This window comes from Vipera berus (genome assembly GCF_964194415.1).
Source record: "Vipera berus genome assembly, chromosome: 1".
In the NCBI taxonomy this organism is placed as follows: Eukaryota; Metazoa; Chordata; class Lepidosauria; order Squamata; family Viperidae; genus Vipera; species Vipera berus.
The window spans coordinates 69227093-69292890 of NC_138202.1; the positions used below are offsets into that span (position 1 = coordinate 69227093).

General features: G+C 40.1%; 1 protein-coding gene across 2 annotated transcripts; it reads right to left on the reverse strand.

Annotated features, from left to right (window-relative positions):
- Positions 1–12716: 12716 nt before the first annotated feature.
- Positions 12717–46975, reverse strand: VPS39 (VPS39 subunit of HOPS complex). Of its 2 annotated transcripts, XM_081314100.1 has the most exons (25): positions 46770–46974; positions 45836–45901; positions 44881–44945; positions 41388–41430; positions 40818–40912; positions 39053–39151; positions 36400–36492; positions 35850–36033; positions 33889–34009; positions 33627–33747; positions 31003–31132; positions 30493–30635; positions 29576–29719; positions 27318–27459; positions 26809–26895; positions 25154–25227; positions 23386–23484; positions 22754–22871; positions 22351–22479; positions 21562–21664; positions 19523–19568; positions 18027–18176; positions 17403–17537; positions 17164–17255; positions 12717–14716 (listed from the first exon to the last, which is right to left on the reverse strand). In XM_081314100.1, the coding sequence occupies exons 1-25, from the start codon at positions 46840–46842 to the stop codon at positions 14641–14643; spliced, it is 2628 nt and encodes an 875-aa protein (XP_081170226.1). In that variant the 5' UTR covers positions 46843–46974; the 3' UTR covers positions 12717–14640. The 2 variants fall into 2 exon arrangements, with proteins under 2 accessions (XP_081170226.1, XP_081170227.1); XM_081314101.1 differs by lacking the exons at positions 12717–14716; positions 17164–17255; positions 17403–17537 and adding an exon at positions 19182–19226 and having other exon boundaries at positions 18042–18176; positions 46770–46975.
- Between the last annotated feature and the right edge of the window lie 18823 nt (positions 46976–65798).

Here is a 65798-nt window from a genome sequence, read left to right on the forward strand (position 1 = left end):
CCGGAAGTTGGGATTCGTGAGCGCCGTGAGATAATAATTCAAGATGACAGGAGCGTTTGCAGCGTTTGCGAGATGTTATCGTAGGCACACGCACGAACGCCCGCACACGAAGAAGAATGCCATTTATTTATTTATTTATTCATTCATTCAATCAATCAATCAATCTTTCCAAACTTCCCGGATCAACAGATTCTGAACGGAACGTTGTACAATGCGCCATCAATAAATCGCAGCATCAATCGTCATTTATTTATTTATTTATTTTAATTCCATTTATATCCCGCCCTTCTCCGAAGACTCAGGGTGGCTTACAAGCTTAGCAGTAGCCTTCATTCTATTTATATGCCTGCTTATTAATTTAATTTAATTTAATTTATTAATATTTCTATACCGCCCTTCTCCCGAAGGACTCAGGGCGGTGTACAGGGCAAGAATAAAACACAGAATTACAAAAGTTAAAAAGTAATTAAATACATGCCCATTAAAAACAGTTAATACATAATAAAAACCCCAATAAAATGACAGTAAAAACCCCACCAATCCCCCCTCAGGCCAGGCCGGCTTGTTCAAACAAGTATGTTTTTAGATCGCGGCGAAAGGAGCGAAGATCGGGCGCCGTCCGGAGCTCAACCGGTAACTGGTTCCATAGTTCCGGGGCGCCCACAGAGAAGGATCTCCCCCTGGGGGCCACCAATCGACATTCTCTGACCGGTGGCACCCTGAGGAGGCCCTCTCTGTGGGAACGCACAGGGCAGAGGGAAGTTGATGCCAGCAGCAGGTGTTCCCTAAGGTACTCCGGACCCCTGCCATGTAGGGCTTTAAACACCATTACTAAATGGTGTTTACTAAACACCATTAAATGGTGTTTAAACACTAAATGGTGTTTAAACACCATTAGGGCTTTCGCCCCCCCCCCCCAAGCGGCATTATTACAAAGTCAGCTTAATTGCCCCCAACAATCTGGGTCCTCATTTTACCTACCTCGGAAGGATGGAAGGCTGAGTCAACCTTGAGCCTGGTGGGACTCGAACCTGCACTAATTGCAGGCAGCTGGTGTTACTTAAGGAGGCATTAGCCCACTGCTCCATCAAGGCTCATTCTCACACCCTCATTAAAAAAAAAACCTCAACTAAATAGAATTAAGGTAATTAAAAGGTTGGTTATTATTTATTGTTGGGATGATTTTCAGGGCCTTCCAGAAGACTAGAACTGAACTGGATAAGTGTATCTGAGAATGAGCCACCTTAGAGAAGACCTGCCTTCTGACCCAAATGCTTTTTTACCTTTCATAAAATGGAATTTGAGGCTGTTGAATAAGGAAGGGAGATTACCCGAGGCAGCCCTTGATATATTGGGCACTACATTATATAGGCTGCTACAAGGGATAAATAGTCCTTTAAATTAGGCTTGGAAGCCCCCTGGAAAACTGATTTGAGGTCTGGTTAATGAATTCTGTACCAGTTGATACAATTCAAGTTATCTTAAAGGCAGCCACATAAAAAGTGTGTAGCAGTAGCCCAGTCATGGTGATGAAGGCATGAATTGCCATCACTGATCCTTCTTGATTTACTTACAGCCATAGTTGGACAAAGTACCCTTGGCCACAGCTTCTACCTGTTGTTCAAACAGGAGTGAGTCCAAAAAAATTTCCCAAGTTATTTATCTGTAGTAATCTTATCATCATGTGATAAAGACCTCTCAGAATCTGGGATTGGTTCAAAATATAGCAATTGCTTGTTGATTTGATACTAATCTTTGTGATAATATTTCATGGGTCCTGTAATGCAGGACCTATCAATCAAAATAGTTTTTATTCATAAAGTCCAGGTTATAACAACAGGATTTAACTGATCCAAGAAAGTTCTTGGAAGAAAAACAGCTCATGGTATCCCACTTTTTTGATAGGGAGGAATGGCTGACAATTGGGATGGCTGATGCTTTTCGGTCATGATGTTTATATTATATTCTCTACATGGGGCTACCCTTGAAGACCACTCGGAGGCTCCAGCGGGTACAGAATGCAGCCGCGAGAGTTGTGTTGAGAGTTTCCCGACACTCCCATGTTACACCTCTGCTCCGCGAGCTGCATTGGCTTCCAGTTGTCTTCCGGGTGAGATTCAAGGTGTTGGTAATGACCTACAAAGCCCTACATGGCATGGGTCCGGAATACCTTGGGGAGCACCTGCGGCCGGCGTCAACTTCCCTCCGCCCAGTACGCTCCCACAGAGAGGGCCTCCTCAGGGTGCCACCGGTCAAAGAATGCCGACTGGTGGCCCCCAGGGGGGAGGGCGTTCTCTGTGGGCGCGCCGGATTTATGGAACCATCTTCCGGTCGAGCTCCGGATGGCGCCTGACCTCCGCTCCTTCCGGCGCGATCTCAAAACCTACCTTTTCGAACAAGCTGGCCTGGCCTGATGGGATGGGGTTGGGTTTTATTAATGTTTTAACTTACTTTTTAATGTGTTTTAACTTATTCGTGGGCATTTTGTTTAATCGTTTTTAATTTTTGTATCTTGTTTTTTAATATGTATTGCCCTGTTCACCGCCCTGAGTCCTTCGGGAGAAGGGCAGTATACAAATAAAATTAATAATAATAATAATAATAATAATAATAATAATAATAATAATAATAATAATAATAATAATAATAATAATAATAATAATATAACTCACTTCCTTCTAAAAAATAAACTGATCCCTCTCTGTGATGACCTAGTCCTTAAAAACTAGTCCTTAAAACCTGAGATGAGGTTTTTAAGGACTAGTTTCCCTTAAGAGGATGTTTATTGGCCACCTTAACTTAGACCTTATCTAAGGAACATTAGCTATTATATTATTGGTTGTTCTTGTGGGTATTGTGTGATTTTTGTTTATTGTATACATTTTATTGTGTTTTTAATAATCCAATTTGTTATAATCAAATTTTGAAACTTGAAGATTTGGTAGCAAGGATTTGAGAACTGAAATAAATAGTGACCAGATCTGATATTTCTGGAGTTCAAGAATATTTATGGATGAGCCATCTTGCTCAGACTTCAGATGAGTTTGTTTCTTGCTATCCAACCTCTTATCAGTTCGGTCCCCAAAGAATCTTCAACACAGCATGGGATGATGATGTGTAATTGAATATCATCAGACACTGATATTACCTCACCCCAAGCCAACATATGATCTTTCACAGTGCTTTCAAAAAGATATTACATAATACAAGGAAAGATTTAAGCTCTAAATTATTCCACAGTGTAGCAATTATGGGCTCAATCACTCTTTCCCCCTATCAGCTGGAATCCCATGCAGATAAAAATAGAGCTACTGCAAGAACTACTGCTGAAACGCTCAACTCTTCTTATCGGTCTAAAAGGATACCATGATTGACAGTATCAAAAGCTATTAAATGGTATAATAGGACCAGAAGGGGCACACTTTCCCAACAGAGGTTTTCCAAAGCTACCAATTTATTTCTGTCCTATGAGCAGGCTGAATCCTGACCACCCCAGTTAATCATGGTTTGATAGAATGTGGTTAAACCATGGAATAAAACACAATGTGTGAACCCATTCAAGCAAATATCAATAGTTTTTAAAATCTTATGGTTTTACATGCTAACTTTTAACCACTGCCTAATTTCTAAAAGAAGAAATATTTGGATTTGGATTTGATTTTAGAAGCTATGCTGTTCTTTTAACTCTTTTCTAAAATGTGAAAGGACATTGCAGATATTATAAAATGTATACATTCCATCTGAATATAGTAGCATGGTAGACAATAGCCTGAGAAAAACAGCAACAAAGCAGTCTAAGAACTTGGATGCATGAAGATCACTGAGTGACCTCATTTGAAATTAGACCAGCCCAGATATCAGACGCTAAAAGAAAACTGCATATAAAACAGCATTGTGTCAAGTTAGCAATAAGCATTTCAACAACTCTCAAATGTAAATTTGCATTGTTTGAGAACCAATACATTATCTACGCAGAGGAATCTGAATGCAGATTATTAAGTGACAATTGATTACATTAATCAATGTTTACATCTAAGGCTTACAAAAAGAAACATAAAATTAAATTCAGTGTAAAATGTTAATTACCTAAAAGCCATGAGTGAAAGAATGCCACAATACCAGAAATACTGGAATACCAACTCCTGATGGCAAGTCCACTAAAAATCTGCTACGAGGACGAAAAAAAGAAGAAAGGAGATCTCTTCTTTTAGACTAGGGACATTTATTGTTGTTTCCGCAATTTACAAACACACACAAATGAGTACATGAGTGAAGTCTGGACCGAGTGAGGGATATATAATATGTATCCTATATATACAACAGAGAATGAGGTGGCTGGATGGAGTCACTGAAGCAGTAGGAGTGAGCTTAAATGGATTCCAGAAGATGGTAGAGGACAGGAAGGCCTGGAGGAACGTTGTCCATAAGGTCGCAATGGGTTGGACACGACTTCGCAACTAACAACAACAGGATATGTATGTATGTAGGTATGTATGTGGGTATGTGTATGTAGTATATAACATGTATATGTGTGTTATGTATGTTATGGGTAGATATATACTTTCTTTTGAGAGCAGACAACAGAATTTTATTTTTAATGTGGGCCAGGATGCTCATAGTATGGTTATCTTATCTCTTATCTTACCATGTTTTCTTTTTGAGCAAATGCAATTCAAGGAATAACTGCATCTTTCCTATTTTAGGAAAACATCAGCTCAAATCCACAATGTAACTTGTAAATAAATATATTCAGTAGCTCAAAATGTCATCTCCCCAAACAATGAGTAAGAATAGGCAACTATTAATATTAAACTTCCATGACTTTTTATTCACATGGGGGGCCCTCGCACAGGTTCGCCTGGTGCGTCAGTTGCGGCCCTATCTTAGCCGGGACGATTTATGCACGGTCACTCATGCGCTCGTGTCCTCTCGTCTGGACTACTGCAACGCTCTCTACATGGGGCTGCCCTTGAGGACTACTCGGAAGCTCCAACTGGTACAGAATGCAGCCGCGAGAGTGGTGTTGGGAGCCTCCCGATACTCCCACGTTACGCCTCTGCTCCGTGAGCTGCATTGGTTGCCAGTTGTCTTCCGGGTGAGATTCAAGGTACTGGTAACGGTATTTAAAGCACTCCATGGCATGGGGCCGGAGTACCTCAGGGAACATCTGCTGCCGGCATCAAGCTCCCTGCGCCCTGTGCGTTCCCACAGAGAGGGCCTCCTCAGGGTGCCACCGATCAGAGAATGTCGATTGGTGGCCCCCAGGGGGAGATCCTTCTCTGTGGGCGCTCCGGAGCTGTGGAATCAGCTACCGGTTGAGCTCCGGATGGCGCCCGATCTTCGCTCCTTTCGTCGCGATCTCAAGACATTTCTGTTTGTACAAGCCGGCCTAGCCTGAGGGGGAGTGTTGGGGTTATTTTATTTTTCGTTTTTTAACTTTTCTGGGGGTTTTTAGTGTTGTATTTATATTGTTTTTAACTAGGGCAATCTGTTTAATCTTATTTTAATGTTTGTATTCGCTATTTTATTCTGCCCTGTGAACCGCCCTGAGTCCTCAGGGAGAAGGGCGGTATATAAATGTTATTAAATTAATTAATTAAATTAAAACAGAAACACATGGAGAACAAATTACAAAAGGGGCTCTGTTTAGAATGTAGCACATGATGCCACATAACAATTACACATATTGCCATTTTTATAACAGAAAAGATAGAGAGTGGGGGACCATGCCTAATCAACTAGGGAATATCAGAAAACTATTTGAAATAGAGGGCACAAAAATTATCTTCATTTATTGATCAAGGCTATGTTTACACAATATCCAGTTAACAAGTATGTACTCACTGCTATCTTCTTTTTCCATTGTGTAGAGATTTTTAACCTGGATTTATTGTATTATCTAGATCCAGACTGATCACCATTTTGGGTTTATGAAAACCATACTCTGTTAAGTACAAGCCTTGCCAATGGGACTTAAACTAAGAACTGCACACCATAAGAGGGAAAATAGGCATTGTACTTGCTCATTAACCAGAAATTTGATTCTGTTGTGAACAGCACAGCCTGGAAATTAAACATACTTTGCAAATAGCCAATCCTTGAGAATGTTTGTTTTTAATCCAAATTGAATTGAAGCCAAACATTATCACCCCTGTATGAGTTCCAAGAACATTGACCAAAAGTAAATTAAAAGGTTTGAATATGCTTTTGTGGTAATGAAGAGAGAATATGTTATTATTAGGCTTCCTGGGACAAACAATTTTTTAATCAGCTTGTAAATAGCAAATATCTTAAGATCTTAGGAAATGATTTCACTTGAATGTTAGGTTCCTGTTTAAAACCCAAAGCGATTGGATTCAGTCAGCCATTCATAAAAGCAATGGGATTGGTAATAACCTCTTTAGTGAACTCACTGCCCTGATTTTTCAGGGATTTTTGGAAGGGCATACAGGTTCACATTATTCTTGTGAAACTGGATATTATACACCATGAGTCACAGTCATTTTCAAAGCTATTTTTCTATTGCTGCAATTTTTTTAATGTACTTTCTTCAGTGATACTGACAATTAATTTCTTTGGAAGTTCCCTGGAGAAGATTTCATAACTGGATACAATTCAAACACCAAGGGATTCAGGTCACATATCTCACATATATACTATTCCTAGCCACAGAACTCGGAAGAAGGCGATTCCTTCTGCTGGTGTTTCAACTCAGTAATGAGCTGTATGAAGGTGAGCCAGCTGAATCCAGAAAAACGGAGGTGCATTCCTCCTAAAGGAGCGTATCTAGAGCATGGCTGGCTGGAGAATTCTGAGTTGAAGTCCACATGTCTTAAAAGTTGCTGAGGTTAAGAAAGATTCTCAGCTCATGCTAGTGGCAACAAGTGATTTGGCACAATAATGTTTAAGAGAGCTTTCGTCAAGCCACTTAAACCTGGTAAATCACCCATGCCTATTTCTTCAGAGTGGTTTACAAAACATTTTAAAAATCTGTAAATAAACTCCAAACTAGCAAAAGCAACATAAAACAGAATATACGTAATGTGCAAAATAAAATGTTAGTGATTTAGTCAACAAAATCCAAACATCAGAAATGTAGATTAATCAGGGTTTAATTTATTTACTCATTCATTTCATTTATACGCTGCCCATCTTACTACCTGAAGTGATTCTGGGTGGCTTAGCTCCAGAACAGCAATAAGTGCTGCTTACATAAAAAATGATTTTATATAAAAATCTAGAGACTGCAAAAGGTTACTTTAATTTTTTAAGTATATCCAATTTCATTTCTACACTATTACGATAATATGAAAAGTGTATCTTTTCCTTACAAATGCAGTGGGGAAGCCGATAAACAAAGCTGTGTTTTTGTACAGAAGCCATTCTCTACTTTCCTTATCAAACTGTTGTATTTGTTTTGAATCCTGACTTTCGTGCTTTGCCACCTCATTAAATCATGTAAGAACATTATTACTATGTGTCTTATCCAGAAAAATATTTGCCCCATCATATAATTCCACAACTAAAATTTATGCAAAGAAATGCAAATACAAATACTAAAGGGTGTCAGAATCCATTTATATCATATTGATAAATGTATGTTTAAAACATTATCCCATGGATTCTGCCATCTCCCGAGGAGGAATGAACGAATGTGGATTCAGCCTGCCTTAGGCATTTCAAAGACTCAGAGAAGCCTTTTGAACTGGGGGAACAAAAGGGAGGGCTAGGATAGGAGGCATCTGGCTTGTGTCTCCTTTGAAGGAAAAGAGCAATAACCATAAAATCCAAAGTTCCTTTTCCCACGAAAGGGATGACACGAGGTAAATGATGGGGGGCTGACCAAATGGGGTTAGGGAAGGGGGTTGAACAGGGAACTCTTTATAAGGTTTCAATTTGTAGAACAATATTAGATCCTGTCTTGTATTCCCACAGCCAAGCATGTCATAGTAAAGATTTCTTTTTGGACTAGAATTGGCTCCAAGAGTTTTGTCTTCCTAAGACGTGGTTTGGGGTGGGTCCTGACAAAGGGAATACTGTTACCTCACTCAAGAATTTCCCATGTGACATAGGAACAGAAGTACATATTAATTCTTGCACCATCTCAGTGCAATATGATGAATCCCCACCTTATACGGAACAATGACATCATTGTCCAGTGCGCTCCCAGAGAGGGCCTCCTCAGGGTGCCGCCGATCAAAGAATGCCGATTGGTGACCCCCAGGGGGAGAGCGTTCTCTGTGGGCGCGCCAGACCTTTGGAACAGCTTGCCGGTTGAGCTCCGGACGGCCCCCGACCTTCGCTCCTTCCGGCGCGATCTTAAAACATTCTTTTTCGAACAAGCTGGCCTGGTCTGACGGGATGGGGTTGGGTTTTTAAAATTAGTTTTTAACTTAATATGTATTGATTTTATGGGCATGATGTTTAATTGGTTTTTAATGGTTTTTTAATTTCTGTATCTGATTTTTATTGTGTATTGCCCTGTTCACCGCCCTGAGTCCTTCGGGAGAAGGGCGGTATAGAAATCAAATTATTAAATTAAATTATTAAATTAAATTGGATAAGTTCAGGGATGGCATTGCTAAACATTAGATAAACTATGAAGTTACAACAAATGCATTACAAGATGGACCCTCCAAGTTAGTCAATACATTCTGAAGAAATTTTTTTAACAACTATATTGAATAATTTATACAAGTTCACTTATATTGGCCTACTTCTGTTATGCTTAAAATTAACATTGGCCTTAAGCAATCATTACCTCATTATTTAAATTACATTTAAATAATGAAATGTTGCTTATAACTGACTAGATATTTGTAGAACTCTATATTTCACATGTATATTTAAATAATAGGTACAATTAATTTTAGAGATGAGATAAGTCAGTAGTGCCTGGATTCCCATACTATATTAAATAATAATTTGCTAACTAGTTTATTGAACAAAATACAATTGGCTGGGTTACCATAATTCAGTAAACTATAAAGCTTTATTTAAACCACAATGGCTGAGTTAAGATAATCAAAGCTAAACACACAAAAAACATGGCTCAGCATGATGTATTAATCTAATAGTGTGTAATGTGAATATATTAATATTGTTTTTGTAAACTAGAAAAATACATTTACTATATAATGCACAGTATACTTTAGTTTTCAATTAGCTATTAGATTGGCAGAAAAAAAGTCATTTATAAGCATACCAAGGAAATCAAAGGGGAAAAAATTGTTTTGATACTCTTCACTGGTACCTATAGCATCTGAAGCTACTAAGTTATTTTGGTATAAATATAGCCACTCAGTAGTTAGTCTTAACTGTGAGATAATTTTAGCAAGAGCATTAATTGCAAAGAAACTGTTTGTTCTGAAGCTATTTATTGCACTACTTTCTAAGCATCTATTTCTCAACTAGGTAGAAAAAACTGGAACAGCTAAACCACTAACAGACGTTAAGGTCACATAACAATTACACTGTGTCTATTGGCGTACATCAAGGATTTAAATTTTGATCATGTAACTGCAGGGATGCTGTGATAAGTAGGAGGACCGGTCTTTTTAAAAAATATTTTATTAAATGTATCCCAGTATAAAATACAAATGAAAATGAAAATAGTGAAAAAGTGGAAGAGAAAAGGGGAAAAAGAAATGTAAGATGAGGGGGGAGTGAAGCAGTAACTACAATGTTATTATGGTCATAATAACATTGTAGCTTCAACTTTTTACTTTGCATATTTAGTATATATTAACCATTTCTATAACAATTACTTTGTCTAATATGTAAATCCCAAAGTCAAAGATTCATTTTTTTTTATCTCAAGCACAAAATTCAGAAGCGGTTTCCAGATAGAAACAAAATTAGATTTATTCTTTTCTTTTATTAAAAATATTAATTTGGTCACCTTTACTAGTCCCATCAGTTTTTCCAACCACTCTTCCACTATAGAAATTAATGTATCTTTCCATTTTTAAACATATTTTTTATTTTATTTATTTTTATTTATTTTAATTCCATTTATATCCCGCCCTTCTCCGAAGACTCAGGGCGGCTTACAAGCTTAGCAGTAGCCTTCATTCTATGTATATGCCTGCTTATTAGGGCTTTCACACACACCCCCAAGCGGCATTATTACAAAGTCAGCTTAATTGCCCCAAACAATCTGGGTCCTCATAAAGCATTATTACTGCTATCCACAGGTATAATAACAGCGTTCTATTTTTTTCAAGTTTTTTGTCCATTAAGCCTAGAAGAAAAGTCTCTGGTTTTATTTGTATATTCATTTTAAGAATCTTCTGTATTAAAATATGAATCTCACCCAGGTATATCTTTGCTTTAACACAAGTCCACCAAAGATGGCAGAATGGCCCTTTTACATTTCCAGCATACATTATAAATCTTTGAAAATTTATGAGGTGTTAAATACCAACGGTACATCATTTTATAAAAATTTTAAGTTAAAATTTAATGAAAATTTTAAACCCTTTGCCCACGTGTTCCCATCGAGAGGACTTGTCTTAAGTCACCTATTTCAACGCAATCATAACTTTAAATGATCACTAAATGAGCCGTCATTACTTGAAGACTACTTCTACCTCTCTTTGTCAGCATATCCCAAGCTTAGGGAAGTGACTGGGAAACATAAATCAGCTGTTTTTTAAAATATATATATTTGTAAGTAGAAACTGAGTTGCTTCTCATATCCCAAAGGAGGGGGGGGAAATCTCTGAAATAAAATAAAGTGATCCTGAACCAAAATAATTAATAAAATGAGATCTCACTTTTCAAGTGAAGAAAAGCTCCCGTTTGCTCACTTCATTGCAAGGTATGAATAGGCTGGGTCCGATCTGTATTTCCTGGCAGCCTCACAATGGCTCACTGATTTTACTTTCAACATATACTCAGTCTCTAAAAACAGAGCCTGATCTTCATTTTTTAAAATATTATATATAGAACATAAGGTTAGTACAGGGAGAAATGACACATTTACTATATTTATGCACATCAAATGCTCTGAACATGAAAACAGAAATCATAGTATTTTGCCTGAAGAACTCAGCTCATTTCCCCCTGAATTAACAGATCCACTAGATTAATACAATGCTTTGGTAAGGCCACACCTGGAATACTGTATCCAGTTTTGGTCACCACGATGTAAAAAAGATGTCGAGACTCTAGAAAGGGTACAGAGAAGAGCAACAAAGATGATTAGGGGGCTGGAGGCCAAAACATATAGGGAACGGTTGCTGGAATTGGGTATGTGTAGTTTAACGAAGAGAAGAGTGAGTGGTGACATGATAGCAGTGTTCCAATATCTCAGGGGCTACCACAAAGAAGAGGGAGTCAAGCTATTCTCCAAAGCACCTGAAAGCAGGACAAGAAGCAACGGATGGAAACTAGTCAAGGAGAGAAGCAACCTAGAACTAAGGAGAAACTTCCTGACAGTTAGAACAATTAACCAGTGGAACAACCTACCTCCAGAGGGGGTGAATGCTCCAACACTGGAGGTTTTTAAGAAGAGACTGGACAGCCATTTGCCTGAAATGGTATAAGGTTTCCTGCCTGAGCAGGGGGTTGGACTAGATGACCTCCAAGGTCCCTTCCAACTTATTATTATCATTATTATTAGTATTATTATTATTAGGCTGCCTAGAATGTTATTTTCTCCTTCTCTTTCATGTTATGATAAAACTAGTTTAAAAAATGTAAAGGGAATGTTTTTTAAGGATTTATTTTCAAAGATAACATCTTTCTAAAAAGATAATAAAACCATGCTTTATAATATAGATAATACAAACTGAATACTGTCGCTATCCTTATCTGGGTTCAGAATCAAGTCTAGTTAATGATTGGAAAGGACAGGTTTTATGTGTGCCTATCTGTATAACAATATTCAGTTTGCTATAGATTATAGGGCTATAAATTAGACTGAGAAGGTGAAAACCATCCCAAAAGGTGACAGCGGCAAACCACTTCCGTATTCCTGCAGAGGAAAAAAAGGCCAGACATTTCAATGACACCATCAGGAGTTGGGATCAACTTGAACAAAACCTTATCTACAAGTTAATCTGAACTTCATAAATGAAGGCAAATAAACTTAAACTGAACTTCATAAACTTCAATGTAAGATTTGAAAAACTGTGACAAAGTTTCTCATTTAGCAATTACAGTTCCTTGGTGATCAATCATTTGCAAATATGACAATTAAAAAAAACATTTTCCAAACAATGCATTGGATCAAATTTCATGTGCCTGACAATAAAAACCTTCAATGTGAAACTAGTTAAAGTAAGGCCCATAAATTTCAGGATTCTAATAACTAATTAAGGAAACAGAGCTGAGCTTGTTAACTTGCAGAAAACACTTTTTAGCTAAGTGCTGCAGTTAAGAAAAGCAGCTCCAGAAACATGTCAGGAATAGGGCAGCTTATAGGAGAACTTCAACAGAATAAAACACAGTGATGTTCTCTCTCTCTCTCTCTCTCTCTCTCACACACACACACACACACACACACACTCATTTAGCAACCATTTAATTGACAACCAAGTTTTTGAATGGAACGAAGTCACTAAATAAGGAGAGAATGTAGTCCTGAACTGATGACTCCTTTTAGAATTTCATTGTCAATACGGTATTTATTTCACACTAAACTCTTGGGCAGTACTTACACACACCACTGATTTCAAAGAGGAAATTCAGGGAAAAACAGAGAGCAGTGCCAATTTCTCAAAATGTTATACTTTATTGCTTTAAAGACGCCCACTGTACAATTGGTGAGTCCCATATTCTTATACAAGGTTACCAGCAGGCAATAAAAACACAAGCAACATCATCTCCTCCAAAAGATACAGGAAGCTGAACCAAGGCACATAAAAACTTTGCTGTGAAGGAAAAGCAAAATACTTACCAGAAGCCACTGTGGCTCACCATTTTCTTGGCAGCAAACAGAATTTAAAGTGTGTCAGAATGGTCAGCAAAACTCATAATTTGTTTTGCAATAATTGTCCCTTGTCTGTTACATATTTCATTTAATCTCCGAAGAGAGTTATCTGCCCTACTTTATAAAGGTTTTGGAGCATAAATGTGCAAAATCCAACAGCACTGTATTTCTTCCATGTGAAGAAGAGAATTACTTCGTTCCATACACACACACACACTTGAAAATGGTACTTAATTTTACAAATGAATGAATCCTAAAACCAGCAACAATATGCAATTAACTGCACATAATCAGAAAGAGATATGCTCTCTGGAATAGACTCCACTGAAATATAATAAAGGTTATCAGGAAAATAAATATTACCAAATACGAAGCTGTTTTTGCAGTGTATTATGTACTAAATTTATCCTTACTCATTTCTAACCATAACAAGCAATACAAGCATAACAAACATTATAAAAAGAAAATCTTAACCACCCTTTTTTGGGGCCATCTTTACATTTTAGGCCAGATCAGTAAAAGGATCATGTGCCTCAACTGCATTGTCAAATTTATAAAATACAATAAAGTAAAATAACACCACCAAACTAAGTTGAAGTAATTCCTCATTTAGCTAATGAACTAATGCTTCTGGGTTGATTTTTATGTGAATACTCACATCCTTATCCCCTTCACAACAAAGATTTCAATTCCGGTATGTAAGAGTAAGCAGTTTCTTCCAGCATAAAAAGTGATTTAGGTACATCAAGCAACTAAAGAGCACCAATCCGAACAAGTATAAGAAACCAAAATACTGACATTAAATAAGCATCTGCTCTACCTGAAGGGAGAAGGGCACAAAAGGCTTAAACGTTTCAGTACAATGTTGTTTTTAAACAGAGATCAGCTGTTCCAGCAATATGAAAACATGCCCTCTTTAAAATCTCAAAAGATCACTTATTTTCTCTTTTCTGTAAAAGTGCAAGTGCTAGTTTTCCTTCAAAAACTGTTGCCATTTTCATTATGCTCATAAAGTTAGTGACAAAACACAGTGCAAATAGTAAGCCCATTTGTATTTTGGAAAAAAAAACTAAACTAAAAAATACCAATTCTGATCATATTATATGAAATTAGTTCCTTTGGAACTATTACTGCTGATCATCTCTTCAGATACAGAGTTTGCTTATCAGTACATACTTATTTCCTATATTAGAAGGAAAGAAAATCTAAGTACAGCCTTTTTCGTAGTACCTGCCTCCAAATGGCTGATGAAAGTAGAGTTTAATACAGCACTGATAAATTATAAGATTTTTTGTCACCTTGGATCTGAATGATGACTTGTACCCAAAATGCTATTTGCTTCTATCATTAATGTTCAGCATTACTTTTCCTTGAATAGGAATTCCAATAAATCTGGAGTGTAAAAGCAACCCTTTAAATTTTTAGTTTGCATTCTTCCTCAAGCTGAAGTACTATGAGGTTAATCTGCCACTAAGTGTATCTAACTATAGTTTAAACCTGTTTTTGTTGTTGTTGTTGCTGTTATTGTTCAGTCCACGCTGGGCAAATTAGAAATCATCCAGTAAAGCAATGGAGGCTCAAGCTGTTTGCAAGCAACATGCCTCTGAAAATTCTTTAGAAAAATCAAACTGCTTATCAAACATTCTTTCTGTTTCCATATGAACATCATGACCAGTGAGTTCATGTAATGCGTGGCAATGCTTTCAGGTATCCATTGAGCCAACATCTTTGGAGCAGAAATAATGCACAACAACTGCATTTGGGAACCGGGCAAAGGCACTATAAGCAGAAAAGAAAACAGCGTATCAGTTTAAACACAGTATTTTATGCTAATTATTTCTGATGCTCCTTATAAAACAGCAGTAATTTGACTTATACTTTTACACATGTACAATGGATACCTCTTACATAAATCATTTTTTTTCCAAGGGTAAACCTGCAATCTCTTTTGTTGACATTTTAAATGCCTTACTCCAGTCTCTTTGTTTGTCCCTTTGTGTTTATGAAAAGCACTATGTACAATAGTGCTTTCCTTCTTTTGTTGCAAATAACAGCTTTACTTGTTTCATTATAAAACTATTTGGAAGAAAGTTTATATCCAAAACAAATAAAGGCAATTTCATAAAACTATCCACAAAGTGAGAAGCTATAATATTGTGAAGCAGGACTCTACAAGGTAATATGGAAAGATATGAGTGATTTCTAACTGGACAATCAGATTAAAAAACTGAACACCAGACGAAAATTGCAGTCTATAAGGCACAGAAGGCAGGCAAAACCCTATCATGTATAAACAGCCATATAATAAAGAATATGGTGGTGAAACTAGCACCCTTTTTGAAAGTAAAAATGTTAAGCTATATAATAATGGCCCAAACAGGTTGTAGCATGTGACTGATCCTGCCTGGTCTCCAAAACTAATCAAAGTTGTACCTTGTTAATGTGCTGTTACATCAGCTATAAAAGTTTTATGCAGTGCATAGTTGGTTAATTTTGTGTTATAGTGAGTTAGATTTACATGGTTAATTTTCCTCTAGGGATTATCATATTGTGCTGCCATCATGTGGTCGTTTTGGGAACTACAATATGTTCTGTTCATGTTAATCTGTTCAGTCAATCCCTTCCATTTTGTGATGTATTTCCTCCTTCTTGTTAATCTTGAATATTGTATCACTTCCTGGACACCATTACATGTGGTCTGCTCTCATGGTAGGACCTTTACTGTCTGTGACCTTGAAATACCGTCCATTTCATCATCTGCCACATCCTGTTGTCTGCTGTAAACCTCCTACATGCATTGTGTTGGGAGCTTCCCGACACTGCCATGTCACACCTCTGCTCCGCGAGCTGCATTGGCTACCAGTTGTCTTCCGGGTGAGATTCAAGGTGTTAGTAATGACCTACAAAGCCCTACATGGCATGGGTCCGGAATACCTTGGGGAGCACCTGCGGCCAGCGTCAACTTCCCTCTGCCCAGTACGCTCCCACAGAGGGCCTCCTCAGGGTGCCACCGGTCAAAGAATGCCGACTGGTGGCCCCCAGGGGGAGGGCGTTCTCTGTGGGCGCACCGGATTTATGGAACCATCTTCCGGTCGAGCTCCGGATGGCGCCTGATCTCCGCTCCTTCCGGCGCGATCTTAAAACCTACCTTTTTGAACAAGCTGGCCTGGCCTGATGGGATGGGGTTGGTTTTATAAATTGGTCTTAACTTTTTAATCTGTACTAATTTATTACGGGCATTGCTGTTTAATTATCTTTTAATTTTTGTATCTTGTTTTTTATTATGTATTGCCCTGTTCACCGCCCTGAGTCCTTCGGGAGAAGGGCGGTATACAAATTAAATAAATAAATAAATAAATAAATAAAGATCTTCGTGGATGAGAAAAGGTATTTTGTGAGTTCAGCTATCTGATACAAGACTGTCAGGTCCAAGTTTGTATTTTACTATTGTTTTTTTCACTATAGTTCATTCTGTATGCCTACCTTATTCTGTACACCGCCCCGAGTCCCTCGGGAGAAGGGCGGTTTATAAAAACAAACAAACAAATAAATAAATAAATAAATAAATAAATTATATCTACTTATACAGGCCAGACACAGGGGCCTGAGCAAGGGGATATATCACTATACAACAGAATAATTAATATTTTTAGGGAAGACCACCAGTTGAAAAAACATCCCAGAAAGCAACAGCAAACCAGCTCTGTAGTGTTGCCTCAAAATTTCTATCTGAACATGTGCAGAAGTTACCAAAAGCTGAGATTTATCTGAAGGAGCCTTTAGCTTTTACCACAGAACATGAGAACAGGATGTGGGAATAAACAGAGAATGTAAACTAGCTCTACTGCTAATTAAGGAACTGATTCATATAACATTTTAACAGCATAATCTACAAAAGAATTCTTGGAATAAGCACCTGTTTATGATTTGGTTGTAAATCTGAACATATTTGAAGCATGTTTCTGATATAAAATAAGAAATAGAGATTTGCAAGCATAAGACCTTGAAAAGAATTACCGTATATAAATAAAATATATTTCAACATTAACTGATCAACATCATTTTAAAAGAATATAAAATCTAAGGCTATTAAGTTGTTCACTTGATTGACATTTATATCCGGTATCGCGTCCAAGTGAGAAAGACTGCCATTTTACAAGATCAGTTATGAAACTACAGATAAGGAAACCAATTTCTTCTAGTTTCCTAATAATAATTTCACATACCTATTTCCAATCTTCTTTTTACATACACCACAGACTTTTTCTTCTGTGATTATGCATTTCACCTGCTGATGTAAAATCCGTTCTTCCTGCACCTTTGGCAAAATAAGAATAATTTTAGAAAAGAATAATTCCTTCAAAAGCATTTGAGGGGGAAAAAACAGATATGGTCCTTTAACAAATATGGGAATATGGGATCTCTGAAACAAGAAGTTATCAATAAAAAAACATGTGACACATACTCGCAGGAATTCAGCGTGGAGAAGTTTTTTAAGTATCTGATTGAATCGTTTCTTTTGGGCATTTTCTTCAAGGACTTTTTCCAAGAATATTCGGATTTCACTAATTTGAGTATTGGCTGGAAGGAGATTTATTGCCTAGAAATACAATAGAAAGATAATGGAAGAAGAAATCACATCAGTTGAAGTTCTTCCAAAATCAAATATAAGATAGAAATATGCATATAAATAAAAGAGAATATATAACTAGGTAACAACATAATCACATTGATTATGTTATTTAATTGAGTAATGAAACATCTGCAAGCAAACAACCAACCTCGCAGCGCACTAAAGACTCTGCAAACAAACAAACAAAATATGGTTCCAATTTTTAAACTATATACTTGCCATTTTATTTTACACTAATACTAAGCATGCTCATGAATAGAGGAGAAATCTCCAGTCACAACATATATGTCCATAGATTGGAGATAACAGAATGAATGTTTCATAATCTCCTTCACCCTCTTTTTGAGAGTGCTTGTAGATGGAGAGTAAGCATTTCAATTAGAACAGCATTCTTTTTATGCAGCACTACAATCTAAATGCTTTCCAACTAAAAAAGCAAAGTTAAGAAAACCTTACTTTAGTAGTGTCCAATTTGCTGTGATGAAGTTCCAAAACCTGCAATGCAGCTTGAAGATTGGCTTGTGGCTCTAAGAGTTCCATCTTGATTGGTCCCAAGCAATGAACACTCGGAGGTGAAAGATACATTCGGAGCAGAGACAAGTATACCTATTTTACACAGAACAAACCATTGTGTTGTGTTTTTTGTTGTTTTTTTTTAAAAAAACTCCAAAATAACTTGCTGTATGTCTTTCTCCAACAGAGGGAAACCTATTCTAGCTATAATTCTATACCACAGATCTGCAACCCGCGGCTCCGGAGCCACATGCGGCTCTTTCAGCCATCTCCTGCGGCTCCCAGTCTTCTGCCATGTGTAATTCCCCCCCCAAAAAAAAGTAGGACCAAAAAAGTTCAACCAATCAATTCAAATATGCAGGGTAGGTGCATATCTCGCCTTGGCTCCACTCTTCAGTCAAACCCTGTTCTGCGCATGTGTGCATGTACGCGCATGTGCACACAATTTTTGCGGCTCCCAGTTTTTCCTTTTGTGAGGGAACCGGTTCCGAGTGGCTCTTTCACTGTTTCAGCTTGCTGACCCCTGTTCTATACACTTGCATAAAAACTGGAGGTAGAGTATCGGGTGAAAATATGATTTTAGGTAACAGAAGATAAACCATCCTCATGAGCTGCTGGTATATGAACACTGAAAAGAAATATATCTATCTCAAACTGCCAGAATGAAAAAAAAGTTTGACAATTTCAGCCATCACTCTGTGGGCTGTAAAAGGGATGCTAACTGGTTCCATATAGCCATAAGCACTCCTAGTTTAAAGTATGTGAAACCAATGGTTTCATTCAGTAGACTGAGATAGTTCTGCCAGAACAGAACTGAGGAAGAAAATGACTATGGCCTAACATTCTATATGGAACTGTTTATGAAGAATGTTAATGCAGAACATAGTTGCTAGGAACTTACAGAGATAGCCTGGGATATGTAACACTGATCTTATAAACTACGCTGGCTTCTAGATTGGACCTTAAATACCAATATAAAAAAGCAGCTAACCAAATAATAATCCATTGTTAGCATTTAAGCAACTTTAATCCATTGAAAAATTATATTCCCTGATTTGCCAAATTAAATTAAGCATTCCACTATTTTGCTACTTTTACCTAATTGTTGCATAATGGCCTTTCAAATGTGAGTTCAGTCTCAATCTGAAAATTTATTCCAACAAAAACACATGTCAATAGATCAAATACTTTACTTGCTTCTCCAATAACAAGTGGAGAAGTAGTTGGCACTATTACAATTAGTACTGCAGGAAGGACAATGGTTTAAAGATTCATTCTCATTTTGTACTGATCTTACTTCCTCCCCATCCCTACGCTGGCTATTTATTATTTTTAATAGAATATTTCTATTATCTGCATTTAATTATGTAGTAAATGTCAGAGTGTGTTTGCTAAACACAGGGCATTAACTTTAAGATGTTGAAAAACAAGTTACTCACATCTGTACTGCCATCTTTGCTTCGGTCATAATGTTTGTGACAATAACTGAAAACAACATCAACAAGAAATTCAGAGCAAAACCTGAACAGAAGCCCAGCATATTATGAACTAAATATTTTGAATTTTAATAAATCAGTTGATAGCAAAAGCTAAAGATATTCAGATTTCTCATTTGGCAAAAACACTGGACGTGTCTGATTACACTGGAAGAAACAAGTTATTGGAGAATACTTAATTTTATAAAATTAGAGATTTGGTAAGTTCTGCTGAATGTATTTTACCAAAGACTTATAAGTTCCAACATGATTTCAAAAGAAACAAGTTCAAATTCTCTTAAACGTTATAGACATGTCTCACAACTGACTCTCTTTGAAGTCCTCAGAAATCTTGAACAATGATTTCAGATTTTAACTTCAATCTACCTATAATTCTTTCTTGCACGGAATCACTTTCGAATCTGTGTCAACAAAAATTGATAGCAAAACCATAAAAGTTGGCTACACTTCTTTGAAACTGTATGCAAATTGTAATCTTTCTAGACCAGGGCTTTTCAACCAGTGGTACATTGGCACCTGACAGGTGGCACGCGACCCTGCCCAGCCTAGCCAAGTCTAGTGGAGGAGGGAACAAGCCAAAGCAATGCAGCGCAGGACTTGCCGTGACAGAGTCCTCAGGAGCTGCAGGGCTGCTAGGGCAAGACAAAGGCCCCCAGGATCAGCACTTCTGGCTCATCAGGAAAAGAAAAAGAGGAGGCGGGGTGGAGACAGGAAAAGATATAAGGAGGCAATTTTGGCAGGAGAGGGAGGAGAAAAAAAAGACTCTGGAGAAAGAGTCAGAAGAGAAAGGGCTTTTGTCAGAGAAGCAGTGAGAAAGAGAGGAAAGGCTTTTGGGAGGTGTGTGTGCGTGAGAATGGGAAGGCTTTTGCAGAGACGTGTGCGTAAGAATGGGAAGGATTTGGAGATGTGTGTGAGAGAATGGGAAGGATTTGGAGAGAGAGAAAATGAGAAAGAGAGAAAAGGCTTTTTGTTGAGAGAAGCAGTGAGGAGAAAGGGACGAGAAGAAAGGAAATGGGAATGAGAAAGAGGGAGGGAAGGGAAGGGAAGGGAAGGGAAGGGAAGGGAAGGGAAGGAGGGAGGGAGGGAGGGAGGGAGGGAGGGAGGGAGGAAGGAAGGAAGGAAGGAAGGAAGGAAGGAAGGAAGGAAGGAAGGAAGGAAGGAAGGAAGGAAGGAAGGAAGGAAGGAAATTGGAATGAGAGGGAGGGAGGGTCTGAGGAAAGTTCTCCCTTAGCACTTGGCCAACAGCAGCCCTTCTGCCCTTTCGCCATCCCCTTGCCTCCTCCTCCTGGCCTATTCTGGTGGCCTCCCATCCTATCGCTAAGGATGCTTTGGTTACAAAGCCAGGTCTCCTCTCATGGAGAGGGAGTGGGCCTCCCTCTGACCCACGCACTTTGCCTTCCTGCATCCCCCATGAGCAACCTGGCCAAGGAGAGCAAAAGGGGATCACATAACCCTGGGAGACTGTGACCATTATAAATATGAATCAGTTGCCAAGCATCCAAATGTAAATCACATGATCCTGGGGATGCTGCAATGGTCATAAGTGTGAAAAATGGACAAGTCATTTTTTTCAGTGCTGTTGTAACTTCAGTCACTAAGCAAACTGTTGTAAGTCGAAGACTACCCATACTTTATCACTTTTTTCCTTTTGGGGGGGGTCATCAAGTTTTTGACACCTTGCTAGGCGACTGGCGGTACTTGAATATTGCCATATCCTAAAAGTGGTACAATCAGTGAAAAGGTTGAAAAGCCCTGATCTACAGTAGAGTATGTTGGAGTGAACTGCCAAATTACCAAAACATTCCTGTTCATTACAGTGACACTGAAATTATTATTACACATTGTGGTTACATAAACTTTAAATTTAGTTTTGTATCAGCAATAAAGTAGAGAAACTATGTAGTTGAAAATAAGATGGTCTAATAACAATTGCCAAGAGGTTGAGGGTTATTGGTTTCAAAGATTACAAAGCACGATCATACGTTTCAGCTATCTTGGTGTCCTTTAGGATGTGAACATATATAAATAGAGCTTGCTCGTGATTTCCCATCCGTCCCAAGAGCAGTGCGCGTTCTTCTAGGAGACCTAAGGGCAGGAGGAGAAAAGTAGCACTCAGTGGCAATAAAATTTATAAAGCAGTCTATAAGAATAGGTATAGTAGTAAAGAAGAAAGAAGGAAAGAACCTATGGAGGTGGAATAAAATATGCATTGCTGTTTAAATTACGGGATTGTGCAAATCATTCAAGAGGTGCTCTGCAAAACACCACTCTTCAAATCTTTAAAAACTACCCCGTCTTTTTCTAGGCTTATGTAAGTTCAGGAATGACTACTGACTAAATCAAAATATTTTATTACATTTATTTTAGTGCCTGAAATCAATTTATATGGTTGTCCACCTGACAAATCTAACTCTGGGTGGCTAACAAGGATTAAAAAATATAATATAAAGGATAGCTAACTAGGTAGCTAGACAGACAGACAATTCTATGTTTTTAACTATTTTAGAAGTCATTTCCAACACACAAATTCATTGGTTTATTCTATTGCACACCAACGTGATTCCCCCATAGAGCCATTTTTCATATATGGTTTTTAATCAAAGACTGCAGGGACTTTTCTGTTGTCAATGCAGACCAAAGCCTATGGTTTTTATAGGACAGCTCTTAAATAACAGTCTGATAAAAGACATACATGGGAATCCTTAGTTAAATGCTAAAAAAAATCCCTGAAATACTGTAAATGTTGCACAGCATGGGCAACTACTTCTTACCATCAAAGGGAAAGTCACTGATGAGTTGCTCGGCATTATAATAACTGGAACTCTCGAGAAAGGAAAGAAGTTTTTTCCGATATTCTCCAAGCTCCCCATCTTCCTCTCCAGCTGGCACTGGCGTTTCATCTGTCAGAAAAGAATGATGTCTTACTGTTGTTCTTTATGTTTGGCTCTCTGTAACATTCTACTAAAATGCACATAAACATTTTTCTTCCTTGACTGAAAATAATCAATATAAAGTTAATGTTTCTGTAGATCTCCCAAAAATGTTCTCTTATTTAAGTGAACAACCCAAACAGTGCTTCCCATAAACTGCAGAATAATTCTTGGGGCTCCCCTCTGCAACAATCCCTACTTGCTTCTGGATACGCATAATAACATAAATAATGGGTGAAAATACCTGGAGGGAAAGAAGTGAGATATTCCTTCATTAGGCCTTGCACTTTCTCACAGTAGAGCTGAATCAGACAATTGTGAAACTCTGCACCAGACTCTTTCCAGATATCAATTACATGCTCCTGGAAATATATGTACATATCTCAAATATAAAAGTTAATGTTATGTATCTCTAGAATTTTGTAATATTTCAAAATGTAATTATCAGAATTCAAAATGGGCTAATGCCTCCTTAAGTAATACCAGCTGCCTGCAATTAGTGCAGGTTCGCGTCCCACTAGGCTCAAGGTTGACTCAGCCTTCCATCCTTCCGAGGTAGGTAAAATGAGGACCCAGATTGTTGGGGGCAATTAAGCTGACTTTGTAATAATGCCGCTTGGGGGGTGTATGAAAGCCCTAACAAGCAGGCATATACATAAAATGAAGGCTAGTGCTAAGCTTGTAAGCCGCCCTGAGTCTTCGGAGAAGGGCGGGATATAAATGTAATAAAAATAAATAAATAAATATCTCATTTAACTGTTACAAACTATTTTTCAATTTAAAAAAGATGACTAAAATTATTTCTTTTGTAACTAATTTAGATAAGATGAGAAATAAAGTATGAGATTTGAAAAAGTAGATTACTTTAGTTCTTACCAAGTAAGGAATAGCGAGGTTTTTAAAATTCTCTAACAAGAAATTCAGGATCCTTTTTCGTGGGAGGGATTCTACCTCAGGAAGATCTTCTGTAAATATCTGCCAAACAAATGGTTGAATTGCCAAACCTGATATTTGCATACTTATTCTGATTTTATTCAAGTTCAAATAATAAGACCATTGCATTATAAGGGCTACCATACTGGGACAAGACTTGGGATGCTACATTTGCTTACCCTAACCCTGAAAGTTCATTGGGTGACTCTGGGACAATCACTATCTTTCAACTCAACCTGCCCCACGGGACTTTTGAGCTAGGCAAAAACAGGAAGGAGGGAATGTTATTTAAGCCACCTTGAGCTCCTAGAAGCAGAAGTAGTAACAAATAAAAGAAATATACTATCCTCTCTGATCAAATATCTACAATTAAGTTTTCTTTAACCTTCACAAAGACTAATCAATTTTTTTCCAATCAATCCATCGTTCCCTTTGTTTCTTATTAAACCCTGATTTGCTATTATGGAGTTGATTATTATTTATAATCTTAGGGCCTTAATACAGAGCCAGGAGGTAACAGTATATCCACCATCACATTTTTAGCTCTGTCAAAATCTCTGCCCAAATTGCCTTAAAAAATAATTAAAATAAAAAAGAATGCCAAATTAGCATATTGGAACACAAAGCATTTGTTTTAAGCAAAATCCATCTTGTCCCCAAATTAATTTAATTAATTAATTAATTAATTAATTTAATTAAATTACAAGTGACCTTTCTACTTGAAAAAGTCTTGAGACTTTTTATATAGTTCTTATAGTTTCTTTTTAATGTCAATAATGTAATCCAAAATTAGCATATATAGAAAAGTAAGACGTTCTGTTAAAACCTGAGATTAACTCTGCAAATATTCTGAATGAGCTCAGACAACTAGATGCTACATAGTAGAAATTGTACTGCCTACTGAACAGCTGCTTCATTCTTATTGGACAGCTTACAATATAATTTATAATTTATCTTCAAGGATAAATTGTTATTCATAGTAGTCCCAATGTGTATTATATTGGGCATAATTATTTAATTCTTTTTAACTCTTTTTTAACTTTTGTATTTACATTTTGATATTTATTGCCCTGTACACCGCCCTGAGTCCTTCGGGAGAAGGGCGGTATAAAAATTTAATAAATAAATAAATAAATAAATAAATAAATAAATAAATAATAAGTACAAGTAATCCTTAACCTATTTAATAGCTTTAAGAATATTAGTAAAACTGGCAGCAACCTGCCTAAGACTATTTGCTTTATTACCACAATGGTCAGTGAAGAGAACCCTTCCTCCTCTGTTTTTAAATGTATCCAAGTGTACTTACTGTCAAAGCTGCTAACATCCAATGTTATTGCTTGACAAGAGATGAAGAAGTAGCCATTTCATATGTTAAACTTGTGTATTGCTTTAAGAGATTTAGTTTAAGGTTGTGAGGGGGGATGAGTAGGATTGCACCTTCAAGGCCATCTCTAACTAGAGAAGATAAGACCTTGGCAGGTTTTCTAACGGAAGGGAAACTGATTCTTTAAATTAATTGGACAATATAACTAATGACAAAATTAGAAAGGTGGAGAATTGTGTTTCAATATATTGTGCAAGGGGCGGAGACTTCAGATTCCAGATTTCTTCAGGCAAATCCCATGTATTAGGCTAATAAAGGACTTTTAAGGTAAACAATGCCTCAGAGTCACTTGAAAAGCCCATACTTCGGAAACTTGACACTTACTTTTAATCCATCTTCTGGGAAATCCCTAAGTACCCAAACCGAATAGGAAAATACTAAATTCAAGTTCTCTGTCCCTACAGTATAAAGCAAAGAAGTCAAATTAAAGAACTACAAAGATATCACAATAATAGAATATGGTGCAAGTGACTAGATACATCTTTTTTAATGCATCTTTTTTTTAAACACACAGAGAGAACATATATACACACACCAGCAAGCTTCTTAACTGCAGTGGACGATCAAGGAAGCGAGATTCATAGATACTTCCTTTCATTAACTTTAGCATCAAAATTTAGCTGTTAAGCGTATGGAATCTTCAGAATTGAGAAAGGAACTATCCAGCCCTCCTACATTAGCAAGTTCATCAAGGCAGGGTCTCTTTGAAGCTCAAGGCCTTTTTTTTGCCAGTAAATTTGCATGGCAGAGAAGGTGCGCTTCTAGGGCCCTGAAAGATAGTGTTGGTTAACTGAAAGAACCCACAACATACAAGCTCTGCCAGATCCAAGGGAGTTTTATATTCTCCCCTCCATTCCTGATTTTTAGGTCACAGCTTTCTTACTGCTACACGTACCATGATTATCACAATTTCTGGAGATGCTATAAAACCTCCTGCCAGACATACTTTTGTGGGGTCCTTGGAGCTCTCTGAGCTTGATGGTTGGTGGTTGGAGCTTGGTGGACATTTTTTAGGAAAAGGTTCACTTACGTTTTTGAGGGGGGGAAATGCTATTCTTTGAATAGAATAGAGCTGGAAGGGACCTTGGAGGTCTTCTAGTCCAGCCCTCCCGCTCAAGCAGAAGAACCTATACCATCTCAGACAAGTGTCTAGCCCTTTTTAAAAAAATCTCCACTGATGGAGGGCCCACGATTTCTGAAGGCAAACTGTTCCACTGGTTAAGTTTCTCCTTAATTCCAGGTTGCTTCTCTCTTTGATCAGTTTCCAACCATTGTTTCTCGTCCTTCCCTCTGATGCTTTGGTGAATAATGTGACCCCCTCTTCTTTGTGGCAGCCCCTCAAGTACTGGAATATTGCTGTCACGGCTCCCCTATTTCTTCTTTTCTTCAGACTAGACAGACCCAAGTCCCATAGCCATTCTTTGTATGTTTTAGTCTCCAGCCTTTAATCATCTTAGTTGCTCTTCTCTGAACTTTTTCCAAAGTCTCAACATCTTTTTGTAGTATGGTGACCAAAATTGGCTGCAGTATTCCAGGTGTGGTCTTACTAGGGTTTTATAAAGCAGTACTAATACTTCGTGTGATCTTCATTCTATGCCTCTGTTTATACAACCCAGGATTGTTATTAGCTTTTTTGGCTGCTGCTGCACACTGCTGATTCATGGTTAAGTGATCGTCCACTAGGACTCCAAGGTCCCTCTCAACATTACTGTTTTTAAGCCAGGGCTTGCCCAATCTGTACTTGTACCTTGGCTTGTAAACTTTGCTTTTTTCCACACTGAAACTCATGTTCATGTAAACATTAACTTCGCAGTCTAATTTCTTATTTTATAAAGTAAATGTAAACATTGTTATGATGGGAATAAATCCAATCATTACATTTTTGTTTGTTTTTGTGATAACTATTAACCATTTTTCTGGATATATAATACAATATACCACAACACCAGCTACAAAGAAATTAAATCAACTTCACTCACCTAAATGTTGTAAATACTGAACAGTTCTTTCATGGCCCTTCAAAGGAGAATTAGCTTTCTTGGACTGATCCACTAGAACCTGCAAGGCTTCGGCAAAATAGAACTCTATTTCATTATCTTTTAATTTAAGCAATAGGATTGTGCAAAACTATTTGGAGGACTATTCTGTGATGTATCCTTCCAAACTTGCTGTTCAAAGCATTATAGTGTGGAATCCTTTTTAAGGTTCAACATGGCTGCTTTGAGGGCCATCTACAACATCTGAACATAAATACGTATGCCAGATGTCATTTTCACACTGGTGATAAATCTGAGAATGCTGTACTATAAACTATGTAGCCCAGTATCAATATCACACTACAATCTGTACAACCTTCCCCATAAAAAAAATACTGATCTCACTTGCTAGCCCACTCATTTGAAAAATTTGCCCATCATACATTATACTACCAAAAATGAATTGCTTAACAGTGACATGGAAACCCCTTGTTCCCTCTCTCAGTACTTACCCTTTTCATGGAGACCTTTCTTCTCATACAGTATAATTAATTCACTGTATTTGTGAGCTTTCTTGAGCACATGCTCACTTTCCTCAATATGGCAATGATTGTTCTCCAGTCTCAATAATGGTGCCACTAAGGCTACATTTGTCTGTAATAAGAAGCAATTTAACGGAATCAGAAACAAACACACATAACCAAAATTAAACGTGAATCAAGGAAATGAGATAATTAAACTATTTTGCAAGTAATGAGATTAGGCTATTAATAGAAATTGAGTGGCAATTTACCCTTCTCCCTTATAAGCATTCTACTATACCAGGGGTCGGGAACCTCGGCTCTTTTATGACTCATGGACTTCAACTCCCAGAATTCCTGAGTCAGCTATGCTGACTCAGGAATTCTGGGAGTTGAAGTCCATGAGTCATAGAAGAGCAGAGGTTGCCTACCCCTGTACTATACGCAGTTTCAATAACATTGAGGTACTATCACAAACCTACAATGTCCTTTTGCCTATTCACTCATGCAATTTAAAAGTTGCAAGGCATATATAGTTATTTTCACTAGAAACGAAGATAGCAAATCCTCTTGACTTCACAATTAAAGCTAATGAGGACTTCCAGGGGAAAAAAGGTCAAACTGAAGACTCCTCTGTTAAAAGAAATAGATTGGTTCATTGTAATTACTCTCTAGATAAGACATGAGATCATCCACAAGTGCTCTGTACAGGTGTTCCCTTTGAAGAGGCTGCAAGACAGCAGTTTCTACGGGAATTAGAGCTCTGGGAGATGAGGAAATACATATCTTGCTCAACCCAATGGTGAGCCCCTTTAAGAACAGGAATACTTCCTTTTTAATCACTTTTGGAAATTGCTTGTTAGCTGCTTTTCAGCTATAAGGAAACTTAGGATTGACAGGTTTTAAAGCAATGGAAAGGTTTCCTTAAATCCTTAGCAAAAGAAAAAAGAAAAAGGGTTTTAAATATGAGTTTCAGGACTTAAAAGCATTTTTGGAATAAACAGCAACTTTGATTTTGAATGGACTAAAGGTCCACATGAATTTAAAATAAAATGTTGGAATTAATTATAAGAAACTTTCCTATGGGAAAATACTTTTGTTTTGAATTATTTTTTTTAAAAAAATGATAAGATGGGACTTTAAAGGTTGAAAACTAGAATGAACTAAATTTGACTTACTACACAGAGTACAAGAAAATAGTACAATATTTGACATATTGAATGTTATTTTTGAATAACAGACTCAGAATTTAATTTTAAAGAGTGTTGTCTGCCTCTATAGACAGACTGTGTTTAAAGGACGTTATGGAAGAGGAACAGGTTTTACCAGACAAGGTCAAGACTGATCTGAAAATGAATTTTAAAATGTCAAACTACAAAACTGTTATGGAAAAGATACTATATTGGACATACAAAAGAACCTGGCTGATTTCTTAATAATTAAAATGACATGGGTTTTAATTTTCTCAGGGTTCTATTTAATCTCTTTTAATTTTGTTTTAACGTTTGTATTGACTGTTTTTTAAATGCCCTGTAAACCGCCCTGAGTCCTTCGGGAAAGGGCGGTATATAAATCTAAATAAATAAATAAATAAATAAATAAATACAAATAACAAACCAAGAGACAAGCATAGATAATCTTTCTATATTAGATTTACAAGAGGCTTGTTTATGCTTTGAAAAATTTTATGAGTATGGACAAATTAAAAAATGAAAAGAAATTTTTAGGGCCTAATTTGAAGAAACTAAAGATCAAAACTATGAAAACTACAAAGAAGTGATATGAAGTTGGTTTATTTGATCCAAGGTTAAAGTATTTATGTTGTTAACTCTGGTAATCCTCAATGGACTTTTGTGATCAGGTGTAAAATGACAAGATTATTAAGAAGTTGTTTATAAATGAGAGGTGGGATATGAGGAAAAAGATTCATTGTATTTTAAGAGATGGTGATAAATTACTAAAATGAGTTATAATTGTGATGAAGGGGAAGTATTTTTTATATATTTTTCTTTTTCTTTACTGTTTTATTTTTCCTTTCTTTTGTATTTTTTTTCTATAGTTTTTATTTGCATCTTATTTTTTTAGTTTGTATTAATTTTTATCATTCATTTTAATTTTTAATAAAATTACTAATTACTCCATATTTGCCTGTATCTTTAGATCTTTCTAAAACCCAATTGTTGTTTCACTATAAACTTACACTTCACTTCTGCTCTGAATTTCCAATTCAAAAGATGAAGAGTACTCACATGGAGGAAACATTTCAACAGGGTAGTATCAATTATCTGTATCAATTTCTTTTTGGATTTTATGGTAGGAGTTCCCTCCATGAGGGGAGATGTAGTGGACTGATGATCAGAATCATATAGCTTCTTCACTAATTGACTTCTTTTCTGTAAAGAAGAAATAAAGTAAGGTTACACCCTGCCCACATTACTCAAGATAAAAACCAATGAAGCCTCATTCTTCTAGTTTTTCTGTATTCTTTCATTCTTATTACTCAGATCTCTCTGTCTTCTTTTTCCACTGTTTTGTTACACTTGACTCTCTTCTCTACATATGGCCAAAATCTTGACTGCAAGCTTCCTGAGACAGGAACTCACTTCTGCACTATATAGAGCAAGACAGTGAAAGTTGCTCAGAGAAGCTGCAATTTCATTTTCTTAGCATGATGACATCTCATATCAAAGCTCTAACTTAACCAGCAGATCATAACTTAAAGGTAAAGGTAAAGGTTCCCCCGCACATGCGTGCTAGTCGTTTCCAACTCTAGGGGCCGGTGCTCATCTCCGTTTCAAAGCCGAAGAGCCAGCGCTTGTCCGAGGACGTCTCTGTGGTCATGTGGCCGGCATGACTAGACGCCAGAGGCGCACAGAACGCTGTTACCTTCCCACTGTAGTGGTCCCTATTTTTCTACTTGCATTTTTACGTGCTTTTGAACTGCTAGGTTGGCAGAAGCTGGGACGAGTAAAAGGTGCTCACTCTGTTACACGGCACTCGGGATTCGACCCGCCAAACTGCCGACCTTAACTTGCCCTCCCTCAAATCCAATTTAAATGTTAAATAAAGACAGAACATGACATTCTATACTTGTTAAACAAATCCAGAGGTGGTGTCCAACATAAGCAGACATTTGGAAAAGCACAATAAAAAGTTAAATGCTTACATGAGTTAGGTAGTCTATAAGCGCTAGGTGTGCTTTCTCCAGCTCTGCTGCAGAGAGACTTGGCACTGCATTTGGATACTGGAGCTGTTTTTTGTAATCGCTGGGCAACAGTTCAGGATAGAGACCTATCACATGGGTAGGATCTGGGGGGGAAAACCCACATGTGTGGTAGGTCAAAATATTTTCAAAATAAATGCAAAATATAACAAATTTAAATTTAAATTCACAGTACTTATCTCTTTAACTTTTTATCATAAAGAAACTAAGTTGACTAAGATCTATATCAGTAGTAAAATATTATAGATTCAACAACATGAATAGATACATAGCTGGCTTGAAAATCATAGTGTCCATTAAACTGGAAAGAAATATCAAGTGAATTTCAATAAGCTTAATCTTATGCTTTGTGTTCTTCAACATTTTAATTAATAAATTGAGTGAGGGGATTGAGAGAATGCATATCAAAATTGTAGGCAATATAAACATAGTAGTTAAAACATGAAAATCTACCTGTCCCAAGTTTAGCAAAGACTTGCATTGATTCATCAAAGCGCTTTTGGCAGAACAGATTGAAGGCATAAAGATTCTTAATATGATGGATCTGTTGTTGTTTTTCATTGTCAGAATCGTCTTTCATATCCTAACAAGTTTAAACAAAAGCAGAAAAATACTTTATTCATCATAAAGAATTAAAAATGCAAACCTTTAGAAATAGCATACTGGCTCTCAAGGAAATTGATCCTTGATAATGAAAAAAGTATAATTGAATATACTTGTGGGAAAAATTGTTCATGCAAGCCAGGAAATATATTTCTATCTCAGTTATGCTATTCAAGAATTAGAACACAAGGACATTTCTTGAGTATTTAAACTTTATTGTCACATTTGTAGTCCATGAACAGAGACCATAATACATACCGTATTTTCCGGCGTATAAGACGACTGGGCGTATAAGACGACCCCCAACTTTTGAGATGATTTTCATGGGTTAAAGTCTTATACGCCAGAAAATACGGGTAAGTAGGAAGTCAGGGCTGCTTCTCAATTAGGTGAAGGTTTATCAAGAGCTTTTGGCCTCGAGATCAGCTTTGCTCTGCCTCGCCTAAACCTCGTCTCCTCTCGCCTTGGCGCCCCCTTCTACTTCAGCCACACGCGCTGGCTGTTTTGGCCAGGAGCAACGAGCATTGTGGCCCAACACTTCGGGAAGGCACCAGGTCTGAAAGAAGGTGGTTCTTTCCGTAGGTTAGTTAATGAACAGGGCAGCGGAGGGCGGGGGGGTGGGGGTGATGGTGAAAGAAACGGGCTCAGCCCTGCACCACAAGTTTGAGATTCCCTCAAAGAAAGCCCCGAGTTTCCAAGTAACTAGAAACCAGAAGGAGCCCTGCGTGGCACTGAGATCGAGAAGCCCGTTTACCCTCCCCTGCATTTTGCTGTGCTTTTCTAAAGTTTTCCAAGAAAATGCAAACTCAGGGTTTTTCCTCCTTTCACTTGCATAAGTTATGGCTGGAGTATACAGAAAGGGTAAAAAGAAATAAAGGGGAAAAACCCCGCACATATTATAATATTTATTTTTCAAAAGGCCGCCTTCTACTTCAGGGCGGAGGGGGGACCCCGGGTTGCTGAAGCCCCAGCGCCAGCTTTCCGCTGCGGTCTGCCTGTCACAATTCCCGAGCTGCGCCTTCCCAGGCGGTGTTGCTGTAGGTCTGGCCACGGCACCACGCCCTGAAGTCGAACTCCCAGGGTCAGGTGAAGCTCAGCTCCGCGCGAACATGTCAGGTCGGCCTCCGCCTGGCTTCCTGCGCTCCCTTGAGCTCTCGTGCTCGCCGAGCGCCGGCGGCTTGACACACACTTGACTCCCGCTCCCTTCCAAAAAAAAAAAGGGGGGGGTCTGCTGCCCTAGGACGCCGGTAAGCTGGAGCCTCAGCCTCAGTTGGGCTGGTCGGTTTATTTATGAGGAGGCCGTCTTTCGCTATTCTCGAGCGCTGGATTTGTCCGTTTCCACTAACGTCTCTGCTCCCGAGGATTTACTATTTTCCGGCGTATAAGGCGACTGGGCGTATAAGACGACCCCCGACTTTTGAGAAGATTTTCATGTGTTAAAAAGTCGTCTTACACGCCGGAAAATACGGTATCTGAGTAATATATAGTAGACTTAAATAAGTACAGAAAACCAGTGCATTCAAAAATAAAACTGCAGCAAATGGATGAAACATTGACATAACTTAGTTACTGTTCTTAGTATGCAATCTCCAGTCCCCAAATTGCATATAACTACATTCGAAAGCCTTGAACACAGCTCTCCAAACCCCTCCCAACATTACTGCTAAGCTATAAACTAATGTGACAGGAGGAGAAAAATATGAAATACATGAGGAGCAATATTAACATGATTTAAATAAATGTAAGGCAAGTGATGCTGTTATTTCCAAAAGGCTGTGTACTTTTGGCATAAGGAAGTGCTCACGATTGATTCTCGCAAACAAGAGATACCAGTATTAACTATCATTTAAGCGTTTTTGTAGCCCTCTTCATAGGTAAGTACAATCAGATTAATAAACATTTTTTATCCCACACGAGTTGCTTACTTTACATAAGAGAAACTAATTAAATCTTCCACCAAATTATTTTATTTTAATTTAACGACTATGGTTATAGACTTCAAAGCAAGCTTCGTATTGTGACTTGTTCCCAAAATGTAACCATATTTTCTTATTTAATGAAATAATCCGATTTGTTCATCTCCACTGTTACAACCAAAGCTTGTTATAATCAATCTGTTGACACCATGACTTTAAAGAACAATGTCATCATAAAAATTAAACCAATTTTACAGTTTTAGAGGATAAGCATTATATTCTGCATTTACTCATCATATGCCTAATTATCAAATAACTTAGTCTTGAAAGACCACTTTTACTAGATAGCAGCTTATAAATGTAATTATTTGTCACAGAGTCACTCAACGTCTGTCAACATACTAATTTATGGCTTTGTGGGTCCCAGTTAGTTATTTAAAACGCAGTTATCTAGGTTCACACATCATAGTAAACCAAATACAACTAATACCTCACTATGGATTAGTATGACACAGGACCCCAACTATAGACTGAAAATATATTTAACCTTCCACTTACCGCCAATTGCAAAGCCAATTCAAACTGTTTATCTTGGAGGAGTTGCTGGATCTGGGTTGCAATGGAAACTGGAATGAGGCGCCAAACAAAATGATTGCTGGCCACATATACAATATTAGGACTAAAATAAGGAAAAAGATAAAGTCAGCAGTGTACCGTAATAAAATTAAAGGGCTCACCCCTTTGCTCAACAACTCTAAAACAGCTCAACAATATTTTATATGCAAACAGGAGCAAAGTGGATTAATTAAAACTTTCCTACCCTCCAGATGTAATGAAGCGTGGCCGGTGCAGTTCAATACTCTGAACCAGGAGACGGGGCTCAAATGTACGAATCTCTACATATCTTGGCAATACTGCAATCACGTATGGAGTCTGATGTTCTATTATGGAAACAAAATAGTCAGCAACAGCCTACAGACCTAAACAACTTTCCATGCAAGAGTAGCAAATGTTTTATTACTTTCTTTATGCCCCTTGGCTTTGTAATCATTTCTCTTTCTAACACTACTACTCTTTATGAAAACAACATAACCTCATCTCAAACCACTGTAGTTCTTGGACTCAAAAGACACTGCTAATGTCACTGGGTTTCTGGTATACAGACTACAATATTTATTTAATAGAATTATACACTGTCTTTCCTCCAAGAACTTAAGCAATTAGCCATTCCCCTCATTCCTCCTTTTTCCCATAACAACCCTGTGGAATAGGATGGGACAAAAGGAGTGACAGGTCCATAGTCACCCAATGAGTATCCATGGCCAAGGCTAAACTAAAATCTGAGTCTCTCCAATCCTCATCTAATTTATTAACCATCAAACCACACCACAAATGAAAAAATATTTAATTATTCATGCTGCACAATCTGATTTATAATAGGTTGTTAAACATCTGACATTGTTAGCTTACAAACTAGTTATCTTTGGCTATACATTCAGAAATTCCGTAATCAGCAGATTAATAGAATATAGAGCAGGAGTCTTCAAACTTGGCCCTTTTATGACTTGTGGACTTCAACTCCCAGAATTCCTCAGCCAGTGTGCTTTGAAGTCCACAAGTCATAAAAAGGCCAAGTTTGAAGACCCCTGATATAGAGAAACCTTTGGACATGTTACATTAGAAATTCTGGAAAGAAAATTTTGCCAAAGCATGGACTTGTCTCAATTTTTTCTCAATTGGATTAATATGTGGTATTGATTTAGCATTCTTTACATAACGGTTATTGTAAGTGGAATGTCATTTGTCAGCTATTAAGTCGTTCCATAGAACTCATACTCAACAGTCCACTATGATCCTAACTAAAAATGTATTATGCAACCTTGCTGAAGTAACTTGGCTCTACTTTTAAACATAATTCTATGCAGCATTAAAGTCCACGAGGAAACTTTAGATGTTGGTAAAATTCTACCTTTATTATTCACAAAACTAACATTTACTCAGGGAAAATACAGATTTTAAAAGAGCTGGTAAACCTTTCTTTTTCTTGGAAGGCATGAATCACTAATGTCATTAATACTTCAAATCAGCTTACACAAAGCCCACATTTATTACAGGATGCATTTAAGTTATGTAAAATATGGGATAACAGTATACTCAATTAAACATCTCCTATACGTTTGGCCTGGATGCATTGGCTTCAAATAAACCTCCTGATTTACCATTACCAGAATGCTTTTTAGTTTAGTTGAATTAATTATAAAGTATATTTAAAATATTAAATATAATTTCTATGAATTTAAGAAAAAAATAATTCAACAAGTGTTTATTTTCTATATTTACCAGATTAAATATACAAAAATAGCTGATATCAATGCTGATGGATCCCTTATACATGGGTTCCTTTAATATTTCACTTTGGGTTGATATTCACAAAATTGTAATATGATGACTGTTGTTTAAAGAATGGGAATACATGCCAAAATTTATTACTACAGTATCTACAAATTGTTGGTTTTTATACAGTAATAAATTAAAATTTGAGCAAAGAAAATTATTATTCAAACAGTAGGGAAAACAAAGCTGCTTTGGACTCATAAACCTGGATTACAGATAAACACTTTCTATGTATAAACTGGCATTTTATCAATACAACAGAAAGATAACTATCATCTCCTGTAGTCAAATGTCATTATTCATTTAAAAATCAAGGTGTATTACATTTTCTGTGTGTAACATATTTTCTCTTTAGAGCTAAGAATTTTTAATTTTACTTGTTCTCACCCATGACTTTTGGGATATCTGTCCAGTTGAAGGCACATTTCTGTGTACAGACTCCTTCTTCATTCAACACAACAGTTAGATCATCTTGACCTACAACAACTTTGCCATCTGCTAATGGAACTACTAATGGCTCAAGCTGCTTTCCTGTAGGAAATAGTTCCTTAATCGATCCCTTCCCATCTACCTGTGAATTAATAAAAAAAATCTGGTCATTCCATTCAAAAAGCCATTACCAAATTACTCCTCATTATTATTAGAAAGAGCTGTTCCACGCCCGGTATTCCTGTCACTGAGCCTATTTCATCAAAGCACATCACAGCCAAATTGTTTAAGGATTTCCCAAACAACAGTCAACTTCTACCACTGATGTCATAGTAAATGTATAGTGCAATAAAGTGGCTATTTTCTGAGAAGGCTCACTCTATGTAGTAAGCATATTTAGTACAGGAACTGTGAATTCATAATTCATGCTCCAATCATTCATTTCTCCTGCATACAGTATCCAGAAAAATCAGTATTTTCCATCTTAGTCTAAATTCTTTCTTTTTACCTTTATTAGATAATAATCCCTTTTGAAACCAACACAGATTGAATCTTTGCACCATGCCATCGACTTAGGTACATCTGGCACACTGAAATCTCCCTGGAGATCAAGAAGAAAAAATATCTAATTAGGTACAATTAAGGAAGCTGAATATTTTCTCTCTATATATAAAGGATGTTCCTAAGCACAATCTCCATAATTAATTCTAGGAAAAAGAACTCCCAGAAAATAAAAAACATAGGAAAAAATTATAAAATTAAAGACATCTGAATGAATCTTTATTACAGCTAAAGGCCAGGGATAAATGGTACCTTTGAAAACAATTAAAAACAAGAAAAAGCGAATACAGGCAATTGACATATTGATATAAAAAGCATGTTAGAACTGTGGAAGCCCTGTCAGTAATTGATGCTTGATTTTCATGGCTACTGAGCAGTATTTTGCTATGGTCTCAAATATAAATTATTTACAAACAAGGATGGATATATAGGTATTGTCAGATTACTCAAGGACTAATGTAAAAGAGGCATAGATGTTATGAACCTTCCTACAGTTGATAAAATAAAATAACACAAGGGGTTTTTCAACATCTCCAGTTCCAACCAAGCAAATATATTTCTCAAATGGGATTTAAAATATCTTCTCAATAGTATTGCCCAGATATTAAACATTGTACCTTGCCCAGAAAAAAAAAGCTTTCCTTAATTTGGAGAATGTAAGGAGAGATATAAGGGACCCGGTGGCTCAGTGGGTTAGGACGCTGAGCTTGTCGATCAGATGGTCGGCAGTTTGGCGGGTCGAATCCTGAGTGCCGCATAACAGAGTGAGCGCCTGTTACTCATCCCAGCTTCTGCCAACCTAGCAGTTCGAAAGCACATAAAAATGCAAGTAGAAAAATAGGGACCACCACGGTGGGAAGGTAACAGCGTTCCGTGCACCTTTGGCGTCTAGTCATGCCGGCCACATGACCACGGAGACGTCCTAGGTCACACTGGCTCTTCGGCTTTGAAATGGAGATAAGCACTGGCCCCTAGAGTTGGAAACGACTAGCACGCATGTGTGGGGGAACCTTTACCTTTACCTTTAAGGAGAGATAAATGGTCATTTCCCAAGTCCTTGAAACCCAAATCCTATTTCTCTGTAAAACTGTTTCCTTCTGCTGAAAATCCAGTGTTTTTAAATGTCGAGAAGTGTATGTTTAACATGGCCGTAGTCCATGGTTCATAGAAACTATGATGACAACCACCAGCAACATACCTTTAAAATTAATTTTTGCTCCATTACATTCCATAGTTTAAAATTAAAGACAGATCATAAGATCTTAATTTTTAAAAAAACTATTTTAAGCACTGCTATTTCTTTTATTAAAAAAAACCTGACATCAATATATATGTGAATGCTCTAACACTGGAAGTTTTTAAGAAGAGACTGGACAGCCATTTGTCTGAAATGGTATAGGGTTTCCTGCCTGAGCGGGAAGTTGGACTAGATGACCTCCAAGGTCCCTTCCAACTTATTATTATTGATCATCGCACAGTCAGCCAGATGTTCAGACTGGATTTGGCATTTTTGTCTACCTATCCAGTCCTTACCAAGGACCTGGGATAGGCAGATGTGGTTGTTTGATGGTATTACAGATATCGTCGCAGGATGGAAGCAGTTCCTAGTAAGGCTGCCTTTTGCAATTGACTAATGGCAAATCTGTCAATGCCAATGGGTGCTCCAGTTGTTTTGGGATTGCACCCAAGGCACCTATTACTATTGGTACTACCCTTGCTTGCCTTTGCCACAGTCTTTCTATTTGTAGGTCTTTACATTTTGTTATCTTCTCCAGTTCTTTCTCATCTATTCTGCTGTCTCCAGGCATTGCCATGTCCACTATCCAGACTTTTTTGTCTTTACTATCGACAAATGCTAAGTCCGGGGTGTTATGTTGCAGGTGCTTGTCTGTTTGAATTCTGAAGTCCCAGAGTAGTTTTCTATTACTTTCTCTATTTTATGATCCCACCAGTTCTTGCTTACAGGCAAATGATATTTCTTGCAGATCTTCCAATGGACCATTATTGCCACTTTGTCATGCCACTGCTTGTAGTCAGTCTGTGCGATCTTCTTGCAGCAGCTTACCAGGTGGTCCACTGTTTCTTCAGCTTCTTTGCATAGGGAGCACTTACTGTCTGTTGCTGTCTTCTCAATTTTGCCTTTGTATGCATTTGTCCTTAAGGCTTGGTCTTGTGCAGCCACAATTAGTCCCTCAGTCTCTTAGCCATTGCCAGGTCTCGTTATTATCTGCTTTCCCAGCTACTTTTTTTATGTACTGGCCATGTAGTGCTTTGTCTTCCCATTATATAATCATAATCATCATCATCATCATCATCATCATCACCATCTCCCTGAGTTTTGTAGAATTCTATCTTTGTTTTTAGTTCTTTCTTAATCAATATTATACTTCACCAAATAAACTTGAAAGAGAAGCTAAGTAACTGTTAAATTGGGTTTAAGAACTAAATCACTCAAATTATTTTTGAAAATGTTTTCTGAATAGAAAATCAATGACACTTTCAAATCAATGACACTTTCAAACCAAAAACTATACTTTAACATGAATGACAGAATGCTAATGAGAGTGAGATGAACAGTATCTAAATAAATAATACTGCACCTGTAGCTCATGGAATTTTCGGTCCTTCCAATAAAACAGTTGTAACTTCTTTCTCACTGCCACACACATTCTCAGGACCTCTTCTCCAGTATCAGAGTGCTGTAAAAAGAAATTTCTCTCTAAGTATCAAAGCTGGAAAACACAATATTAAACTCTGCTCACACACAATGTTACACCATTGTTTTCTTAAATATGGCTTATTGAGTAAACCATAATTGCTGTCCTGCAATATGCTAAGCTGTAAACTGTGGCTTGCAAATTACTATGGTTGCATTCCCTCAACTTGTGCCACAAACAAACCTCAATAGTGTATTATGTAACTCCACTGTCTATGCAATCTCATGTTTTTGACTTGTTTCTAATGGACCTGAGCAGGCCTTATTGTCATTCTTTCCTTGATTATCTTTTTCCCTCCCTAAAAGCAGGCTGAAATAAAACCCATTTCTCAGTAGACCCAACAGAACTGTTGGTTCCAATTGCAGTCAGTAAGTGACTGTATTTTAATTATGATCTTTAAAATGTGATTTTCAGAAGTAGTAAATGATCCCATTTCCCCCACCCACCCTGAATATTCATCAAGTAATGAATTTTAATCTAACACACCAAATGTTCAAGAAGGCAAGCAATGGGCGGAATTCCCCCTCAAATATACCTTACATAAATTGTCTTTCTCATTCCAAGCAACTTAAAAAAGTCTTTGGCGATTTAATTGCCTTGGCCTGGAAAGCTATTTGGCAAAAGAAGAAAGCTAGAATTAGACTTAAAAAACAAAAGCTTTGTCTTACCAGAGGGATTATATTATATATATAATATATTATATGATTAAATATTTGTTTGAATATGATTAAAAGAATGGATAATCGATTTTTATAATAAGATGTATAACTAGAATAGCACCTCTTTTTTGATATGGGAAATATGAAAATACGAAGATGGCTTCTATAAATGAAACTCTTATCTATATAACTGTAAATAATCTTAAGAAAACTATAACTGACAAAAATATTCCAAATATTGATAGGAAATTAAACTTAAATAAGAACATGAAAAACAGGATATTGATTTAATAAGCCTTGGTGGAGCAGTGGGCTAATGCCTCCTTAAGTAACACCAGCTGCCTGCAATTAGTGCAGGTTCGCATCCCACCAGGCTCAAGGTTGACTCGGCCTTCCATCCTTCTGAGGTAGGTAAAATGAGGACCCAGATTGTTGGCGGCAATTAAGCTGACTTTGTAATAATGCCGCTTGGGGGGTGTATGAAAGCCCTAATAAGCAGGCATATACATAGAATGAAGGCTATTGCTAAGCACATTGGTTTGTGCTTAAATTGTAAGCCGCCCTGAGTCTTCGGAGAAGGGCGGGATATAAATGGGATTAAAATAAAATAAAAATAAATAAAGAGATTTTAATTGCAAATACATTTGAAATATAAATTGGTTAGAAAAGAGGTTTTAAACTGATATTATTGTTATTTGTATAATACTGGAAAATATGATGAGGATGTTTATATTCAATTTTGTATGCATTAATAGTAGCAAGAAATGTATTTGCGTAGTGTTGGGAAAATGAAAACAATTTGGGGGGAAAAGGAGGGAAAAAACACTGGATTGTGCAGTATTGAACTAATTGATACTGAAGAAGTTAATGTTAAATATGTGAACCCAGACAACACGTTGTTTACTAAGCACTAAAGATTGTAATTATTAAAAATTAATAAAATATTTTTAAAAAAGAACGCAAGCCTGGGTCCTCTTTTCATTACATACCTTCAGATCACAAGTGAAGAGAGTTGCACCTTTTGCCTTAGAAACTGCTGTGATTTGTTGAAAAGTCAACAGATCGTGAACATAAATGTTGTTTTCTGTTTGGGACAAAACAGAAAACAAATCTTAAATTAAGATATACATATGCTGCTATTGAAATCTCTACAACTTTCTCATAATGAATAATGCCACAAACATTATTTTACTTTCAAATAAAATGGAAAATTTACAAATATCTCCCAGTTTGTTGATTCTGCAATGATTCTGAGTCTCAAAGAATCTCCATAGTAAGAGTAATGGACAATATAAAAATTGTGAACTTAAATAAAGGTTAAAGAACATAACAAAACATGAAGTGTTTTTTAAAAAATTAATGTGGCCTTAAAAAAATTAAAATAAGAGTTAAGATCAGAAGTAAGGCAAAACACTGAAATTCAGGTAACAGAACAAATTCACACATTGCCAGCTCAGAAATAAACTCAAGATTTAGCTCTTAAAGACGTCCCATAATCTTGTAATGGCTGCCATGCCTTGTTTCAAAACAGAATTAATCTGAACAATTATTTCACTTACCTAATAGGCTGACCAAAATTTTGAACTGGGAAACAACATGGATCTATTAAAAATAAAAATAAAAATAAAAATCTTGTAAATAAACTGTAAGTTTGTTCAAAGTTAACTTGCCCCAAAGGACTATAAAATGCAATTGATTTATAAGCAGATCCTCATACCCAGTAACGCTTCAGTGAAAATTATGGAATATCTGATGAAATAAACTAATTTGTAACCCTCTATTAACAGGGGGTTTTTATATTGCATAACAAACATAATTGTATGATTTAACAGTTACACTAACTAGAAATATATTTAAATTCCATAATAATACATACCATATACAATTTATAAATGACTGAATGAACTGATATCATAAGTTGGGAACAGTATTACAACAGTATCACTTAGGAATGGAATTACTGGTCCCAATTGCAGTTGGTTAATGAAAACTAATAATGGTAATAAAGGTAATACATTAACTTCCTGAATTACACGTGGTACAAAGATAACATGAGTTTTTTCCATTCCATTTTAATAGCACTATTTTTAATTTTTTTAAAAAGTCATATTCCAAAATAAAGAGCTGGTGCTTTTTTCCAAACAAACAGTTGACATTTTGTTCTCATTTTGGACATTTTTGCCATTTCTTTTATTTCAAGTTGTTGCAACTTGAATGTAGTGTATTCCAATGAAATTTAAAGTGATTATGACAGTCATGTTTTTTTTTTAATTTAAAAAGTTTTACAATACATTTTGACTTTAATCCCCCCCTCCCCCACCCCTATCCCTCTCCCCCACTCCCTCCTCCCCCCCCCCCGACTTCCCAGAGCTAAATACAGGGCATAAAATCAAAAAACAAACATAAACACCCCTATGTTATCAACAATAAACTATAAATTCTATCTCTCTCTAGCTCATATAAAATGAGTACAAACAATATTAATATTACAAATAAAGTAGAAAAGAAAAAGAGGAAAACAGAAAAAGATCTTTACTCAAAATAAATTTTCTTAATCCCAGTCCTTATTCATATTAATTTCAAAAAAAAAGGAAAAGAAAAAAAAACTTTCACCTGCTATTTGCATTCTCCCACCTTTCTCTAATTTCCAAACAAATTCTGAGTTACGCACCAAAAGCGCTTATCTCTGTTAATCTTAATAATCTCCAACCAAACTAAACTATAATCAAAAATAGTTCTTGCATGTATCACGCCAAATGTCTCACAGTTCCAAATCATCCTTAAGTTCAAATAAAAGTTCAAATAAAAAGAGTATATATAAAAAAAAAATTAGGCAATCTCTAAGACAACTTGTTGTTAATTAGGAGCTTACATACCCACTCTTAGTTCAACACATACTTTAAGTCCATAACCCTAATATACTTTTCTAGCAAGCAAATAACATCAATCTTAAATTGTGTAAAATATTAAAAAAAAGGAAAAAAAACTTTCTTTCTCCTCTATAATAATTTTACTCCATTGACATTCTAATCTAAAAATTTAATCAGCAATCTTAACGCCCCAAAACTTTTGGAGCACCTCTGTCATGACCCCCAAAACTTCTTTAGACCGCTCTCCTCCTACATCTTCACTGTAAGCACACTTTGAAGATTCCATAACTTTCTGCTGGTCTTGCTCTTGCTCTCGTCTCGCTCTTCTTAGGGCGGCACGTGTCATCTTCTGGCCTCCTGCAGCAACCGATGAGACTGTGGCTTGATCCCCTCCAACACCATTGTCCTCTGTCTGTCTATCTGCAACATCTTGAAACTTTCCCACACCGTATCCTTTTGCAGCTTCCAAAAATGATAGGGGGGTTGCTTTTAACACATTACTATAAAAATCACGTGCCTGAGCCACAGTAACCAAACGATGTCTTTTACCTTCGTGCGTCGCCACCAACCCACCTGGAATCTCCCATCTGAACTTAATATCACGTTTCTTAAGTTCCTGTACTAGAAATGCAAAATCTTTCCTTCTCCTTAGGATCTTCGGAGGGATCTCTTTTAAAACCAAAACTTCTTGCTCAGCCACTACCAAATTAGTATCATAAGCAGCTTGAATGACTTCATCTCTAATTACTCTCTTTGTAAAATAGACCACCACATCTCTGGGTAACTTCCTCTGTCTTGCAATCCATGAATTTACACGAAAAACTTTGTCCATATTTCCCTCAATTTCAGATGCTGACTGGCCCAGTACCCCTTCCAGAGCCTCAGAAATCAGCTGCTTTAAATCTTCTTTACCATTCTCCTTTAAACCCCTAATTCTAATAGCATACTGCATCTGATTATACTGAACAAGGCTCAATTCTTCGTCCATTTTATCCCTTATATTTTCATTTTCTAATACCTTTGCTTCTAATATAGAGTTCTTTTGACTGAGATCCTCCACTTTTATATCCAGCTGTAGCACACATTCAGCTACGGATTCAACCTTAGACAAGATGTCCACCCTCATTGCTCTCAGCTTCTCTTCCATCTTCTTCTCCAATTTCTCCATTTTCTCCTCCAATTTCTCCTCCAGCTTTTTCAACTTTTCATCCATCATATCAGACATCAGTTGTGCATGCTTTCCAAGAGCGTCTTGTAAATCCTTAAGCGTCAATACCGGGGGAGATGCAGGAGGAAGCAAAGCTTGCAGTGAGGTCTCTTGCACCAGGGAAGACCCCGCATTCCGAAGAGCTTTAGAAGTTTTAGCCGCCATCTTCCCCCACTTTCACTTATTACGCACTTTCACTTTAAAGCTATAAAATCCATTGAGCTAGAGAGTAAAAATAAAGAGTCCACTTCACCTTGACCTCCTGTACCGCTCTGCCTGCATCTTGATAATCAAAAGTATTTCCTTTTGGCAGGGGTGGTTGCTAACGCCTGGCTCTGCTCCAAGAATCCCAGAGCAGAGGCGCTGCGCAGCTCGGAGCAACCCAGGCTTCGGGGGGGCTCATCCTTCAGCCGCCCAAGCTCTCAGCTCAGGCGGCCCCGGAGAGCTCAACCCCTACCTGGGGCCTCACCCCCTCCTCTTCTCCCGAGGAGGGGGCTTCAAATCCATCTAAACAGCTGATCGGCGCTGTTTACGATGGAAAAACACAGCTGCGGAGCGGGCAGCCCAAAAACGGCTGTCTTTCAACGTCGCGTCGCCACCAGAAGTCCTATGACAGTCATGTTTTGACAACACACATTTTAAAAATAAAGAAATGCTAACTCCCTTTTCTTCCAAAATGAATACTTACCATTTTCCTTTTTACTTAATAACTCAAATAAATGAGAATTTAATCTTATCTTCTAAAATATTTATCAATGTGGATGGAGAATAAATATATTTCTTATTATGGGACAGCAATCACAAACATACTTATCACCCATAACAATAATGTATATCAAACATGAAAATAATTAAAATATTCTAGAAGCCAGAATCAATTGTACACCCATTTCCAATCTCGCCAACCTTTTAAAATGAAGTCAAGGTTTCACAGAAATTACCAATCTTAGTTGAATCTAAATTTGCCGCTCCTACCTGCTGTATTTTCTTGGAGAAGTTCTTGTTTGATTTTTCTAATGTGACTTCAAACCTATTGCAACCTATCAAACAATATATGGATTTAGATAAGATATATTATAAGTAACTATTTAATCAACCTGCATTTATCAGTTAAGGAATAATGTCATATAAAGTTCTGAACTGAGATTAGAGGAGGTGCAAGTCTCACAACTTCATTTGAAGATTGCAAAAAAAAATTGTTCTGCACATTACAGCATATACAGTTATCAAAAAATCATTATTGACTATCCAATTATTAGGAAGATTCCACTATTAATTTTTATTTCAAGACAATCTTTTTTTCTGTGAATTCAGGGACTCCCAGAAATTGAGACGTACATGATCAACTAGTTCTAATAAGTTGTTGATTTAAGGGAGAGAATTTTTAACAATTGTAATTCATACATATTTCTATTCTAATTCATATTTTACAAACTAGATTCAAGGCAAACGAATCAAGTATGAAACTGATTGGCTATTTAAAATATGTTTCACCTTATTCTAAAATATAATGAAATTTTGCATGGAATTAAACATGCTACAAGGAACACAGAATATTTCAAGTCAGCCAATAAACTCTTTATCATATACATTTTATCCACAGCGATTAGATTATAAATAATATTAAATTTATTTCTCAAATAAGCTTTAACTGGAAGGATTCACACAACTTGCAAAGCAAAATGGTGGAGTTCATGTAACACACTAAACCTAAAACAAAAAAACATAAATTAGCACTATACATAAACCAGCCAGCGTAATGCTAAAACAAGTTTCTGGTTCTTGGCAATACATTCTGTCTAACTACTACAGGGACTATCTTGTATGAATCTGCCCTAAAATACAATGAAGTAACAGATGGCTCCCAACTGTCCTTAGTTGTTGTTATTTGGTTAATATGCTAAAGTATAGTAAATCATTACAAACTTACCAGTTTCTTTTCGAATTCTGTAAAGTAGAAGATGTCCTTGTTTAGTCCCAACTAAGAGCCATTCTTCTACAAATGAGAAAATTTAGTTTGCACCATTAATATTCTATTTTTTCCTAAGAAATTCACATTTTTACAAATATTTCAATAAAAATAATTTTCAAGTAAACATATATTTTCTAAGGCCAAATTTACAGGGCAATCCTACCCATATTACCAAGTCAAATTGCCTTTATACCCAGGAAAGTCTGTGCAGAACCTTATTCTAGAACTAAATATGACATACCTCTTCATGGCTCTATAAATGAATTTTACTGTGGATTTTTTATAATAAAACTTTATAGGTTTTTCTGAGTATTGGAAAGCATCTGAGAATGTTATACAGTACAATATTTGAAATGTTTAATTTCCGGGAAATTCACTATTCACAGAGAGGAAGAAAATACAAGCTACAAGTTGCACACCCCATTACACTTTATTAAAATAAGTGTAGAAAAACCATAAAGACACACAAGCATTCCTGCATTCATATTAATTTATTAAACGCGAATGCCACTTTTATTCCCCCATAACAGCAACCCTATGAAACAGAAACCGAAAATCATCCCAGCCCATGGGATGTTTGCATTTTCTAGACTAACATCGCAGTTTTAACTTCCCATGACTCACGTGAGAGTCACGTTTAAAAAAATTCACAAAAGGCAAAGCGCTCAAGTTTTCCCAGCACCATCTATCAACGCGCGAGGAAACTGACAAGATTTAGCCCTTACTGGGACATATGCCTAATTATTTCGTTCAACGTGGCGGTAGGAGGGAAAGGGGAAAACAGTAAAAAACGGTATGACAAGCTCTTGTGGTTGTGACCCGACGCCAATGTCGGGAGAGAGGAGACAAGGGCTGGGTGGGGGGCGAATCCGGAGTGGCGCCCTGCACTCACCCCAAGCCGCCAAGCAGTCGATCTGCAGCGGCAGTTTTTCCAGGATGAGCACCGGCTCGAAGGCGTCGTGCATGATGGCGACAGCTTCTCAGAAACGACGGGCACTTGCCCGAGGCACCAAGGAGGGCCCGAGCGACGACGGTGCCAACAATCCCCAACCACAACAGCCGAGCCTGGGCCGCGGCAACGTTTCCGGGTTGCTCTTCACTTCCGTAGCCAAACTCCGCCTCTGAGCGGGCCGGGCAGGCCGTTTTTTCCCCCCCGGCTGCCCGGGCGAACGACTGTCGCGGCGGTCTTCCCGTTCGCGGACCAAAGCCTGGCTCTCCAATTCCAGCCGCAGAGATTACATTAAGCACATATCTTTGAGTATCTTTTTTTGGCGAAGCTCATCTTGGCGACTAAAGCAGGCATAGAGGAGAATGGGGGCAGGTCGAGGGACTGAAGGAATCTGCAGCAAAAGGCGACTTGGCAACTCCAAAGTGCAAAAGCGCAATGCCGTAGGATAAAAATAATAATAATAAACCTTTATTGTCAAAGTACAACGTGTGTACATTGAGATTAGCTGAGCCTTCCCCCCCCCCCCGTGCTCTCTCCCCCCAACACACAGTGACAACAAACCCTCCATCCTACCACACCATGTGAACCAACTACACCACACACTGGCCTCCCAAGTCAATTCTGCATAAGATTATGTCCCATTTAAAAGCCTAACAGCCCACGGATAAAAGCTATTTTTCAGCCTGTTGGTACGGCTGGCTATATTCCTATATCTCCTACCGGATGGTAGGAGAGTAAAGAGATACTGTCCATGTTATGTTCGGATCGACGACACACACACAGCGAGGTATTGCAGCATTTGTCTTTATTGATACACGTGGAGTCAACTGGGGATCCCCGTCCGGGTGGCTCAATATATGTCCGGCAGCCGCTGGACGCTAGCCAACCCCCGGCCGGGAATCTCCCGCCACAGGAAACAACACCCAACCCAGGCTCGTGGATTTCCCGCTGGTGGGAAACCACTCCCCTGCTAATCTACCTATACAACACCCCTTCCCCCCCAGATAAGAGTTATATTATCTAACATAATCTTTTAAGTAAGTGGGTGGCTTGTGAGCCCTAACAGGATATCTCCCCGTTGGAATGTCAGCTCTGTTGTTGGTTTCCCCGTTGGGCCTTGCCGCCTGTTGGGATGTCGCTGCAGGTGTCGGGTCTACGGGTTGTTGTGTTATTATGAGGGCTGCTGGCTGTGCAGCCGTGTTCCCCTGAGGTGGTGGTTCCGCTCGCCTAGGGTGTGTTTCTGTTCCCCTGCCCGATGGTGTGACTACCCGCCAGTCAAGACTATTGTTATTGTCTTGTGTTATGGGGTCCCCGCTGGTCACCCCCTGAGTGAACTCTGGAGACCTTTTCCTCAGCTGATCAATGTGCCTCCTGATCTGCCATTCCCCTTCCCCCTCTATGATGTATGATAGTGGCCCCATTTTGTCTATGACTACCCCTTGTGTCCACTTTTCCCCCAGTCCATAGTTCCTGGCCCACACTAAATCCCCAATGTTCAAGGACCTGGTTGCACTGTCTTGTTCTGCTTCAACGGGCAGCCGGTCTGGGTGGAGCCTGTCTAGTTTGGTTGTCAGCCTTCTGCCCCACCTCATTTCCGCTGGACTTTTCCCCGTTGCAGTGCAAGGTGTTGTGTGTTGGGCCAACAAGAACTGGGCCAGTCTCTGGTGCCAATCACCTTGGATGATCCTTTTCAATGCTTCCTTGGTAGTCCTGACGTTCCTCTCGGCCAATCCGTTGGAGGAGGGGTGGAAGGGGGCCGATGTCGCGTGCCTAATCCAGTTGGCCTTGAGGAAATCCTGAAATTCAGCAGATGTGAATTGCGGGCCATTGTCAGAGACCAGTACGTCGGGTAACCCATGGGTGGCAAAGAGTCCCCGCAAGACCTGTATTGTTTTAGCGGATGTCATGGTCTTTACAGGCACGACCTCCAACCACCGGGAGTAACTGTCCACTACGACCAAGAAGCTCTGTCCCTGGAATGGCCCCGCGAAATCTATGTGTATGCGGGACCACGGGTTGCGAGCCACCTCCCACCTGTGTACTGGATTATGTGTCAGTTCTGGCCTAGACTTCTGGCACTGGTAACACCCAGCTACTCTGTCCTCAATTGCCTTGTCCAGTCCCGGCCACCATAAATGACTTCTGGCTAATGCCTTCATGCGCACAACCCCTGGGTGTCCCTCATGCAGTTCCGTTATGACTGTGTTCCTTTGTACCTCTGGTATAACTACCCTGTTTCCCCACAGTAGGCACCCCTGATGTGACGACATTTCGTCCTTCCTCCTGTAGTATGGTGTGAATTTGGTGTCAGGGTTCTCATTAGGCCACCCCCCTTGGACCCATGCTGCTATCCTGCTGAGTATAAGGTCTTTGCTTGTGGCTTTGGCAATGTCCCGAGCTGTCAATGGGCATTCTGGTAGTTCTTGCAGTGATAGGATTTGCCCCGCTGGAGCTGGGTCTGGCCCTGTATCTAATAGGGGCAGTCTGCTAAGAGCATCTGCGTGACCCATCTCCTTCCCCGGTCTGTGCTTTATGGTGAATGTGTATGCTGCTAAGAAAATAGACCATCTGAGCATCCTAGGAGACATGATCTGGGGTGTCTGTCTGTCTGTGGTGAATAGGCCTAAAAGGGGTTTATGGTCTGTAAATATTGTGAAGTTCCTGCCATAAAGATAGTCGTGAAACTTTTTGACACCAGCCACGATGGCTAGTGCTTCCCGGTCTATTTGCGCATAATTCCTTTCTGCTTTGGTTAGGGTTCTGGAATAATATGCGATTGGCCTCTGAACCCCCTGGTCATCCATGTGGCTTATCACTGCACCCACCCCGTAAGGTGATGCATCACAGGCAAGGTAAATTGGTTTGCCCTCGATAAAATGTGTGACAGTAGATCTGCTGGACAATATGTCCTTCAATGTTTGGAAACTTTGTTTATGTTTTTCCTGCCACTGCCACGGGGTCTTTTTATCCAACAGTCTATGTAAGGGCTCGGCTATGGCTGCTTTATGTGGCAGAAATGAGTGATAAAAATTTATGAGACCTAAGAATGCTTGGAGTTCTGCCTTATTTTTAGGTTCAGGTGCTAATTCAATTGCCTTTATTTTTCCCTCCGTGGGATGTATGCTCTGAGCATCTATCCTGTATCCTAAAAATTCAGTGGATTTAACTCCAATGCAACATTTTTCCCTTTTTAACTTAAGTCCTGCCTCCCTGAATTTTTCCAGTACCTTTTCCAGCCTGTCAGCAAGGATTTCCTCAGTTTTTCCAGCCACCAGGACATCATCGAAGTAAGGGCATACTCCAGGTATGCCCTTTAAGGTCCTCTCCATCACTTCTTGGAAGATGCCTGGAGCTGCAGCAATTCCAAATTGCAGTCTGTGGACTCGAAACGCCCCCTTGTGGGTAACTATCGTTTGAGCCTCGGCGGCTTCCTTAGACACAGTGAGTTGCAAATACGCCTGCGCTAAGTCGAGCTTGGCAAAGATGGCGCCGTCCTGGATCGTCGCGAGGACCTGCTTCACCGTCGGGACCGGGTAAGCATGTTTTTTCATGGCTAGATTACGGGTGGCTTTGTAGTCGGCACAGATCCTCACGTCCCCGTTAGGTTTAAGGGGAGTGACGATTGGTGTCTCCCAGGGGCCTCCTTCTACTGGTTCCAGCACGCCCTGGCCTACTAACTTTTCTAGCTCGGCCTCAATTTTTTGCTTAAGTGCAAAGGGTACCCTCCGGGCCTTAAGCCGGATGGGTTTAACCGCTGGATCCAGATTGAAATTAATGGGGGGGGCTTTGTATTTCCCTAAGGAACCATCAAATACGTCTGCGAAATTATCGCAGACGGCTTTGAGGTTTCGGCGGTGGACTGTGTTTATTCCCCCCACCCAAATGCCTAGGGCCTTGAACCAATTGAGGCCCACTAGGCTGGTTCTCTGGCCCTCGGTGACCAGAAGATCTAAGGGGCCCTTAAATCCCTTGTAGCTGACGGGTATGGTAACCTTTCCCTTAATGTTTATGGGCGATCTTTGGAAGTCAGCTAGTTGGATTCTAGTTTGTTTTAGGGGAATTTTCTGCCCACTCTTCGCTTCGATATGTGCCAGGGTACTGCCTGAAATAATTGATACTGAGGCCCCCGAGTCCACTTCCATCCTGCAAGGAATACCCTGCAGCCGGACCTCAATTTTTAATTTGGGGCTCAGTATGTGGTTGATCCTAGGGTTCCCGATGTGATTGACCCCCACCCCCTTCCCGCAGTTGGAGGATCGCGCCTTAGGCCTGGGGTTCTCTCTGCCACTCTGTCGGGGGGTTACCTTACCTGAGGCCCACGCGTCGATATTGTGCAGTTGGTTGTCGCGCGGTCTACCTCGGCAGATTGCTTGAATGTGTCCCGTTTTTCCGCAGTTCCTGCATTTAGCGTTGCGGAACCTGCAGGTAGATCGGGGGTGGCTGCTGCCGCAGCTGCCGCACCTGGCGTCGGGGTCTCGCGGTCGGGTTGAGTTCTCCCTCTGGAATCTTTGTTGTGGTAGTTGTTGTTGCCTTTTCGCTCGATCCGTGCCGTCTGGGCGGTTGGTCCTTGCCGGTATCTTCCCGAACCTTCGGGCGATCTCATCGATGTCGGCTTCCCACGTGTAGTCCACCTCCCCACCGTCCACATGGCTTTCCAGATTGATTTCCGCTGCGGCGCCATTGCTGTTGGGGGTGGTCGCGTCTCCCTGTTGATTCGTAAGTGAGGAGCTCGTCCAGCACCTCCTGCAAGTCTCCGGTGGGCTTTGCGATTATTCTATTTTGAAGTTGTTCATCTCGCAAGCCCAGAACCACCCTGCCGCGGATCCTGATCTCTAAATTATCATACTTGCAATGCAGGGCAGCTTCCCTCACGGCGGCCACGAACTGCGTTATCGACTCGCCTGGCTTCTGGTTCCTTTTTTCAAAGATCTGCCTCCAGTATAGCTCTGATCTCTTGGGGGTGAAGTGAACCCTTAGCTTAGCCAGTAAATCTGCGTACGATACGCTTGCCACCGGCAACGGTTGGCACAGTCCTACGGCGACCCGGTAAACCGGTGTGCCACTGATGGTGAGGAGTGCCGCCGCCTTTTTCCGGTCGTCCGTTATGCCGTTTACGAGCATGAATCCCTCGACCTGGCCGACGTACTTCTCCCAGTCTTCGGGGTAGTTTGGGTCGAATTCCTTCAGAGATCCGACTTGTGCCATTCCGCTTTCTGTTCACGGCGATCGGCTGCTTTTGGTTGACGGCGATTTGAAATTCCCGCTTCGCGCGTTGCTGGCTTCCGCCTCTTCCTTCGCTGTTCCGCCGAGCGATCCCACCTTCGTCGCCACTGTTATGTTCGGATCGACGACACACACACAGCAAGGTATTGCAGCATTTGTCTTTATTGATACACGTGGAGTCAACTGGGGATCCCCGTCCGGGTGGCTCAATATATGTCCGGCAGCCGCTGGACGCTAGCCAACCCCCGGCCGGGAATCTCCCGCCACAGGAAACAACACCCAACCCAAGCTCGTGGATTTCCCGCCGGTGGGAAACCACTCCCCTGCTAATCTACCTATACAACAGTCCAGGGTGTGAGTCATCCCTGAGAATCTTCCTCACTCTTCCAAGGCAACGAGCCCTGGCGATGTCATCCAGTGGTGTCAGGGGACAGCCCACAATGTCTTGTGCTGTGCTCACTACCCTCTGTAATACTTTCCTGTCCGCGGCTGTCAGACCAGCATACCAAACCACAATACCATACGAGAGGACGCTCTCTATAGTAGACTGGTAAAAGAGGGTCATTAGCTGTTGTTCTACCCTGTTCTTCAGCAAGACCCTAAGAAAGTGAAGCCTCTGTTGGGCCTTTCTAGCCACCTGGGTTGTGTTGACTTTCCAGGTCAGATCTTCACAGAGGTAGACTCCCAGAAATTTAAAGGAGGAAACTCTCTCTATACAGTCCTCCCCGATGTAAAGTGGGGCAGGTTCCTCCTTTTTTCTCCGGAAGTCTAACACCATCTCTTTCGTCTTGCCGATGTTTAGGTGCAAGTGGTTGTTACTACACCATATGGATAGTTTTTGTACCTCCGCCATATATGCTGTCTCATCCCCACCTGTAATAAGACCCACCACAGTTGTATCATCTGCGAACTTGATTATCGCAGTGGATGGGTCGGATGATACACAATCATAAGTGTATAAAGAGTACAGGTAGGGGCTAAGCACACAGCCCTGTGGCGTGCCGGTGCAAAGCTTCAGGGGGGTGGACAAAGCAGACCCGACCCTCACTGTTTATTATTATTAGTATTATTTATTGCATTTATATACCGCCCTTTCCCTAAGGACTCAGGGCGGTTTACAGGGAGTTAAAAATCAACCATACAAAAGTTAAAAAACCAATTTAAAAAAGATTAAACCAACCCTGTACAATTAAAAACCCCAATTAAAATAAATTTCTCCTCAGCCTGGGCCTGAGAGCTCAAAGAGCCAGGTCTTCAGGCCCCGGCGGAATGATCGGAGGTCGGGGGCAGTCCTCAGCTCCACTGGCAGCTGGTTCCAGAGGGCAGGCGCCCCCACTGAGAAGGCCCTATCCCTGGGTGTCACCCGCCGGCAATCTCTTACCGGTGGGACCCTGAGCAGACCCTCCCTGTGGGAGCGCACTGGGCGAAGGGCATTTGATGCCGGCAGCAGGTGTTCCCTCAAATACCCCGGACCCAGGCCATGTAGGGCTTTATAGGTGATAACCAGCACCTTGAATTTCACCCGGAGGGCAACCGGAAGCCAATGCAGCTCGCGGAGTAGAGGTGTTACATGGGAGTATCGGGAGACCCCCATTACAACTCGCGCGGCCGCATTCTGCACCAGTTGAAGCCTCCGAGTGGTCTTCAAGGGCAGCCCCATGTAGAGAGCGTTACAGTAGTCCAAACGGGAGGTCACAAGCGCATGAGTAACTGTGCGTAGGGCGTCTCGGTCTAGATAGGGACGCAACTGGCGCACTTGGCGAACCTGTGCAAAAGCTCCCCTGGTCACGGCTCCTATGTGATCTTCAAAATTGAGTCGTGAATCCAGGAGGACGCCCAAGTTGCGAGCCCTATCAACGGGGGGTAACACCTCACCCCCCATCGTTAGAGGTGGAATAACCTGGTTAGCCCGAGGCGCCGATATGCACAGCCACTCAGTCTTGGCGGGATTGAGACGAAGCCTGTTTCTCCCCATCCAGACCTGAACCGCCTCCAGGCACCAGGACATCACGGCGAGGGCATCACTGGGTTGGTTCGGGGTGGAAAGAAAAAGTTGGGTATCATCAGCGTACTGATGATACCCCACCCCGAAGCCACGAATGATCTCGCCCAGCGGCTTCATATAGATGTTGAACAGGAGAGGCGAGAGAACCGACCCCTGAGGGACTCCACAAATGAGAGGCCTCGGGGCGGATCTCTGCCCTCCTGTCAACACCGACTGTGAGCGGCCCTGGAGGTAGGAGGAGAACCACCGTAAAACGGTGCCTCCCACTCCCAACCCCCTGAGACGCCGCAGCAGGATACCATGGTCGATGGTATCGAAAGCCGCTGAGAGATCTAATAGGACCAGGACAGAGGAACAACCCCTGTCCCTTGCCCTCCAGAGATCATTCACCAGCGCGACCAATGCCGTCTCCGTGCTGTGTCCGGGCCTGAAACCCGATTGGTACGGGTCCAGATAATCAGTTTCCTCCAGGAACAGAGGGAGCTGATGCGCCACCACACTCTCAACAACCTTCGCCAAAAAGCGAAGGTTGGAGACTGGACGATAGTTGTTTAAAGCAGCCGGGTCCAAAGCAGGCTTCTTGAGAAGGGGTCTCACCATCGCCTCCTTCAAGGCGGCAGGGAAGACACCCACCTTCGAAGAAGCAGTTATTACTGCATGGAACCAGCCTCGTGTTCCCTCCCGAGCCGCATAAGCTAGCCAGGAGGGGCACGGATCCAACAAACAGGTGGTGGTGCTCAGTCTCCCCATGATCCTGTCCACATCATCAGGGGAAACAGGGTCGAACTCAGTCCAGATAACGTGCTCAAGACCGCCCGATTCCTCCACATCAGACTCTGCCCAGTCAGAGTCCAGGCCGGTCCGGATCTGAGCGATTTTGTCCGCCAGATGATGACTAAACTCCTCGGCTCGTCCCCGCAAGGGATCCTCTCTCACCTCCTGGTTAAGGAGGGAGCGAGTCACCCTAAACAGGGCGGCCGGGCGATTATCTGTGGACGCGATAAGGGCGGCAAAGTAGTTAGACTTCGCCGTCCTTATCGCCGCAAGATAAGACCTTATAAAGGTTCTTAACTGCAATCGGTCGGATTCGGATCGGCTGGATCTCCAACCGCTCTCTAGACCTCGTCTCCGACGCTTCATCTCCCGGAGCTCCACAGAGAACCATGGGGCCCAACGGGATCTGCGCCGGGTCAGAGGTCGCATGGGTACAATGCAGTCAAGTGCCCTGGAGGCAGCCGTTTCCCAGGCCTCCACCAGAGCATCGACTGGGCTGTGGGTAAGGGTGATAGGTATAGGCCCAAGTGCCCTCTGGAACCGATCCGGGTCCATTAGGCGCCTGGGGCGGAACCACCTGGTCGGTTCCGCCGCCCAGCGGCGGGGGGTGGCATAACGGAAGACCAGCCTCAGGAGGTGGTGATCTGACCATGACAGAGGGGTGATGGATGGGGAACCCCCTCCCAGATCATCCAGCCACTGTCCAGATAGGAACACCAGGTCGAGAGTATGATCCCCCACGTGAGTCGGGCCCTCAATAACTTGGGTCAGGCCCATGGCCGTCATGGAGGCCATGAACTCCCGAGCTAACTCCGACGACCCTCCCAGTGACGGCAGGTTGAAGTCACCCAGGACTATAAGCCTGGGGAACTCCACCGCCAACCCTGAGAGAGTGTCGAGCAGCTCAGGCAGGGCTGTTGCCACACAGCTGGGCGCCAGGTATGTAAGCAACAAGCCCAACTGAGCCCGAGGACCACATCTCAAGAGGAGGGATTCACTCCCGGCCATCTGGACAATGGTGGCCTCCCGGGGACACAAAGTCTCCCGAATAACCACTGCCACCCCACCACCCCTGCCCTGAGCCCGTGGCTGGTGCAGCACCCGGAAACCTGGCGGGCATAACTCGGTGAGAGGCACCCCTCCCTCCGAACCCAACCAAGTTTCCGTGATGCACGCTAGATCCGCACATTCCTCCTCGATCAGATCATGGATGAGGGGAGCTTTGTTAACTACGGATCTAGCGTTAAAATAGACCAACCTGAGCTCAGGGACCTGATCACCCTCATCCCCGGGTAAGAGGGTGCTAACCGGAGGGTCGGAGCGCGCCACCGCTCGGAGATAGCGGGGGCGCGATCCCAGGTGTTGATATGGCCCTCCGCGCAAACACCTGCTGCCATTCCCTATCGCCGTGGGGAGTTGAAGCCCCACCCCCACATTCCCAGAACCAGCAGCCACCTCCCCCGACCCCGTCCCGTCAGGACCTCTAACAGGTCCAGACTGAGTGCCGGTTAAAGATTCCCTCCCTACCCCCCCTCCCTACCCCTCCCTAACCTTTTACAATAACCGGCTAAAAATTTTATCAGGGGCCTCTTAGCACGTCTCAACTCGAGGCCCCTAGTTAAGCCCAGCCACCTCTCGGGGTCCCAGCAATTGGGTCCGTCATCAAGGGGAATGTTAGAAAAGAAGGCTGGTCGTATCCAGGAGGGAGAAACCCCTCTGAGGGCGCACAAGTCCGATCCAGAGTATTGTACTCGAGCCATGAGATGGAACTGTCCATATGAGCCATTGTTCACAAATGGGGTCAGAAATTATTAAGATGATAAGATGTTAGTTCAGATGTAAAAAACATTAAGTCCGGAATGTGTCTTCATCCAGCAGTCTGCCAGTCCGGCTCTGCTCTCACCTGAGCCGGTCCAGACAAGAGCCCATGACTGTCCTCTCACCTAGCCATGAAATCCAGCCTGGGATGGATAAGGGCAGCGTTGCTGGGGAAGCAAAAGTCCCCCTTGCTAGTCTCTCACACCAGCAGGGGATTGATAGCCAGTCCAGGGCCGCCCTCTCACCACGGCCTGTCCTAGGCTCCTTCCAGAATATCATAGGGAGGTCACGGGAACAGGAGAAAAAAATGTTTGTAACCGATCCCTAAGAAAGTCTTGAATATAATCGCAGATGGCGGGGGAGAATTTCAAGTCAGTCAGCTTCTCGATGAGAATTCTCGGCAAAATGGTGTTGAAAGCCGAGCTGTAGTCAACAAAAAGCATCCTGACGTAACTTCCAGGTTACTCGAGATGACTTGCTACAGAGTGTAAAACAGTAGCTATGGCATCGTCTGTCGACCTATTTCCCCTGTAGGCAAATTGATGTTTATCAAAGTCCAGTGGGAGGCATGTCCTAAGATGTTGGAGAACCAATCTTTCGAAGCATTTCATGACTACAGACGTTAATGCAATAGGTCTGTAGTCATTCAGGCACCCAACTGCAGTTTTCTTGGGGACTGGGACAATGGTAGCTGCTTTCAAGCAGGATGGTACACATGCCGTTTGCAAGGAGATGTTAAAAATCCTTGTCAGGATAGTGGGTAGTGCTGCGTGGTCTAAATGGGCTTCTACCAATAAATCTTTTCAACAGTTAAGCTGTATTATTATCGTTTGTGCGCTTATTAACGATGTAGCGTCGTGTCTGTACAATTCATTCCTGCGACTGTATTACAAGGAACCCATTGTAACTCATCCGCGAATGTGGGTGGATCATAAAGAAATGTATTTCTTCACACTGTAATGGCTTGTCTCCAGAGCCTCTGCCTTTTTTCCTTCTAAGTATATGCAGTTGCTTCATTCAGCTACAAAAGGATTACACTCAACGCAGTAATCTTAAATACTGTATTCACCTTCTCTCGCTAAATTCACCTGGAATAGTGTCTTCTTTTGTTTAGCATCACTTTACTACCCTCAGGGTTGGAGGTGCATACTGCAGGTAGGGAATATTTTAAAAAGTCTTGTTTGTTTATTAGACTTATATGCCACCCATCTTGCCTAATACACCTAGATTGCTGGCCTTTTGTTCTGAATTTAAAAAGAAAAAGTAAAAATTTTAATAGACCAATCTCTTTTAAAAAAATAGTGTTTGGAGCTGGTTAACTTCTTTTAACTTTAAATCTCTCATACTTTGTTAAACATAATAATTTAAATTCCTAATGAACTAAAGGCTCTCATATTCAGATACACTTTCCTAATACAGATCAAGTCTGAAGTTGCCTAGCACCAGGGCTTTTTTTGTCAGAACGCACGGAACGGCGTTCCAACATCTTTTTTTGAACGGAAGAACCGGTTCCTTCTAAGCTGACAGTGAGTACAGATATGGCTGCATAGTGATTTCGCGCCCCCCCCCCAGCCGATCCGGGCTCTAGAGGCCTTTTCTAAGCTTCCAGAGCCCGGATCCATGGCAGTGGAGCTATTTTGTCCCCCCCCCCGGGGCCCGATCTGGGCTCCAGAGGCCTGGAAAAAACCTCCAGAACTCAGACCCATGGCCGCAGAGCGATTTTGCGCTGCCCCCTGCAGCCTGATCCAGGCTCCGGAAGCCTTTTCCAAACCTCTGGAGCCCAGATTGGGCTGCTGGGGGAGGCGCAAAATCGCTCCACAGCCATGGATCCGGGTGGCAGAGGTCTTTTCCAGGCCTCTGCAACCTGGATCAGGCCGCAAAATCACTCTGCAGCCATAGATCCAGGCTGCAGGTGAGTTATCTGCGCTTCAGAAGCTCCCTAAAGTGGTTTCTCTTTTCCCCTCCCCTCACCACTCCGTAAAGGGCTTTTGATTGGAGCCGGAGCTGTGTGTGAGTTCCAGCACTTTTTTTTTTTTACAAAAGAAGCACTGCCTAGCACTATAACAGCGCTTTTCAACCTTTTCACCCATTGTACCACTTTTAGGATAAGGCAATATCTGAGTGCCACCAGTTGTCCAGCAAGGTGTCAAAAACTTGACCAAAAAAAAGAAAAAAATGATAAAGTACAGGTAGTCCTCAACTTACAACAGTTTGCTTAGTGACTGTTTGAAATTACAACAGTACTGAAAAAAGTGACTTATGACCATTTTTCACACTTATGACTTGTAGCATCCCCAGGGTCATGTGATTTACATTCGGATGCTTGGCAACTGATTCATACTTATGACGGTCACAGTGTCCCAGGGTCATGTGATCACTTTTTGCAACTTTTTGACAAGCGAAATCAATGGCCAGGGGGTGGGGGCAGCTCATCACTCAGGTTGCAAGGTGCCTGTGTGGGAGGGATCCATGGGTCTCTGGTGGAGGGGGGTGGGACTGAGGTGGGTGCCCTCCTTCCCTCCCTCTCCCCCATTGTCCCTTCCTTCCTTCTTTCCTTCCTTTCTGCCCTCTTTCTTTGTCCCTTCCTCCTTCCCTCCCTCCTATTGTCCCTCCCTCCCTCAGATGCAGGGTGCCTGTGTATGTGTGGGGAATCCATGGGTCTCTGGTGGACAGGGGTGGTACTGGAGTGGGTGCCTTCCTTCCCTCCCTCTCTCCCATTGTCCCTTCCTTCCTTCTTTCCTTCTTTCCTTCCTTTCTTCCCTCCTTCTTTGTCTCAATCTTTGTCTTCCATAACAAACACGTTATGATCGTGGCCCTGCAACAACCGATTAAGTTCATTTAGCTTTTTAAATATGTCAGTCAAATAGGCAAGGCAGGATACCCAAAAGACATTTTCCAGCTTTTCTGCTAGGGGTGATGAAACATTTGTCAGGAACAGGTGCGTTTCATCTCATAGCTCGAATAATCTCAATAAAGTTTCACCTCTTGACAACCAACGTACTTCTGTATGAAAGAGAAGAGTGCTGTGCTCAGAATCCAAATCCTTGCATAATTGCCGGAATAAACATCCATTCAATGGCCGGCTTTTGATGAAATTTATTATTTTTGCAGCATCCGCCAAACTCATGTAACACTGGGCTCATCTGTTTAGCAGCAAGTGCATGTCTGTGCAAGATGCAATGATTTGAAACAATGGAGCAGTTTCTTGCCTTAGCTCATACTATCACCCCCGAAGCTCTTCCTGTAAGAGCTGCTGCACCATCAGAACAAATTCCTACACACCAAGTCCATAATATTCCATATTCACTGAAAAAATTGTCAATTATTGTTAATATTTCTTCCCCAGTCGTTCTGCCAGGTAGTGGGCGGCAAAATAATACGTGTTCCAGTATATCGTCCAAATCAGGAACACGCATAAAGACAATTAATTGCACCTCACCAGCGATGTCAGTGTTTTCATCCAATTGAAATACAATTTTTTCTGCTGCTGTGATTTTTTCCACTTTTTTTTTATTGAAAAGTTTTAACATACATTTTATCTTTAACAGTCCCCCCTCCCCCTCCCTTCTCCCTCCCTCCCTACCCCTCTCCCCCTCCCCCCCCCACTTCCCAGAGCTAAGTACAAGGTATAAAAACAAAGAAAAACAATCATAAACATCCATATGCTAACAACCATAAACTCTAAAATCTATCACTCTCTGGCTCATATAGGATAATACAAACACTGTTAATATTAAGTATATATATATAAAAAAAGAGAAAAAATAAAAATAAAAAGGAAGACTTATTCAAATGCTACATGAAACTTTTTAGTCCCATATTTGTTCTGGATATACTCAATCCATTTTCTCCACTCCATAATATAACGTTCTTGCGAGTGATCTTTCAAATAAGCCGAGATCTTTGCCATCTCTGCCAGGTCAGAAACCTTTAAAGTCCATTCTTCTATTGTCGGTAGTTCCTCCTTCTTCCAATACTGACCTATTAAAAGTCTTGCTTCCGTAATTAAATTCAACATCAACTTGGTGTCCACTACCGTAGCATCTGTAATTATTCCCAACAAAAAAAGTTGCGGACAAAACTTTATCCTTTGCTTGAAAATCTTCTGCATATTCCACCAAATTTTTATCCAAAAGGCCTTCACCTTTTTGCAAGTCCACCATATGTGAAAATATGTTGCATCTTCATCGCCACACCTCCAGCATTTTGGCTGATAATTCGGGTACATACTTGCAAGCTTTTTAGGATCTAGATGCCATCTATAAAACATTTTATAAAAATTCTCTTAAATTTTGAGCTTGTGTAAATTTTACGTTCCTCACCCAAATCTTTTCCCACGTGTCCATTGTAATAACTTCTTGGATGTTTTGGGCCCATTTTATCATACAGTCCTTAACAAGTTCTGTTTCTGAGTCAATCTCTATCAATGCAAGATATATCCGTTTAATATGTGCTGGACCCTGATTTCTAATTTGTTTTATCAGATTTTCATCAGTCATTGTAAAACCAGTTTTCTGGTCTTCTTTCCACCTGGCCCGTAGCTGAATATATTGAAACCAAATTTGAACAATCTTCTCCTCTCGCAAGAGACTGTATGGTTTCAGACACCAGACATTTCTTTCCAGGCTTAAAATCTCCTTATACGTAGTCACATCATGTTTAAAACCAACATTTATATTTTCTATTGCGTGTTTTGGAATTGCCCACAAAGGTATCTTACAGTCTAACTTATATCTATACTTCTTCCAAACTCTCAGCAATGCCTGTCTTAAAATATGCGCTCTAAACACATTATCTACCTTCTTATCATACAACAGATATGCATGCCAGCCAAACAACAAATCGTGGCCCTCAAGATTTAATAATCTCTCTTGTGTCGAATTAATCCAATCACTTATACCTGCTAACGCAGCAGCTTCATAATATAATTTAAGATTAGGCATTTTAAGACCACCTCTTTCACGAGTATCCTGCATAATCTTAAGTTTAATTCGTGGCCTTTTCCCTGCCCAGACAAATTTGTTGATACCTCGCTGCCATTCCTCCAGATTAGAATCTTTCTTGAGAACCGGTATCATTTGAAATAAGAATAAAAATTTAGGCAGGACATTCATTTTCACTGCTGCGATTCGCCCCAACAAAGACAATTGCAATTTTTCCCAACTCTCCATTTCTTTTTGAATTTTTCCCCATAATTTTTCATAGTTGTTTTTATATAATTTTGTATTAGAGGGCGACAGAAGCACCCCCAAATATTTGACCTTTTTAGCAATCTCAAATCCAGTTAACCCTTCTAAAAGGGCCTTTTGCGATGCTGTCATGTTTTTAGCCAAAATTTTAGTTTTTTGTACATTAACTTTAAATCCAGAAACCTTCCCATATTGCATTATTATCTCCATCAGGTCCACAACAGAGCTCTCCGGCTGGGTCACTATAACAACCAGATCGTCTGCGAACGCTCTCAATCTATAATCCTGATCTCTAATTTGTATACCCTTAATTCTTTCCGAATTCCGTATTTTTACCAATAATATCTCCAATGTTAACACAAATAACAAAGGCAATAACGGGCACCCTTGCCTTGTACCCTTCTCAATATTACATGCTTCTGTCAAACTATTATTAACTATTATTCGGGCTGTTTGTTTTTGATATAATGCCCTAATTGGTTGCAGAAATTTATCCCCAAAATTCATTTTATCTAAAACTTTCATCAAGAATTGCCAATTCAATTGGTCAAAGGCTTTTTCAGCATCTAAAAAAATTAGCGCCGCAGGGATCTGGTTGTTCCTTTCCAAAAATTCCAACACATCAACTATATGCCTCACATTATTTTTCATTTGCGTACCACTAATAAACCCAGTTTGATCCCCATGAATCACCTGTTGCAAAACCCTCATCAATCTATTAGCCAACACCTTAGCAAATATCTTGTAATCTGTGTTTAAAAGTGATATCGGTCTATAGTTTTTTACTTGAGTAACATCTTGGTCTTCCTTCGGAATCAAAGAAATAAAAGTAGTTCTCCAAGACGGAGGCACCTTTCCCCCTCTCTGAATTGTCTGGAAAAATTCCTTTAACGGTTTTATCAACTCTAATTGCAAATTTTTGTAGTAAGCCGCAGTCAGACCATCCGTACCTGGCGCTTTATCCACCTTCAACTCCTTAATTGCTGTAAGAATTTCTTCTTCTGTAATCAATTGATTAATCTCCTCTTTTTGTACTTGCGTAAGAACCGGGATGCTAGCATTCTCCAAATATACATCAATGTCTTTTTCATTAATCTTCTCCTTAGCATATAATTTAGAATAAAAATCCACAAAGGCTTCCTTAATAAGATCCTGTTGAAACACAACCTTCCCCTTATGTTCAATTTTGTCTATATTAGAAGCCCTTTGCTTTTTCCTTAGTCTGTAAGCTAGCCATCTACCTGGCTTATTAGCATTACAAAAAGTATTATGCCTAGCAAACCGCAAATTGGTTGCCACCTGATCAGCCATTAGCTTATCAAATTGTCCTCTTAATAGCTTAATAACCTCCTTAGTCTTCACATCCAATGGATTCAAAATCAAGGCCTTCTCTTTTTCCTTAATTTCATTCTCCAATTCTTTCCTTCTAGCTTCCAAAGTACGTCTGTATTTATTATTCATATATATCAACACCCCTCTCATATATGCCTTGCTAGCATCCCAAACCATGTCCATAGAAGTATCCTTATTCATATTAATTTCAAAAAAATCCTTCATCCGTTGTTTACATTCTTCCACATTTTTCTGATTTCTAAACAAGTTCTCATTTACGCGCCACGAGCGCCTGTCTCTATTGTCCTTATTGATCTCTAACCATACTGGACTATGGTCAGAAATAGCTCTTGCACAGATCTTTACCTTCTTAATCCTAGAAAAAAAGTCGTTAGTCAGCAAAATGAAGTCAATCCTAGAAAAAGATTGATGTCTATCCGAAAAAAATGTATAATCCTTTTCATGCAGGTGTGTGTCACGCCAAATGTCTCGCAATTCCAAATCATCCTTCATTTCAAAAAAAGATTTAGGCAATCTGGCATGACACGGAACACGCTTAAAAAAACCAGCCTTATCCATCTGTACATCCAAAACACCATTCCAGTCCCCCATAAAAATAAATGATTTGTAATCCAACTGAGTAAGCTTTGTATGAAGTAAACTAAAAAAATCAGCTTGTTGTTGTTTTTGATTAGGAGCATACAGTCCAACTAAAAGCGTTTTTTTTGCCTTCTAGCAACAAATCTATCATAACGTATCTTCCATGCTTATCTGCTTCAATTAAATCCGCTGTTAAAGCACTTTTAACATAGACAACCACTCCATTTTTCTTATTCATTGCAGAGGCGACAAATTGTGTGCCCAACCTTGAGTTCAATAAATACTTTTGGTCCATAGCCCTAATATGCGTTTCTTGCAAGCATATAACATCAATCTTAAATTGTTTTAAATATTGAAAAACTTTCTTTCTCTTCTGAGGCGAATTTAGTCCATTAACGTTCCAGGTTAGAAATTTAGTCGCCATGCTTGTCATCCCGAAGCTGTTGAAGCACATCTTTTATAGCCCCTCTGTCTGCTTTGGGCCGTGCTCCTCCCACTGCCTCGCTGTAAGTACGCTTTGAAAATTCCATAAACTTCTGTTGGTCTTGTTCTTTTATTTGTTTTGCTCGTTTTAAAGCAGCACGCGTCACCCTCTGCTCTCCAGCATCAGCCAGCGAAGTTATAATTTGCTCCCCTCCAGCACCGTTCTCCTCTGTCTGTCCATTTTCGGCCTCTTGATATTTTCCTTCTCCAGATCCCTTTGCAGCTTCCAAAAGTGATAATGGGGTTGCTTTTAAAACATTATTGTAGAAATCACGCGCCTGTGTCACAGTAACCAGACGGTATCTTTTACCTTCATGCATCACCACCAATTCCACTGGAATCTCCCATCTGAACCTTATATCACGTTGCTTAAGTTCCTGCACAAGAAATGCAAAGTCCTTCCTTCTCCTTAAAATCTTTGGAGGAATTTCCTTTAAAACCAAAACTTCTTGGTCAGCAACCACTACTTTAGTATCATAGGCGGCTTGAATAACTTCATCTCTAGTTTCTCTCTTTGCAAAATAAACCACCACGTCTCTAGGTAGCTTTCTCTGTCTAGCAACCCATGAATTTACACGAAAGACTTTATCCATGCATCCCTTTATTTCAGATGCTGGCTGACCCAATACTGCTTCCAGAGCCTCAGAAATCAGCTGCTTTAGGTCTTCTTTGGTATTTTCTTTTAAGCCTCTGATTCTAACAGCATACTGCATCTGATAATACTGAACAAGACTCAATTCTCTGTCCATTTTGTCTCTTAAATCTTCATTCTCCAGCACCTTTACTTCTAGCATAGCATTCTTTTGAGTCAAATCTTCCACTTTTTCATCCAGACCTTGCACACATTCAGCCACACTTTCCACTGTAGACAAAATGTCTACCCTCATCGCACTGAATTTCTCTTCCATCTTCTCTTCTATCCTCTCCTCCAGTTTCTCCAATTTTTCCTCCACCTTTGCCAACTTATCACCCAGTGTTTCTAAAATTACCTGGACGTGTTTTTCAAGAGCATCTTGTAAATCCTTCGATGTCAATGCAGCAGGAGGAAGCAAAGCTTGTAACGATGTCTGCTGCACCGGGGAAGTTCCAGCACTCCGAAGAGTTTTTGAGGGAGGTTTAGCCGCCATCTTTTTACTTTCACTTGTTGCGCACTTTCACTTTAAGTTTAAAAAGTCCATTAAGCTAGAGAGTAAAAATAATAGTCCTCTTCACCTTATCCTCCTGTACCGCTCTGCCTGCTCCTTTTTATTCCAAGGTCTTTCCTTCTGGCAGGGGTGGTCGCAAACGCCTGGCTCTGCTCCAAAAATTCCGGAGCAGAGACGCTGAACAGCTGGGAGCAACCCAGGCTACGGGGGAGTTCAACCCTTCAGCCGCCCAAGCTTTAAGCTCAGGCGGCCCCGGAGAACTCAACCCCTACCTGGGGCCTCACCCCCTCCTCTTCTCCCGAGGAGGGGGCTTCAAATCCACCCGAACAGCTGATCGGCGCTGTTTCAGGTGAAAACAACTCAGCTGAGCAGCGGGCAGCCCGAAACGGCTGTCTCCAGCGCC

Bases quoted from the DNA above. Each gene is read 5' to 3' on its own strand.
- VPS39 (XM_081314100.1), bottom strand. From the start codon at position 46,842: ATGCACGACGCCTTCGAGCCGGTGCTCATCCTGGAAAAACTGCCGCTG. The intron at 31,133-33,626 runs GTAAGTGGAAGG...TAAACTTGTTAG, and splicing joins AATTGGCTTTGCAATTGGCG to GATATGAAAGACGATTCTGA. The intron at 18,177-19,522 runs GTGAGTAACTTG...TGTGTAAAATAG, and splicing joins GCAAAGATGGCAGTACAGAT to GTATACTTGTCTCTGCTCCG.